This window comes from Gossypium hirsutum, chromosome A11 (assembly GCF_007990345.1).
Source record: "Gossypium hirsutum isolate 1008001.06 chromosome A11, Gossypium_hirsutum_v2.1, whole genome shotgun sequence".
Taxonomy (NCBI): domain Eukaryota; kingdom Viridiplantae; phylum Streptophyta; class Magnoliopsida; order Malvales; family Malvaceae; genus Gossypium; species Gossypium hirsutum.
The window spans coordinates 106,588,549-106,660,637 of NC_053434.1; the positions used below are offsets into that span (position 1 = coordinate 106,588,549).

The window sequence follows — 72,089 nt, forward strand, 5'->3', positions numbered from 1 at the left end:
ACTTAGTTTGAAATTCATTCAAACTTTTCAGTGTTTCAATCAAACCACAAAACTCCCATGGCACAGCAGTAAAATAAAACACTCTACTGCCCCCCACCAGGACTCGAACCTCAGACCTCAAGCAACTACCACGTTCCACTTATCCCCTAGACCAGCAGACCCTTTTTTCTATCATGTTTTACCCATTTTTATTTAAAAGCCTACTGCCTAGAGACAGTGTTTATTCCTTTAAAAACAAAACTTTTACGCAAGCCAAGGCTTAAACCCAAGACTTCTCAGACACTTCCAGAACACTTAGAACCCTTAACCACTGAAGCAGATGCAAATTTTGTGTCACCTTCTTGCATAATTAAACATTTATGTGCAGCCTCCTAACTGATCCTATGCTGAAGGCCTAATACTTCCAAGTCTAAAATTTAGGGCGTTACAGTTGTAGAGGCCGTAGAGGGACTCGAGCTGGGTCTTCTTCATCAGGCAACCTACCTAATCTGGATACTAGTGAGACACTAGCTTCACCTATGACTGAGACTAGGTCTCATGATCGAGCGGCTAGGGACGACACACTATCCCAAGCTATGTTACATATTCTGGAGATGGTCGCTAGGCCCAATACTAGAGCTGGAGGCTGTGGGTCGATTACAGAACGACTCTGATCTAACAGAGCTGAGTTTTTTAAGGGTATTGCTAGAGTTGCCCCTAATGTGGCTGAATACTAGATTGAGGCCATAGAAAGGACTACAGACGATCTGACTACACCACCGAGCAGAAATTAAAGGGTGTTGTATTACTGGTACGTGATGAGGCTTATCAATGGCGGCTCACTGTTAAGGTGGGCACTCAGTTCGATCAACTGACCTAGGAGTTCTTTAAGACTGCTTTCCAAGGGAAATATGTGGGGGCCAGATATGTGGATGCCCGTAGGAGAGAGTTCCTGAATTTAACCCAGGACGATAAATTGATGGCCGAATATGAGGTCGAATTTTTTGTGACTGAGCCGCTATGTACGAGGTATGGTGGCGACTGAGTACGAGCGATGTGTTTGCTTCGAGTATAGTCTCAGGGATAATCTGAGTGTTTTAATAGCTCCACACAGAGAGCGAGACTTTGCTACACTGGTTGATAACGTGAAGATCGCCGAGGAAGTGAAACGCGCTGAGCGCCAGAACCAAGAGAGAGGTTGGAGCAAGAGGGATTCAAAGCACTCAAGTTCCATTCAGAAGCTTAAGAAAAATGTCAGAGTTGATGGGACGATTAGATTTGGGGCTCCTATTGCTGCTACGGGACAGTCGACGTGTACTGACTGTGGTAGACATTATCAGGGCGAGTGTTGGAAATGAACTGGGGTTTGTTTAAGGTGCGGTCTATTAGAGCACCGTATTAGAGAGTGTCCGCGGAGGTCCGATCAGATGTAAGCTCCAGGCACTGGTACTGTACCACCGAGAGGCCGGGGTTAGGCCAGAGGTGGTAATGGATTAAGCCGTGGTCAGAGAGCACCGGACAGAGGTGCTAGTCATGCCGAGGTAAGGCAGCCGGCTCTAGTTTATGCTGTACGTCGCCGAGAGGATGGAGATACTCCAAACGTTATTATGGGTACATTCTTTATTTACAATGTACCTTATACTCTATTGATAGATATAAGACCTATTCACTCTTATATAGCTTGTACCGAATCTGAAAACTTGGGTATACTGGTTGAGATTACTTCAAGTAAGGCCACTGTACTGAGTCCGCTTGGGCAGTTGATATGGGTTAACAAACTGTTTAGAGATGTTTCTTTAGAGGTTCAAGGGGTTATCTTTCTAGCAGATTTGATGGAACTTCCTTTTGGAGAGTTTGATCTAATACTGGGAATGGACTGGTTGGTGAAACACCGAATGAGTTTGCACTGTGCCACGAAAAGGGTTATGCTGAGAACTGAGGAGGACAACAAAGTAGTTATAATCGGAGAACGTCGGAACTACTTGTCGAATGTGATTTTTGCATTGAGGGCTGAAAAATTGGTTCGTAAGGGATTTTAGATTCTGAAAATTCTTCGATTAAGGATATCAAAACGGTTAAAGACTTTCCATACGTATTTTCTAAAGAGCTACCTGGGTTACCTCCAAATTGGGAAGTAGAGTTTGGGATTGAGCTCCTCCCTGGTACAGCTTCGGTGTCCATCGCTCCTTATAGAATGACACCAAAAGAGCTCGTGAAACTTAAGGCACAGATTCAAGAGTTACTGGATCGTGGGTTCATCCGCCCTAGTATGTCTCCGTGGGAAGCACTAGTTCTGTTCGTGAAAAAGAAGATAGATCTATGCGTATATGTATTGACTACCGACAATTGAATAAACTGACTATAAAGAATAAGTACCCCTACCGAGGATAGATGATCTGCTCGACCAATTCTGAGGAGCTTCGGTTTTCTCCAAAATTTATCTCCAATCAGAGTATCACTAATTGAGAGTTAAGGAGGCTGATGTGCATAAGACGGTGTGTAAGACTCGCTATGGTCACTACGGTGTTAAGGAGGTTGTGTATTGATGCAAGAGGGTAAGGTGGTAGTATATGCGTCTCGTCAGTTTAAAACTCATTAGGCAAACTATTCGACGCATGACCAAGAGTTGGCCGTTGTCGTATTCGTACTGAAAATCTGGAGGCATTATCTGTATGGTGAGAAGTGCATAATCCATACTGATCACAAGAGCCTCAAGTATCTCATTACTCAGAAAAGTTAAATCTTAGGCAGTGGCGATGGATTGAGCTGCTTAAGGACTACGATTGTATGATCGAGTACCACCCCAGTAAGGCTAATGTGGTGGCCAATACTCTGAGTCGTAGGGCTGTGACTGATCTTAAGGCGATGTTTGCTCGCCTTAGTTTATTTGATTATGGTAGTCTATTGGTTGAACTTCAGGTTAAACCGACGTGGATTGAGTAGATTAAGAGTAAATAGTTGGAGGATGAGTCACTGGGTTTTCAATTTCGATAGGTTGAGAGTGGTGATACGATGGATTTTGGACTGAATAGTGAATGGGTGCTCTGTTTTCGAGGGAGAATTTGTATTCCAAAGGATACTGATTTGAGGCAATCTATATTGCGAGAGGCGCATGGTAGCCTCTATACTACGCATCCTCGCAGAAATAAGATGTATTGCGACCTTCGTGAGTTATACTAATGGCCAAGTCTTAAACGATAGGTTACTGAATTTGTGGCTAAGTGTCTGACATGCCAGCAGGTTAAAGCTGAGCATCAGTTGCCTTCGTGATTGTTGCAGCCAGTTAAGATTCCACTTTGGAAGTGAGAGCGAGTGACTATGGACTTTGTTAGTGGGTTGCCCGTCACCCCTACTAAGAAAGATTCTGTTTGGGTTATCGTAGATCGATTGACCAAGTCCACCCATTTCATACCGATTCGCACTGACTACTCTCTGCAGAAACTAGCTAAGTTGTATATGTCTAAGATAGTGAGACTGCATGGGGTACCGGTTTCGATCATCTCTGATAGGGATCCTCACTTCACGTCTCGGTTCTGGAAGAAGCTGCATGAAGCTCTGGGTACTAGATTGGTCTTCAGTACTGCTTTCCATCCTCAGAAAAATGGTCAGCCAAAGAAGCTGATTCAGGCATTGGAGGACATGTTAAGGAGTTGCGTCATTGATTTCTGTAGCAGTTGGGAGGAGTACTTGCCGCTAGTAGAGTTTGCTTATAACAACAATTATCAATCTAGTATACAGATGATTACGAGGCTTTGTATGGTCATAAGTGTCGTACTCTTTCATGTTGGACTAAGTTGGGCGAGCAGCGTGTTCTGGGCCCTGAGCTAGTTTCTGAGACTGAGGATAAGGTTCGGCTGATTAGGGATTGTTTGAAGGAAGCTTCTGATAGGAAGAAGTCTTATTCTGATCTGAAGAGGCGAGAGATTGAGTATTCTGTGGGGGATTTTATGTTTCTGAAGGTATCACCTTGAAAGAAGGTTCTGAGGTTTGGTAGCAAGGGCAAGTTAAGCCCTAGATTTATTAGGTCTTATCGCATACTGAAACGAGTGGGACCGGTCACCTATTAGTTAGAGCTACCTCCAGAGTTGGATCGGATTCATGATGTTTTTCATATCTCGATGTTGAGGCGCTACCACTCGTATAACAGCTCGATTTAGGGCTTAGTCAGAATAGTGGTCTCGGGACCACAAATATGAAGTCAAAAAAATTATTTTATTATTATTTTGGAGCTATTGCATGTTTATATTAGTGTATGAAAAATTTGGTAAGTTAATTTTGACGTTTGCGAGTCCAATTGCGAGAAATGACTAAATCGCATAAAATGAAAAAGTCCTGAATTGATAGTTAAAGGTGTCAAATAGCTAGAGAGTAAATATTGAGGGTCTTTATAGGGCAATTAGACCCTATTTTGATAGCTTGGCCAACCATGAGAGATGAAAATGTTCAAAAGTCAACATTAGGTAAGTTTGATAACATAAGATGTAATATAATAATATCTAAGCCTAGCTATCATCTTTTTTCTTTCATTCTCTCTTCATCTCCACTGATTTTTCAGCCATTGTTAAGGGTTTTGAGCTTGAAATTTTCAGTAACTTGTAATCCTCACAAGTAAGTGATTTCTATACCCTTTGTAGATGATTTTTGTATTTTTGAGACCCTTAAAGCAAAAGCTTTCAAATGGGGGTACTATTTTGAAAAATGATTAAGAGTTTAGGGTTTTTCCATGAAAGGATTTGTAATTTTTGCTGAGTTTTTATAGAATAAAGAAGTCTTGAGAGTGTTATAAACAACTTTTGTGAAAGGTGTTAGCATGAAAACACCTAAAATGACCATTTTGCATAAGTTGTAAAATAGATGATAAATGTGTGAAATAGTGGGAATTTAGAGTTGCTATAGGAGTAAAAAAGGTTTGGCTAAGCTTAAGATACGAATAAATTTGATAAAAATCGATTTACGAACCTAGAGGTGAAATGTTTATTTTGTCAAAGTCTAGGGGCAAAATGGTCATTTCACTAAAGAAGTGAAATTTTGATTGTCTAATTTTAATTAGTGACTAGAAAAGTACATTTTTTTATTATAGATTAAGAAATATCGAATCTAAACTTAGATCGGGGGAAAGCCAAGCAAATTGATTAAGTCGACTAGTCGCCACATTTTGTAATCCGAGGTAAGTTGTATGTAAAAAATACATGTAACAGCCTAATTTTCAGTGGTGTCGGAATAGTGATTCGAGATCACTAAATCCGACAAATGAGTAGGAAATATTATTAATTTAGTGAGTATAAGTTAAATGTGAAGTTAGGAAAAATTTGAAATTGTGAAATGTACAAATATATATATATTAAAATAATTAGAATTGAAAACGAGGTATCGAGACCTCGAGAATTTTAAATCAAGCCATAAATATTTTTATAAATATTTATGGAGTGTTAATAAGTTAGTATTAAAGTTTCGTCAAGAAATTTTAAAGTACTGATAGCTAATTGAACAAAAAGGACTAAATTGTATCAAATGTAAAATTGTGGGAAATGATTAAATAGCTTAAATGATAAAAGAAAGACGGTTTAAAAGGCAAATAAACCCAAGGTCTATTTGGGCTGGACGGCAAGAGCATGCAATCACCAAGAAAATAAGGGTAAAATTGGAAAATTGCAAAATTCACTTAATAAAGCTAGGACTAAAGTGGAATTATCTAGATTTCTCTTTATTTTTCTGCATTCTCATCAGAAAAAACACCATGGAAGAGTTCCCTTAAGCTGGTTTTTCATATTTTTACTTCAAGTAAGTTCAATTCTTGATTATTACTTGAAATTTTTGTGTTTTTGTGACTTTTACAACTAGGTCCATTTGTTGAATTCATTAGTTCTTGATTCTATGAAAGAAATTGAAAGTTTATATGAATATGTGCTGGAAGTATATGATGATTTGACATAGAATTAGAGCTTTAAATTGTTTATATGTTGATTTTATTGAAAGAATTGAATAGAAAGTGAATGTTTGGGACCTAAATTGTAAAAGAGTTTGAAGTTAGAGTTTTATGTGGAAATTCTGAATTTCAATAGTTATGAAATAACTTATAATGTCTAGGAAAAGTGTTAATTGAGAAAATTAGTTTAATTGAGGGGTTAATTAAGTAAGGACTGAATTGTATGAACTGTGAAATTTGGGGCAAAATGAAAATCAACATTTTGCACTAAAACAGTTTTGGACAGCAGCAATAGTCTAACTTTGAAAAATCTCAAAAAATTGTAGAAATGAAATTAAAGCTTATTGGGTCTAGTTTCTTATAGAAGAAACGGGAAGCAATGGAATTGTAAATCATGAGATATAATAAGTTTTGTGAGACAATGTCAGAATGATTTTGGGTTCCCCTGTTCTGACTTTGGAAAATTATCAAAAATTGGAGAAAAATAATTAATGGATTAAATTTATATGTTTAAAATCCTTAAAGAGTCTATTTTCAATAGAAATAAGCAGGAACATCATCCGAATCTCGTACGATGAGATAATTAATTCTTAGTGAAGAAGGGTCTAAACTGTCAGACAGCAGAACAGGGGAAACTTTAAAGAATAAACTGTACTTATTGGCTAAACCAAAAATTCTAAAAATTTTATGGTAAGAAGATAAGTAAGTTTAGTTTCAGGGAAAATTAGCGGATCTTAGTTTCGAGTTCTGTAGCTTAAGATATAAATAATTTAGTGACTATGACGCAAATGGACAGTTTTGAAAATACATAAGTAAATAGTGAAATTATTGATAATGTTACTTGTTGCATGTTATATAAATTAAGGATGTGGAATGGAGAGGAGGAGGAGGAAAATATGTATGAATATTCAGCTAGCATGGCTAATTTGTATGTTTTAGGCTCATGGACTAAATTGAATAAAAGTAAAATTTTATGGGCAATTTTGTAAAAAAAATGTTAGAAATGACCAATTTGCATGAAATGGATTATTTTATTATTTAAATTAAAAAATTGAATGAAATTATTAGTTTAGCTCAAGATCAGGGAAAAACATGTTTTAAGGGTTAAATTGAAAAGTGTTGAAATTATGGAAAATTCTGACATTTTATAGAATTCATAGGTTGTTATCAATTTGTGTGAGAATAACGGCTGGAAATAAGGATTAAATTTGCAATTATTTTATTTTATTTTAACCTAAGGACGAAATCGTCATTAATTAAAAGTTTAGGGGTAAAATGATAATTTTGTTTAGAGCATTAGTTGAATGTATTATAACATGAAATAAATGAAAACGACGATCAAATTTCTTTATAAAGATCCGGATGACTTGAATACGAGACTTGAACGTGGAAAAGAAAAGATATCGGATTAATAAAATATCTGATAAATGAATCGGTAACTCTGGTAATGCTCTGTAACTCTATTCCGGTGACGAATTCGGGTTAGGGGCGTTACAATACAAGTATAATGTCAATGTATGTGTTGAATTGTACTTGAATTTAATATAGCATGAATTGTTTGATTGTGGAATTGAAAAAGCATGATAGTAATAGAGATAGTAAAGTTCTCGTGTGAACCTAGGAAATAAATCAGATATTCATGCCATAACACATGGGTTATTGTGAGTTAGTGTTAGACATGTCTGTGACATGCATCGGTCATATTATGGGAGCCAGTGTTAGACCATGTCTGGGGCATAGCATCGGCATTAAGACGAGAGCTAGTGTAAGACATGTTAGGGACATGTATCGGCCTCGAGACGTAAGCCAGTGTAAGACATGTTTGGGACATGCATCAGCTATGAAATTTGTTAGTGTAAGACCATATCTGGGACATGGTATCGGTACGGATATGCTAGAACTTATGTAAGACCATGTCTGGAACATGGCATCAGTACCTGACCCCATGTTTGAGGCTAAATGAGTATTTGGTAATGTTCCAAATGGCTTAACAGTGAAAGTAAGATTCCAAGTTAACAAGGAAAGTTTAATTGTGTTGTGAGTGGCACAGGTACCTGTATGAAATGTATGAAATGTGAGCTCAATATATGCTATATGGGGTGTATTGAATATTGATGAGTAACTTTTGCTTATTCCATTTGTGTATTATGATACTTGTTGAATAATGGTAAAGTTATGTTGTATATTTATTTATTTGCAACTAACTAAGCTTTATGCTTACTCCCTCTCTTTTTGCATTTTCTTATAGTACCGCCTATCTAGCTCAAGGATCAATGAAAGTCAGATATATCGATCACACTATCAATCGAAGCATTCGGTATAGTTTGATCTATAATTTTGAATATGGCATGTGTAGGGCTTAGACTTTACTATTTTTGTGTCATTGAAAACTAGCCAAATGTGTTGGCTTGGGTTGGGAACCCTTCATTTTGTATTAAGCCTCAAAAGATGGCTAATATTCATTTTTGATTTTTATGTAAAGATGTTATTTTCAGGGTTAAGTAAAATACATAAATGGAATGTTGTCTATTGTGACTGATTTGGTTGCATGAAATAATCTTATCTTGATTGTGGTTACTATTATATAGGTTGTGCAAGTAAGGGTGGCAAATAGGCTTGGTAAATAGCCTTATATTTTCTACACGGGTAGACACACGGGCGTGTGTCTAGGCCGTGTGTGACACACGGCCTGTCCTATGGGCGTGTGATCCGGCCGTGTGTCCCCTGCACGTAAAAATTTCAAGTCAGTATGCATAATAGTAAACATATGGGCAAAGACGCAACTGTGTGTCTCAGTCGTGTGAGGGATACGGCCTAGTACACTGGCATGTGCCTTGGCCTTGTGACTTTATGGAGATGCTGACGTTAGAAACATAATGTCTATGTTTTTGCACACGAGCTAGGACACGGGCGTGTCATGGTCGTGTGAAAGACATGAGCCAGGAACACGGGCGTGTGCCAAGCCATGTGAAAACCCCTGTAGGTGTGCATTTATAATTAATTCCATACAGGTAGAGGACACAGGTGAGTCCCTGTATTGCTTAGGCTGTGTGAGCTACACGGGCCATCAATATGACCATGTTGAAATAGCCACACGGGCATGTTGCCCTTCTACACGGGTGTGTGCCTTGTTTCAAAGTCAAATTTTCTATAGATGGTTTAATGAACTAGATTGATTCTGAACAATTTTCGATGGCCGATTTAAGGCTCGTAGGCCCACAGTAAGAAGCTTAAAGTAGAAATTTAAAAAGTTCTAATTTGGACCAAGTCTCAATGACTGGGAGAACGTTTGTATGCACGAGATCGAGTTAGGTAATGACTCGTATTTCGCTCCAGCGTGGGTTACAGGTATGGGTTGTTACATTTAGTGGTATCAAAGCTATGGTTTAGTCGGTTCTAGAACTAACCTAATGAGAGTACGAGTCTAGCTATACATGCCATAACTGTTATTGATAGTGTGACAACTTTTGACTATTATAAATTGTATTTTCATATAGTAAATGGATCATGATAGAGCCACGGCGGATGACGTGGAGAGTAACGTGCTGGCTCTTGCTGAAGGGATCGCGCCAGTTGAGAGTGAACCCGTGACTATGGGCCAAGACGGAGGGCCTAGAGAAGTCTATCTCTGAATGATAGATGCTTGGTATTTGGAGTTTGTTCATGTTAATCTGAACAATCCACCTCCTTCACCTCCTCTGATTCCTCAGTATCCCTCGGTAGCTCCGCAGGTGCAGACTTGATTAGAAGAGAGAAGCCTCCGATAGACAAGATTAGGAAGCAATGGACCGTGGAAATTTGGGCTAACATGGATGACGACCCGGAGAAAGTAGAGTTTTGGCTAGAAAATACCATCAGGGTAATTGATGAACTGTCGTGCATGCCTGAGGAGTGCATGAAGTGTGCAGTATCGCTCTTGAGAGATTCAGCCTACCAGTGGTGGAATACTGTCGTGTCTATGGTACCGAGAGAGAGAGTAACTTGAAAATTTTTCCAGGAAGAGTTTCGAAAGAAGTATATTAGTCAGATGTTCATAGACCAGAAAAAGAAGAAATTTCAAGAGTTGAAGTAAGGTAGTACGACTGTGACGGAGTATGAACGTGAATTTGTTAAACTCAGCAAGTATGCGCGAGAGTGCATATCCACTGAAGCTACCATGTGTAAAAGGTTTGAGGATGGTCTAAATGAGGATATTCGACTATTTGTTTGCATTTTAGAGCTAAGAGAATTTGTGGTGCTCGTTAAGAGGGCATGCAAGGCAGAAGAATTGGTTAAAGAGAGGAAAAAGGCGGCTATTTAGTTGCGGGATTCAAGAAAAAGACAGATGGAGAAATCACATCAGTCTCCATCTAAGAAATCTAAGGAATTCCCTATCCGATCGAATACTTTGGCCGGGTTCTCGAATAGGATCAAGAACAAGCAGAACACGACCTCTAGAGCCTAGGCCACCTCTATCGCGAGTGTCGGCAGTACTTGGCCAAATAGGCCAGAGTGTTTACATTGTGGTAGACGTCATTTTGGCAAGTGCCGAGGTAAAGAAAGAGGGTGCTTCAAATGTGGGTCACTGGACCACTTCATCCGAGACTGTCTCAAAATAGAAGAGAGAGAGAGAGAGAGAGAGAAAGCAAGAAGTGAAGGCAAGTAGTACTCTATTGAGGGGTAGACCACAAAAGAACTCTAGAAGCGGGGCTGCTAGTAGAAGTGCGCCAAGAGATGCTGTAGTGAGGTCCAAGGGCAAAGCGCCTGCAAGGACTTATGTTATTCGTGCCTGTCAAGAGGCAGAGTCTCCCGACGTGATCACGGGTACCTTTTCTATCCATGAAATATTTGTTGTTGCTTTAATTGACCTAGGGTCTACCCACTCTTATATTTGTATGGAACTGATACCTCATATGAACATGATAGTAGAGTCTACCGAAATTGTAATAAGAGTGTCCAACCTTTTAGGCAGACATGTTCTAGTGGACCAAGTGTGTAGGGATTGTCCTTTAACAATTAAAGGTCATTGTTTTCTGGGTAACTTGATGTTATTTTCGTTTAATGAATTTGATGTAATCCTTGGGATGGATTGATTGACTTTTCACAGTGTTGTAGTGGATTGTAGGAGAAAGGTTATTGAGTTGAAATGTGAAGACGAAAATGTTCTTCGAGTTGGGCCAGATGAATCGTATAATTTGCCTGTAATAGCATCGTCTTTGACTGCTGAGAAATATTTGAGAAAAGAATATGAGGCTTATCTCACTTTTGTGTTAAATACTCTAGTATCTAAGTTGAAGATTGAATCGGTACCAGCGGTTTATGGGTTTATAGATGTATTTCCGGAAGAATTACCCGGATTACCTTCAGTGAGTGAAGTAGAGTTTGGAATCAAATTGATACCGGGCACGACACCCTTCTCGATTGCTCTATATAGGATGGATTCTACGGAGTTAAATGAATTAAAAGCTCAAATACAAGATTTAACTAACAAGGGCTTTGCAAGACCGAGCTTTTCCCCATAGGGTGTCCGGTGCTCTTTGTGAAAAAGAAAGATGGGTGATGAGGTTATGTATCGACTATAGACAACTCAATAAAGTAACAGTGAAGAACAAGTATCCTTTGCCAAGGATCAATGACCTGTTTGATCAATTAAAGGGAGGCACTGTATTTTCCAAGATTGACCTGAAGTCAGGATACTACCAGTTAAGAGTGAAAGAGCATGATGTACCGAAGACTACGTTTCGGGCAAGATACGGGCATTATGAGTTCCTCGTTATGCCCTTTGGTTTGACTGCATTTTATGTACTGCATTTTTCAGCCGTATTTGGATAAGTTCGTGGTGGTCTTTATTGATGACATACTGATTTACTCGTATGATGAGAGTGAGCACGCGAAGCATTTGAGGACTGTATTACAGACCCTGAGAGACAAACAATTGTACGTCAAGTTCAGTAAGAGTGAATGCTGGCTTAAGGAGGTTGGATTTCTAGGACACATTGTGTTGGGTGACGGGATTAAAGTTGACTCAAGCAAAATCTCGACTATTGTTGAATGGAAACTGTCGAAGAATGTGACAGAGTTCCGAAGCTTTTTGGGTTTGGCTGGATACTATAGGCGGTTTGTAAACGGATTCTCTATGATAGCTACCCTGATGACAAGACCGCTGCAAAAAGATGTTAAGCTCGAATGGACAGAAAAGTGCCAACAGAGGTTCGAGCAATTAAAGGCTTTGTTGACCGAAGCCCCAGTGTTAGTGTGACTGGAGTCGGGTAAGGAATTTGTGATATATAACTACGCCTCCTTGAATGGTTTGGGGTGCGTGCTTAAGCAAGCAGGTAATGTGATATCCTATGCCTCAAGACAGCTAAAGCCACATAAGAAAAATTACCCGACGCACGATCTGGAGTTGGCCGCTATTGTGTTCACATTGAAGATTTGTAGGCAGCATTTGTATGGAGAGAAATGCTGAGTATTCACCGATCACAAGAGTCTCAAGTATTTGATGACTCAAAAAGAGTTGAATCTGCGGCAATGAAGGTGGCTAGAGCTGATAAAGGATTATGAGTTGGTGATTGACTATCATCCGAGCAAGGCGAATGTAGTTACCGACGCTTTGAGTAGAAAATCATTGTTTACCTTAAGGGCCATAAATACTCAGTTGATTGTGTCTAATGATGATTCGGTCCTAGCAGAGTTGAGAGCTAGGCCGACATTTCTACAAGAGATCTGTGAAGCTCAGAAAGGTGATAATGAGTTGCAAGCTAAGATGGATCAGTGCGAGACGGGAAAAGAATCTGAATTTCGTATTAGTACAGAAGGGTGTATAATGTTCAAAGATAGAGTTTACGTACCCAAGGACAATGAGCTTATACAAAAAAATCTACGAGAGACACATAGTGGTTGTTTGTCCATTCACCCAGGCAGTGTAAAAATGTATAACGACTTGAAGAAAATGTATTAATGGTCAGGGATGAAAAGAGATATTTCAGAGTTTGTTTCCAGGTGCCTTGTGTGTCAGTAAGTGAAGGCTGAACACCAAGTGCCTTCAGGTCTACTTCAGTCTATCATGGTCCCCGAGTGAAAGTAGGATCCGATTACTATAGATTTTGTGACAGGTCTGCCGATAACCCTGAAGAAAAATGATATTGTTTAGGTTATTGTAGATAGACTAACAAAATCGGTACATTTTATACCAATGCGTACTGACTACTCCCTTGAGAGATTGACTGACTTGTACGTTTTCGAGACTATGAGACTACACGGGTTGCTCATATTGATTATTTTAGATAGAGACCCAAGATTTACCTTGTACGTTTTTAAGAGGCTTTAGGAACAAAGTTGATTTTTAGCACGGCATTTCACCCACAAATCGAAGGCCAGTCAGAAAGAGTGATTCAGATTTTAGAAGACATGTTACGATGTTGTGTTCTCGAGTTTCAAAGCAGTTGGGGAAGGTAATTGCCATTGGTTGAATTCGCCTACAATAATAGATATCAGTCAAGTTTGAAGATGGCGCTTTATGAGGCTTGGTATGGGAGAAAGTGTCGAACGCCCTTATATTGGACTGAACTTAGAGAGGGTCAGATTCACGGGGTTGATTTAGTCAAAGAGACTGAGGAGAAAGTCAAAGTGATTCATGACTGCTTGAAGGCCGCCTCGGATAGACAGAAATCCTACGCGGATTTGAAACGAAAGGAAATTAAGTTTCAAGTCAGTGATAAGGTACTTTTGAAAGTATCCCCGTGGAGGAAAGTCCTTAGATTTAGTAGAAGAGGCAAGTTGAGTCCTCGTTTCATAGGACCTTATGAGATTATCGACAGAGTAGGATCGGTTGCCTATCGATTGGCTTTGCCACCAGAGTTGAAAAAGATTCAAACGTATTTCATGTGTCCATGCTATACCGATATAGATCAGACCCTTCGTATGTGATTGCGCCAACAGAGGTGGAGATTCTTCCAGACATGACTTATGACAAAGAGCCGGTCAAGATTTTAGCTTGAGAAGTCAAATAGTTGAGGATTAAGAGTATTACACTCGTGAAAGTTTTATGGCATAGACATAGAGTCGAGGAAGCCACATGGGAGACCCAAGAGACTAAGAAAGACCAGTAACTGAACTTATTCGCCAGTAAGATTTTCGAGGACGAAAATCCCTAAGGGGAGAGAATTGTAACAGCTTGATTTAAGGCCTAGTCAGAATAGTGGTCTCGAGACCACAAATTCGAAGTTAAATAAATTATTTTATTATTATGGAGCCATTGCATGTTTATATTAGTGTATGAAAATTTTGGTGAATTAATTTTGACGTTTGCGAGTCCAATTGCGAGAAATGACTAAATCGCATAAAGTGCAAAAGTCATGAATTAATAGCTAAAGGTTTCAAATAGCTAGAGAGTAAATATTGGGGGTCTTTATAGGGCAATTAGACCCTATTGTGATAGCTTGGCCAGCCATGAGAGATGAAAATGTTGAAAAGTCAACATAAGGTAAGTTTGATGACATAAGGTGTAATATAACAATACGTAAGCCTAGCTATCATCTTTTTTCTTTCATTCTCTCTTCATTTCCATCAATTTTTCAGCCATTGTTAAGGGTTTTGAGCTTGAAATTTTCAATAACTTGTAATCCTCACAAGTGAGTTCCATACCCTTTGTTGATGATTTTTGCATTTTTGAGACCCTTAAAGCATAAGCTTTCAAATGAGGGTACTGTTTTGAAAAACGATTAAGAGTTTAGGATTTTGCCATAAAAGAATTTGTAATATTTTCTGAGTTTTTATGGAATAAAATAAGTCTTAGGAGTGTTATAAACAACTTTTGTGAAAGATGTTAGCATGAAAACACCTAAAAGGACCATTTTGCATAAGTTGTAAAATAGATGATAAATGTGTGAAATAGTGGGAGTTTGGAGTTACTATAAGAGTAAAAAGCGTTTGGCTAAGCTTAAGATACGAAGAAATTTGATAAAAATCGATTTGCGAACCTAGGGGCAAAATGGTCATTTTATCAAAAATCTAGGGGCAAAATGGTCATTTCACCAAAGAAGTGAAATTTTGATTACCTAATTTTAATTAGTGACTAAAAAAGTACATTTTTTATTATAGATCAAGAAATATCGAATCCGAACTTAGTCCGGGGGAAAGCCAAGCAAATCGATTAAATCTACTAGTCGACACATTTTGTAATACGAGGTAAGTTGTATGTAAAGAATACAAGTACAATGTCAATGTATGTTTTGAATTGTACTTGAATTTAATATAGCATGAATTGCTTGATATTGGAATTGAGAAAGCATGATAGTAATAGAGATAGTTGAGTTCTCGTGTGAACCTAGAAAATAAATCGGATATTCATGCCATAATACATGGGTTATTGTGAGTTAGTGTAAGACATGTCTGGGACATGCATCTGCCTCGAGACGCAAGCCAGCGTAAGACATGTCTGGAACATGCATCGGCTATGAGATGTGTTAGTGTAAGACCATGTCTGGGACATAAAATCGGCACGGATATGCTAGAACTTGTGTACGACCATGTCTGGAACATTGCATCAGTACCTGACCCCATGTTTGAGGCTAAATGAGTATCCGATAATGTTCCAAATGGTTCAACAGTGAAAGTAAGATTCCAAGTTAACAAGGAAAATTTAACTGTGTTGTGAGTGACACAGATATCTATATAGAATGTATAAAATGTGAGCTCAATATATGTTATATAAGGTGTATTGAATATTGATGAGTAAGTTTTACTTATGCCACTTGTGTATTATGATACTTGTTGAAGAATGGTAAAGTTATGTCGTATATTTATTTATGTGCAACTTACTAAGCTTTATGCTTACTCCCTCTTCTTTTTCATTTTCTTATAGTGCCGCCTATCTAGCTCAAGAATCAACGGCAGTCAAAGATATCGACCACACTATCAATTGAAGCATTCAATATAGTTTAATCTATATTTTTGAATATGACATGTGTAGGGCTTAGACTTTACTATTTTTGTGTCATTGAGAACTAGCCAAATGTGTTGGCTTGGGTTGGGAATCCTTCATTTTGTATTAAGCCTCAAAATATGGCTAAATTCATTTTGATTTTTATGTAAAGATGTTATTTTCAGGGTTGAGTAAAATACATAAATGGAATGTTGTCTATTGTGACTAATTTGGTTGCATGAGATAGTCTTATCTTGATTGTGGTTGCCATTATGTAGGTTGTGCAAGTAAGGGTGGAAAATAGGCTTGGTAAATAGCCTTATATTGTCCACATGGGTAGATACACGGGCATGTATCTAGGCCGTGTGTGACGCACGACCTGTCCTATGGGCATGTGATCCGGCCGTGTGTCCCTTGCACGTAAAAATTTCATGTCAGTATGCATGATAGTAAACACACAGGCAGAAACACGACCATGTGTCTCAGCCGTGTGAGGGACACAACCTAACACACGGGCGTGTGCCTTGGCCATGCAACTTTATGGGAATGCTGACGTCGGAAACAAAATGTCTATGTTTTTGCACATGGGCTAGGACACGGGAGTGTCATGACCGTGCGAAGAACACGGATGTGTGCCAGGCAGTGTGAAAACCCCTGGTGGAGGACACGGGCATGTCTCTGTATTGTTTAGGCCGTCTGAGCCACACGGGCCATCAACACGACCATGTTGAAATGGCTAGACAGGCGTGTTGCCCTTTTACACAGGCGTATGCCTTATTTCAAAGTCAAATTTTCTATAGATGGTTTAAGGACCAAGATTGATTTTGAATAGTTTTTGATGGTCGATTTGGGGTTCGTAGGCCCATAATAAGAAGTTTAAGTAGAAATTGAAAAAGTTCTAATTTGGACCAAGTCTTGGTGACTGGGGGAACGTTTGTGTACATGAGATCGAGTTAGGTAATGCCTCGTATTCCGCTCCAGCTTGGGTTACAGGTATGGGGTGTTACAGCTCAAATCCCAAGCATATTGTTCCAGTTGAGGAGATCGAGGTTAGGTCAGATCTGACGTTCGAGGAGGAGCCGGTACAGATATTGGATAGAGATGTAAAGGCTCTGAGGAAAAAGTCAATTCCACTGGTTAATGTTCACTAGCGTAATCATAGCTCGGAGGAGGCCACGTGGGAGCCTGAGGATGCGATGCGTCAGCAATATCCTTATACGTTCTGATCAGGTAAAATTTCGAGGCTGAAATTTCCTTTTAGAGGGTAGAGTTGTAACGCCCTAAAATTTATATTTTTAATTCTGTTAAAATGTGACACAAGAATGTATCTGCTTTAGTGGTTATGTATTATGGGAGTGTGTGAGAAGTCTTGGGTTTAAGCCTTGATTTGAGCAAAATTTTTTTGTTTTTAAATGAATAAAGTCATACTCTTGTCCAGTAGGCTTAAGTTTAAATATTAGTAAGTTTATGTCAGAATGGGTCTGCTGGTCCGGTGGTTAAGTTAGTGTTAAGTGGTTGGAGGTTTGGGGTTTGAATCTCTGCGCGATTAAAGGGATTTAATTTTACTGCATGTGTCGTGTAGGTGTTTGTGTGTTAGTAAAATTCTGGTGCTAGTGAACGGTTATGGGAGTAAGGGAGTGATATTAGGAGGAAAATGTGGGATTGAGGGAATTCCGATTTTTCAAATTTTGGTCATTTTTTTCTCTTCCCAAGAATTTGCCAAATTTTCTCCTTCTCCTCTCCACACTGCTGCCGAATTTTACCCTTTCTTTTGTTGAATCCACATTTTTCCTCCATTTTCCTATTCAACTTTATTCTCAACTCGTCATATCGCGCAACATAGAGTCACACTCGTTCGGTAAGTGATGATGGTGCTTTAAAATTTTAGTTTATAAGTTATTAATTGAGGAACCTCTGTTTAACTGTATTGTCAGCCGAAAATCTAGTGTGAGGGAAGGTGCTAGTTTCGAGTTATAGAGGGAAGCATCCTTAGTTCGTAAGGTAAAGGTTTTTTCGCTTGGAAGATGACTTTTTGTTTTGGGGTTAAGTTTAATTTGATCATTTAAGTGACTAATTAAGCAAAATGTTAGTCAATAATAGGTTCTAAAGGGCTCGTGGTGATTTTAGCTACGAATCGATACCAGGTGTGTACCCAAAATGGAGAAAATAGAGTTCAGTGAAAAGCTCAAAAAGCTTAATGTCGATGCCATAGGGGCATGTGGTCGCCCGTGTGGTAGGCTGTGTGACGGTACACGGGCGTGTGATCGACGAGCCAGGCTGTGCGTACATGACACAGCCATGTGAAGGCTGGGTGAGGTCGAGTGTGACACATGAGCTCAGCCAAGTGAGCCGTGTGGACCCATATGAGTAAACCAAAAAGGCGTATGAAATTCTGTGCCAGGTCATGTGATCCACACAGCCAAGATTAATTTGGGCCGTGTGGGCCTACACAAGTAGATCAAATGAGCGTGTGAGCCCAATTTACTGATTTGTTTGCTAAGGTTGCACGGGTCGCCCGAGACGACTGTGAACCTACTGTGGGGTTGGTAAGTAGTGTTTTGATCCCTAATTGACTGAACAATATATGTATGATTGTTTACTAAGCATGATTATGATATGATACTGATTATATGCATGACACTACGTGATAGCATACCATGATTGTATGTTGCATTGTATGGGGTTGGGATAATATATGTGGAGGAAGCATACTGAAAGGCTTTAAGCTTAATATACTAGCAGCTCAGCTACAAATTACTGTCTAGTGCCACTTTCGGTACTATTATGGAGTGTAGGGATGGGTGGGTTGATTATATCACCACATGGAGTATAGGGTTGGACGGAGATGGTGTGTAGAGGCTGGCTGGGTAGGATTTTGTGACTGCATATCTATTACTGCTACTGTACTATGATGGGCTAAGGTCCTACTGCATGACTGATTCTGTACTGAGCGGGCTAAGACCCTATACTGGACTGATACCGATACCAAAACAGGGCTTAAGCCCAGACTGTGTTATCTATTTATATGCATGGGGATTACACACTGAGTTTGTGAAAACTCACCCCTCTGTTTAATCTGTACAGGTAACCCCTAGACTTAGGAGGATCGGAGTAACGAAAGACTCTGCGGTGGCCACACTATCTCTTTTAAACTGTTTACTGCATATTTACAATTTTAAGTTTAATTAGGTATTTTACTGTAATTATGACCTCTATGGATTTTTGGTTTAAAATTTAGATTTTATGTACTGCTTTATGTTTTATAACTGCTAGTAGTAGGTAAAACTCGGGTTTCCAAGTTGGATGAATGTTTTCTCAAAATACCTCATATTCGCAAACTGCTTTAAAAGCTTCCACTAGGTATAACATTTTGAAAATGAATAATGATTTGTAAGGTAATGATTTATAAAGTATAACATTTGAGAATGAATAATGTTTTGGAAACAAATGACACGATTTAGAAGTAATATAGGATGAGGAATGGTTGTTTAAGCGGAGAAACTATTTTAGCATCATCATGGTTTTCAAAGGCACTATCATGTGACATCACCAGATTCAGCCATAACGTCTAGGCCGAGTTTGGGGTGTTACAAGTACAATTAGTGGAGAAGATTCTGATAAAGAATACAATGGTAGGACTGATGAAAATTTCTTAAAGACATAAATTGATTTTAGGCAAATGGGAAATGGTATGTGAAATCAAAACTCAATTATCCTAATATAATAAGCAATGGAAAGATGATAATGCAACTTTGATTAAACAACTGCTAAAGAAGTTCTCATTGCAAAGGAATGAGACAATATTGTGAAAGTTAAGAAATAGCTTTTTGAAACTGAGCTAATGCTTAAGAACTTTACTACCAGTAATAACAAACTCGGTGAGATTCTAGCAGCTAGGAAGAGAGATCAAGGTAGGGGAGGCTTAAGCTTTGTAGATAAATGTAAAACTATAATAGGAAGTCTCACAATTTTTATAAAAGCCACAAGTTCAAGGGAAGTTGGTAAAAACTCTAAATCAGTGTTATCCAAATCATTCAAGAAGAATATTCATTCCCATAAGGTGATTTGCCACTATTGCAGTGCCCCTAGCCATATAAAACCACATTTCTTTAGGATGCTACATGATTTGAAATGGAGGAATTCAGTGCCTAAGACAGTGCCCACTCCCCGAGGCACTGCAGCTAAAAAAGTGCAAAAAGAGCGTATGAATGAAGAAATAAAATAAATGTTTGCTTGTTTCTTATTATTCCTTAAAGTCCACTATTGATGGAATTTGGTATTTTGACAATGTTTGTTCACAACATATGGCAGGTAACCAGTTCTACCTCACTAATAAGATTGTCCTATTGGAAGAGTGACATTTGGTGATGGGAATAAAGGTCAAATACTTGGTAAATGGATTTTGAATGTTTCAGGTATACCCCAATTGAAGAATGTGTTGCTTGTATATGATCTCAAAGTCAATCTGGTGAGTACCAGTCAACTCTATGTTTAAGGTAAGCTTGTAAATTTCACGTTTACTACCAGCAGTAACAAACTCGGTGAGATTCTAGCAGCTAGGAAGAGAGATCAGGATAGGGGAGGCTTAAGCTTTGTAGATAAATGTAAAAATATAAACAGAATTTACCACAGATCATTCGTCTTTATGATGAAAGACTTAATTACTATTTGATAGTAATTAACTTTTCATAAAGGAAGATGTAATGATTACTATGAGATAAAACAGAATCACATTGGAAGAGTGGATTTATCCCAAAAAGATTAAGGATATCCTATTAAGGTAACACACTTACGACAAGGTCATTGGACAAGCACTGATCGAGTTGCTTTTATAATGGTATGACATTAGGGAGAGCTCAATCACGATACTATAGTGGAATAATTTCGTGACTAAATGAGTTTAAAATTAATAGGCGAAAAGCTGGAACTTAATTATAAATCATTTAAGCCTTAATCACATATGTTCAATCGGACCCTTTGCTAGCCCGTTGAAACCAGAATTGAATTGCATGTTGAATCAAATAAAAAGAAATGGTAAAGTTGGAGAAATAGGAAACATTCGAAAATGAATGTGGTTTTCTCTCTAAATGGAAATGACTTGAAAATTTAATTTATGGATTTTTGAAGTATTAATTAATTAATTTAAGTTCAAAAATAAAATAAAATTAATTGGTCATAGTGAAACCGTTAAATGTAGAAAAATTAAATATATTTTCTCATAGATTCTTTTTTGGTAAAGTTGCAATAATTTTAACGGGATTATAATCAAGTTAAAAAAATTATTTAATTGAAAAATTAATTAATTAATTTAAATTAATTTATGATGTTTATTTTGGAAAATAGAAAAACATATATTAGGTTGGATTGACTTATAAAGTGCTTGGTTAAATGTCCAAGAAGTACTTATAATTGAACCCGATACGAGAAAGACTCAAGCCTCTCATGCTAAATATTGGGACGGCTAACCCTAGTATATTTAACTAGGGTTGTCAACCCCCAATCCTAGTTAGATTAGGATTTTATTTTTCTATTGAAATAGACTTCTATTAATTCAACAAGCGTTTCACTTTCTCTCTCTATAAATAAATGACACCATACAACTTTGAAATATTGTTACTTTACCCAAAAATAGTGAGAATTTATTTTCTAAGTATAAATTCTATTTTTCGAAATAACAATTCTACCGGTTTCTATTGAAAAGGGATTTGTTTTCTACTAAAAGTAAAGTAAATAATTTCTAGTTGTGTGTTTGATTTGAATTTGTTCGAGCCCACACTCAAAGTAGTTCGTGGCATGAGAATAGCAGAAAAGGTTGTTCAGTTGAAAGCTGGGAACGATAAGGATCAATCTAGCCAAAAACACAGATGCAATTTTAGTAAAGGGTTTATTGCTATAAATATTACAAACCGAGTCAATTTTTAAAATTTTAATTTTTCACTGTGTAAGAAGATTGTTTTTGAACCAGATTTTTTCCAACACTTGTGTATGTTGATGACTACTCCAAGTATACTTGGTTAAGGTTTCTTAGCGAAAAATCAAATGCATTTGATGAATCTAAGAGACTATGCAGGGGGTTGATTAATGAATAAGGAAATATCATTGGGATGGTAAGAAAGATACGCAGTGACCATGGAAATGAATTTGAGAATGAAGAATTTGTCCAATTCTGTGACAAAGAGGGGATCAGACATGAGTTCTCGACACCTAAGACACTTCAGCAAAATTGTGTGGTAGAATGCAAGAATGTAGTATTTGGACAATTTTAGAATAGTGATTGTTCTTTTGTTGAGAAAACTACATTCAAAATAACTCTCTTCAAAACAACTTTTGTTTAGAACAGTTGCCATTGAGAACAACTTTCATTCAAGAATAGCTCTTGTTTACAATAATTTTTGTTTAAGAATAGCTATTGTTTGGAACATTTGTCATTCAAGAACAACTATGTTTGTTGGGACTAGACTTGCCTATGAGAGGGTTAAGGCAAAAATATAGGTTTGAAAAATGGGTTTGGAAATAAAAATAAGGCCCGTTTAAAAAATAGTTCGGGCCTCGAGTAAAGTATTTTTTTTTGCCTGGACCCGACCTAGCCCGAATTTGCAAAAAGAAAAACTTTGTTGTTTTCTTCTTGTTTTCTCACTGTTTTGCTACCATTTCACTATTATGTTGCTATTATTTTGTTGTTATTGTTTAGATATTGTATAACTTTTATTTTATTGTTAATTTTGCTACTATTTTAGAGGCATTTGCTTGTTAAGTTGCACTTATCTTAGTGTTATTTAAGTATAAAATTTATTTATAATTTGTTGGGAAACATTTATTTTAATGTTTTTAATATATTATATTTTTAAAAAAATTATACAAGATTTTAATATGGGCGGGTCAAGCTTAAGTTTTAGCATTTTTATTCGGATTGGGCTTAGGCAATTTTAGACTCATTTTTTGAGCTTGAGCTTATCAAACAGGACTAAATTTTTGTTAAGGCTTGGCCTAGCCCATGAACAGGTCTAGTTGAGACCTTAGCTATCATGTATATAAAGTTTCACCTCATGTTCAAACAACTCATTGAACTGCATGTTTTGTCACCATGTTCTATCCCTTGTTCGAATAGCATGTCTGGGCAAACCTTTAGACAACAGTCTAGACATCTCTTTAGGGCAACCTAAGTGTAGTATAAAATTGGCATTTTTTATTTTGATCTTCATGATGCATTGCCCTGTCAACAAATTATCTTTAGCCTATGTTTTATTCTTTCCTAAATGATGATGGTCAAATTTGAGTAAAAAAAAGAATGAATGATCGACTTGCCTTATCTCGAGATATCATCTTTATCCTTTAAGCCTTTGTATTGGTGATTAAGCTGGCTATTCTACTTGTTTTCCTAAATGAAAAATCAAATTTTATTACTAACCTTGAATACACAATTTATTGCTAAGAACATAAAATGTTAGTAACTAAAGTATCTATAATCATATTTACATTAAAATAGGTACTCATATTTTTAGTATTGTGCTAAATTGAATCTGACATACTAGACATGAAATCTTATATAAGGGATTAACCACTGATCTTGTTTGTTAAGTGCGATTAGCAACTTATCCGAACCTATTTTATTTAAATTGTATTTTAAACTTAACTAAGGAATCCTAAAAGTACTAGTTTCTAGCCTATCTTATCATAACTAGATTATTAAGTATGTTTACATGTGCGGAAGTATGAATATCCCAAACGCGTGGGCAATACTTGATTAGTTTTATAATAGATCAAATTCTTCTATTAGTTCATATGCACGAGTTGTGAGATTCAATCACTATACTCTAAATCCGTTTTTTTTTTTGAAATTTCAGTTTTGTCCAATAACAGTTAAATCCATTAGTCATATAAAAAAATCATCCATTTGTTATTTTTAATTTTATACTCTAAAAACTTTAGTTGAGTAATTGTATAGATAATATAAATTAATAAATAAAATCAATTTGAGAATAAATAATTAATGAATGCTCAGCTTATACAATAACTAAAACCTAAAAATAAAAATAATTAAAACCACATAATAAAATATCTAAAATAAAATTTTAACTACAAATAATCAAATCAGAATTTAAAAAAAAAAGAGCATAATTCATACGTGTCATGCCCATCTACTCAATTATATTTATAACTAAAAATTTTAAATACTGAATTAAATTTTAAATCTATGTAAAAAAATTGAGAAAAAGTAATTATTAAAAACTAAATATAATCTTTTTAAAAACTTATAAATTTTAAACTATAAAATAAAACAACATAATGGGGAAAAAGAAAAAGAGAGACGAATGAGTGAGGTCGCATGTTGGTCATTGACCCTACCCGATCACACTATAAAAATTGTATTTCATCTCTAATTCATTCTATTCAGGAAACTAGGTATTGAGGTTTAACCTGTGCAATGTGCACATTTTAGTGCGGACGATCTAATCAAAAAAAAGGGAGAAGACTTAAGCATAAAGACTAAATCTCAAATTTTATCCAAGTATAATACCGCTACTAAAACCTCATAATTCAAGAAATATGAACCAATTGGATATTTAATTGCACTCAAAATGGAATGGACTTAAACCAATAAATAACTTGACAAAATTAAGTGTGTACAGAATTTGACACTCATCTGGGTTTAGACTTTAGATGTTTGTGATACTCGCACCCGAATTCGAGTACCAAGTATCACTCAATGTTTCAAGCTTGAAATCTATCTCAACCCTTAACCAGTTTGCCTTTAGACAAGACGAAGGTGAAAAAAGATCATTATGAAGAAGTAACAATGAGAGGAAAAAGAATATCAATCACAAAAAAGGAACATTTGACGACCATGGACTTAGATACAAAGATTTAATGTCCAATAAAAATTAGAACTGAAACAAACTAATAAAGAAACCAATTTCACATCACATAACAATACAACAGAAGAAGACAAGGCTCTTCTTTCTTTAATCAAACTGATTCATTCCCCCTACCAATCATTCAGCAAATCAACTGCCGCATTTCGCCAATTGCAATTAGTAAAATATCAAATGTGTATAGGCAGTAGCCTTACCTCCTAAATCTGTTGTAGATGCCACTGAAAGGGTAAAACACCCGGGATCCTGTAATTATTCTTCCACCTCTTCAGTCACCTGCTGCTGACCTCCATCCCCGCCTTTAGCTGCTGCTGCCTGCCTTTTGTGCTTCTTGCTTTTGGCTTTCTTAGCTTTCATGCGACGTTTTTTCTCATTTGCATCAACCCAGGTATAGCCGGTTGGTATGTGGAAAGGATCAACCTCGTCCCTATACCGGTGGCTATCACTATCACTTGACTGGCCACCACGACTCCCTCTCATCCACGAAATCCATGATGTTGAACCCTCTGATTCTTTTGACTTGGCATCCTGGAAATGAACCGGGCTGGAAGGAGGAGTTGCAAACTCCTCCATTGGCTGAAGCTCCTCAAATTTAGTGAAAGTGACAAGGACTCGAATAGTTGGGACAATAGGGATGGCAACCTAGAATAAGGAATATTAGACATCAATGTGCAAGATTGGAATGTTTTATGATATTAGACACTACTCTGACTCATAAGTCATCACCACTTTCTATCATGCTTGCACAACAGTTTCCACAGACAAACATTTAAAATGAAGATCTTTTAGCATAAGGGCCATTCTCAAAGTTAACATTAACGATTAAAGTGTTAGAAGGAAGGACAATAGAACTGGCAAGAAGAAATAGGGAAGTATTTTGCCACCACACTATAATGCACATTGCATCTGGTTCATTCACGACAAGGGGGCCTCCTGAACCAGAAATACAGATGGAGAAATGTAAATAACAATTAAAACCGTGCTTTGTAATGTCGGAATCATATAATGCGTATTTTAATGAAGAGTTATGCGGGATTCCAGCAATATGGCAAACCTAAATATCGACATTAAAAGTGGCTTCTCCGTCATTTTGAAATATTAAATGACAAGACAATCTCTTAATACCTATATTAGACCTAAGCTTTCGCCTAGTGACTTGAGCCTAGGTCCAAAAGCATCAAGTAATGGCCAACCCACTTAAGATTTTCAACCAGAAAATATATATTAAACCATTAGTAACATAAGAATGGCTTATGATATGCATGCCCTTAAGTTTTCCTTTACCTTAACAAAAGTAATTCTCAAATAACAATAAGCTAACAATCTATTTCACTTCCAGACCTCAATTCACTAGTTGACACAAAACAAGCCCCTACTTCAGCTCTCATTCAAGTTAATTTCCAATCATTACAAAACAATGTGTTTGGATTTTCAACACCATAGGACCAAGGATACCATTAATAGACCCATTTCCTGTGTTTGTTAAAATTAATGTGAACAAAATGAGGTGATTAGATAACAGGAGATAAGCAAGTAAGACCAGCAAAGTGTTCTTCATACGAATTTCAGTATTCGCTCTAACCCAGGACATATTTTCCTGCCTAAAGATATTGATAGCTCTTTATTTTCAGACATGACCATCACTCCAAGTCAACTTTGAAGCCTAAACAAGATTTTTACCATAAAATAAGATAATTGTTCGAGTTATTGGCTTCATATGTCTTACATTACCTTGACTGGAAATGTGCCCGATGGCAGTTTAGTTGTTAAAAGCTCCCTTAATCTCCTTATAGCCTTGACTTTGTTGGCTAATATGTCAAGTAAAGGCAGGAGTTCCTCTGTCTTTAAAGGGAAATCTGGTGTTAACCACAAAACAGGTCTCAAACCCTTCTTATACTCACTTTCATGTTTATCATCACTATTGCCCCCTTTCTTCTTCTTCTTCTTGCTGCTTTTATCTTTACGCTTCTTGCCATCGACAGCATCTTCCTTCGCAAATTCAGATGACGATCTATGATTATCAACTTGTCTCTGATTGCTACCTTCAGGAGCCGATTTTGAGAACTTTCCAATCTTTGAATCATCAGGATCATCACTGTTCTTTGAGCCTTTCTTATTCCAGCCAAACCAGCTCTTCTTCTCCTTAGCAACACCATTTGATTCACAATTTTCATAGCCACCTGCTGAACCATTTTCTTGACAGTCGACAACTCCATGCTCATCATCATCACAAACACCATCTGAATTTCCCATACGAAGCGCCGAATTCAACTGCATCCTTTCCTCAGCTGTCAATACATCATCATACTCATCCTGTTCACCGCTATTTGCCATCCTTTCTTCATCATCCACAGAAAAAAGCTCTTCATCAGTCATTGCACCAGGAACTCTCCTTGACTTCACGCTGACTGTCACATGAAGCATATCATAAATTTTAGCCTTCCAGTTTCCAACCATCTCACTTCTCTCTTGTCGCCTCCAATTCAAATGAGGAACAAGCTCAGCCTGAGTGACATCAATACCGGGCCTATACATATTAGTTTGAGACATCATTTGCACTTCATGAGCGATTTCTGATTCAGTTGGTTGTGCACCAGCCCCCTCTAAGGCATTTGTAACTTCTTTTTCCTTATGAGAAAGAACAATCAAAGAGCCTGCAGGAAGAGAAAGATTCCCATCCTCAGAAGTGTAGCCTTCCCCTAGAAAGAGAAATGTTTGGTCTGATCTTTGAATGCGGAACCCATCAAATCCAGCAAGTGTCATATCAGCGCGGAGATTTGAACCCCGCTTCCAAATGCGGTAAGTGTCTGATGGTGCAATGCGTCCAATAAATGGAATGACTGAACTTTCAAAATGAAAAGACATCTCCATGTAAAAATCACGGATACGAGCTGCTGAGGCAACAATCCTGGGAAGTCTGCGACACCATTTTGCCCAGGCAAGCGGCTGGTAGTGTCGAGCAATAGTAATGGCGATTGCCTCTTCCCTTGTGCAAACCGCTTCTTGCAAAGCACTCCAACCCTGCTCATTCTGAAGACTCCAATCTGCTCCAGCCACCATCAAAATCTCCGCTGAGATCGGATCTCTCAATCGCACTGCTAAATGCAGCGGAGTCTCCCTACCTGGGACATCACGACGATCTATGACAGACGAGACAGCATCAGCCCGTTCCTCAGCCTCAAGAGATTCAACTTCAGTATTAACCTCGCCAGCCTTGGCAAGCCGAGGGAGTGTTGAGATAATGCGCCTAAGCCCAGCATACTCACGGCGAGCAACAGCTAAATGAGCTGGACTATGGGCATACTTGGAAAGATCCTCCATTTACTTGATTCTCTGCTTAGAATTATGCTACTCCACTATCATTTCATCCATGTCCAATACCCTATCATTGAAAACATAAAAATTAACAAAAGCACACTCCCACCATAATCTCAAATTCTCCAAAACGCTACATTTTAAGATAAACGATTCAAATTTTGATAAGGTTCCACAACTACTCATTAGGGCTTTTAGGCTTTGCTATGCAACTTCAATACTAGCTTTAGTTTAAAAATGATAATAATTGGCAATGTGGCAACTTCTTTACATCTGCTCAAATGACGTACGCTTTTTACCCTCAGTTCAATTTACAGAGAAGTTAAAGCTTCCACGGAGTTCAAATCTGTAAATGCGATCCCCATAAAGGAAAGTAAACGAGAATGAGCTTCAATAAGTAAAATTTCCATATTAGCACAAGAATTTTGATTTTTCCATTTTTACACCAGAATATGAAATTTACAGAAAAGAAGGGAAAAAGAAAATCAAACATAAATGTTTTCACTAGTTTACACTAAATTAAATTTCACATTTTTTTTACAATAACCACCAAGAATATTCATTTATGTTCATTCCTTCTACATTTACTTTCGTTCATTTTCTAGGCAGCCAAACAAAAAAGAAACAGAATTAAAAAAGGAAAAGAAAAAGATAGAAGGACAAACCTGAGGAAGCAGGTGCAGCATCCAAATAAAAATCCGAAACGCAAGCGGATCGAGAAGGTTTTCCTTTCCCTTTCAAATTGGCTTCGTGGAAGTTGAAACTTCAGAGAAAGAAGGAGCTAGAACGGACGGCTACTGTCAATTAGAGGATACTGGATCCGGCGGGTCACGATCTGAATCTTCTAAACATAGACTCACCTCTAAAGCACAACTCGGCTCAGTCCTCTTTAAAAATTCAATGCTTAGCTGAGATCTCTCTGGAGCAACTTTCGCTTTTTTCTGTATCTATTTTGATTTTCTATCTATCAAACCATTTTCTTTCCCCTCTGCATACTTTCAGGTCCCGTCTCTTAACTTTTTCGCTCTCCCTTTTCTCTTGCCGTTTTGGAACGTTAAATGTCCCTCGTTTTCATATGAAATTACTTTTTCTGCCATTCACGGCAGTTATTCTGCCCGGCCTAAATCACTGATTCATTAAAGAATGCCCCATTTAGAATGTAATTAATTAATTTAAATATGAAAATATTAAGGTAATTATTCTATTCGGTAGATATAATTTTTTATTTTTTAAATATAATTACATTAAATATCACAATATTTATAACTTCTCTCATGAGTGTTAATTGAGTCTTAATTTAATTAGTATGGACATTATTGTCAATATAAGAGGAAATAAATTTGAGTGCGTTAAAACACAATATCTTTTTATTTATAAATTGGTGAAGGAATTTAGATAATTTTAAATATTATGTTAAAATAATTAACTTTTTTTTTATGTATCTACCAATAACCCTAAAATACAATAGTTATTTCAACAATAACTTTAACCAATAAATGAAGTCATTTAAATTTCTATTTTAAATTATTATAAACATTACTTTTTGAAGAAGATTTGTTAATTTATCATTAAATTCCTTTAATGATTAGCATTAATTAATCACTTCAATAACTTCATTCAATTAATTTCCCTCAATAATAAAATTTAACAAATGAAAATGTTAATGATTACATATAATTAATGCCACATTAATAATCATTAAATTAACTTGTAATTAATATTAAATTGAATAATTTTAAATATAAAAATGGTTCAAATCCCTTAAGTTTTGATAAAAAAATCACTTATTCCATGATTTGAAAAATACCAAACTAACTAATTATGATTTTTTTGTTAAATAAATTTTAAATAAAAAATAACTTTATTCTTCAATATTTATATTCAATAATCTACAAAATATTTATATTCAATCATTTTCAATTTTAAAAATCTAATTGGTTATAAAAATATTTTTATTATTAAATTAAATTATAAATGATATTATATACTAATATAATCATATGTAAAACATAATATATGTTTTGAATTAATATATATAAGTTTATTTTAAGTTACAAATATAATCATAATTAAAATTATGTATTTGAATAGCTATATCCAAAATTAATCATTAAAAAACATGACCAAACTGATAATTATTATAATATCTTCATACCTAAACCAAAATAAATACATAATATATAGATGAGACATAACCAAAGTAAATGTAATCCTTTTTTCTTTTTATCTTTTATATTTTAATAATCCTCTTCATTGAAATCTTCTAAATAATTGTAGCTAATTAATTTTACAAATATAAATTTAAAATGCATAGATAAATAAAAATAATAGTCTTTTTATTTAAATTTAATTTATTTAGTAGATAAATTTTAATGGTGTTTATAAGATTTTCTTCTAATCGGAATGAATAAATGTCTTTTCCCTCTTATTTATATTTGTAATATTGATAACATAATAACATTTTAATGGTATGTTAAATAAAGTTCTCTAACATGGTAACATTCGATGGTGCTATTGAAAAATAGCAATACTAGCTAGAAGGTAATTGGAATGCATTAAATATTTTTACTCGAATTTATTTATTTACTTAAATATTTTTTTACTCATAATTTAAATTGATTTGGTTTATTTTAATTCTGTATGTTATTATTAGTTTCATTATTTGATGGATGTTATTATAAAATACAAATTTGTATTTTAGATACATGATTTCCACACGCATATGTGTAATCTAATTACTAATATTAATCAAATACGAATAGACTAGCAGTTTACATGATCATATAAAAATCGACTAATTTGTGATCACAACTAAATTATTACCTTTATATAATTTGTATAATCCAAAGTATCGGTCCATTTGTTAAAATATTAAATGTAATTACTACTGTATAAAACATTTATAATCTAATCATTCTATGACATATGCTTATATTTTTACCTTTTCATGATAGAAAGCATATAGAGCGGACGGGATAGCACTTGTAAAAGTAGAATGCAACCATTTATTTCATTCATATCCCACAGGAACAGCTTACAAAGCACCTTGTATGTGAATGCCAAAACTATTAACGCTAACTGTATCTTCTATTCATTTGAAAAATGGTTAATAATGATAGCTACATGAAAACAACAATATTGCCAGATCTGACATTGACACTCCTCTGATAAGCTACGGATGGAAGCTCTAAGATGTTAAATGATATAAATTTAAGTTGAAATTTCAAAAGATTTATCGAATTAATTCTGTAACTATATAAATTACCCGCTTCTTCAAAGAATGTGTTTAACAATCTAACAACTACTTTTAGCAATGATAATGAATTATTCCCATCACAACTTTATTTTCGATTAAAAAGTCAGTTAATAGAATTATACCTTTCAATATTATTGTATATTCACCGCATGAAAAAATTAGAAAGTATAGGTTTTAAACTACGATTGTTAATTAAAATTGAACACTTCTTTCCTATTTGACTAATGAAAATGATTATAGCAAGGGAACTTAATTGACAAATTTGACTCAACATAAGTATCAAATATATAATTTAAAAATATATATAAATAATATTAAATTATCATTATTTTAGAGGCATCAATATTATTGTTAATGCAAAAGTATATTGGTTTGAATGCGCTGAAATGCATTATTCTTCTATATAAGAATTAGGGTGGGGTTATGGGTAGTTTTAGACATTATATCAAAAAACCATATATGATAAAAATTTATAACGAGAATAATGTTTAAAAAATTTATATTTTAGAAAATAAAAAATTAGAAGAATAAAAAGAAACTCTCTAAAAGTTCCACATTTTTATTACATTTATATTTATTAAAAACATAAATAAATAAATAAATAATATATATATACACCAAGAACGATTAATAGGACATCTATTTTCTAAGTTTAATTAGAATAATTATATATTAAATAAAATATAAATTTAAAAATGCACTAATGTAATTGCAATTTGGGTGATTTTCTGCGTGTTTGGTCTCGTCGTCACAGCAAATTTTCGCATCTTAAAAGACGTAGCTGCCCCTAGTTTTGACAATACTAACCTTGGCTTGCCATTTCTATTGCATTTTATTTCCTGATGGCAAAGTCAAACAAAGCATTTCTTGATTCCAACAATAATCTTCTTCTTCTTCTTCTTTTTCCTTTTAAAACTCCAAATTATAGCTTTAAAAAACCTTTTATTTGATTTTTTTTTCTCTTTTAACGCAATTTTTAAAATATATTTTTAAGTAACGTGAATAATTCAACAATTTGATTATTTTTAAAAATTGAATGTGAAAACGTGGACTAAACTAAACGTGTTGAAATTATTAATTTCTATTTCTAAGAAAATGTCGATTTTTGTTTCGTTTTTCAATTATGATAAAGATGTCTCTTGTCTTGGCCCAATCCTAGGAGATAATAATAATAATATTATTATTATTATGTTGAATTGTATATAATGCCTCCTTTTTTCCCAAAATATAAAAATAATATAAAGAATTTAGGATTAAATTAGTATCAATATAACTTTTTCTTACTCATTTTCATATGAGGGTAATATCACGATTTTTAGTCTTTATTTTTTTATATAATAACTAGAACTACCCATAGTCTCTCTATAATCTTTAAATAAAAAGATAATGTACTTCAACGTACTCAAACTCATATCTTTTTGTACTAACAACAATCCTAACGCCAATTAAATTACAGTTACTACCACTATAATTAAAAATAAATCAAATATCTAAATATATAATCTAAAATTAATAAAGATTTGTACTTAAATCTATTCCACGAGTTCATTTTCCGTAAGATGTTTTACATAATTCTCTTTTTTACACTCTTTATCTTCTATAAAACATCTCAAGCCTTTCTTTTTTTCTCCAGCCTTAAGAATCATGTCTTTCTTTTTAATCACTTTCTTAAAGCTATTTCAGAAACAAATGCACCCTAAATATTATTCTTTTGGCATGTGATATTTAATAAATTCGAGATTTGAACTTTATGTTTTTTTTTATTACAAATTGTAACTCTTTTTGTATAAAAATATAGTTAATTTTTTATACCTCAAATTATTATTTAAAATTTAAATTAATCACTAAACTTCAAAAAGTTTTAATTAAAATTTTAAAGTAACAGTATTGCATTGATCAGATTCTTCCATCAACCTCAATGCTAATTTGAGAGTTAAATTCAAGAAAGAGGTAATCATCATCTCTTATTTCATGAACACATGAAGCAAACAATTGGACTCTTTTTTCTTTGTTTAGGTTTATTAATGTTAGATCTGATGGGATTCCAAATTTCTAACATATTTCATGCAAAAAGCTAAACCACTCTTTACTAAAAACTTTAGTACTTTGTTAGGGCTATTTTAAGGAGGGGTGTGGACCATAGAGGTTGAGGTCCATATGATTTCAGTGCTACTGAGCTTCAAATGTGCTTTCTTTGCTTAACACACTCATCATTTTGCCCTTTAAAACTGTCATTGGTCCCCCTTTTTTCCCCATGTGAGCTGTGATTTCCCATCATCAAAACCTTTTGTAATTTTGTTAATTTGTTGCTTTGCTTTGTGTTTCCCTATTAAAGAGTGAAAACACCATAACTTATGGGCATGGACATAATTGAAAACCTTGGCACTTATCACCTTATTTTTCTCTTAAGGACAGGGTTTGAGAGGAGGGTCTGGGTTCAAAATCTGACCCAATTCTCTGCCTCTCCTTCAAAGGTCTTTTCACTTATTTATAGCTGAACAAACAATGGTCCATTGAGAGATACATTTTGGATCTATGTTCTTTAGATTCTTTTCCTTTTAAAATAGATTCAATTATAAATTCCAAATTTTGAAAAAATTAATTTCTCTACTTTAATATATCAAAATTTAGTTTTAAACATTAACAAAATCAAGAAATTAATTCTATTACTGGTAGATTTGGAAATTTGAATTGTTGACTTTTGATAATGTTGTGTAGTGATTTTCAATTTAGTGACATAATTTAACAATGGTATCTAAAATTGGAATAATTTCTTAGTTTAAAGTATGAGGATCAAATTCAAATAAATTAAAGTACAAAGATTATCTTCTCAATTTTCATATAAAGGAATGAAATTCATAATAATACACTTAAAATATGACTTTGACATCTATGTCCATAAATTCAAAGGTGGATAGTGGATATACATAGATGATCTTCTATATATATATATATAGGAAAAAAAAGAATATCCATATTTGATACTCATAATTGCTAATCGGCCACAATTATCACCATAGATTATGGGTGATATGATTGGCAACTGAGTTTGTACTTCAAGTACAAAGAGGCTATAATTTGTACAGTTAGTGACAACTCCTAAATTTCTTTGAATTATTGGGATAAAATTTGTATGTATACAGGATAAAATGTGTCAGAAGTCCCTGTATTTTTCAAAAATTAGAAATTCAATCTTTTTATTTTTATTTCATGGAATTTAATCCTTCTAATTTTTAAATTTCAAAATTCAAGTTTAACTGTTAAATTCTTTTTGTTAAATTTATTGTTGTAACAGAGACTTCTGGCACATTTTAACCATGTATACACACACGTACCTTTTATAAGACAGAGGAAAAAGGACAAGCAGAAGGGTAGGTGAAGTTCCAAAAAATTGTTATTTCCTCCCATAACAAATATCTATATCCATCAAAATATTAACATAAAATGTACAGTTTATGAGCCTAAATTCTATATAAACCAACTTAAATATAGAAAAGGGGGAGGGGGGGGGGAAGGAGGAAAGATGTTTAATGGCATATTTCAATTTGGTAGCATTATATTACATTTAGAGTTTGCTGCATTAGATAAAAAAGAACAAGGTAATTACACAGATATATCATGTAACATGAACATGATATTCCTAAAAACGAATATAATAATCCAATTAAACAAGTCGGGTTAATTGTGTTTATCACACTATTTTCTTATTAATCATATCATGGATATATCATATCATGTTCGTGCAGTGTTACATCCATAATTACGTATTCTTATAATAAAGCTATAAGCAGAACTCTAGACTTGACTGATTAGAAACTTTTTTTGCCAAGAACTAAAGGCCAAAAAGTAAGCAAATTGCTAGAAAGCTACTCATAACTACCAAAAAACAACAAAGCTAAGCAGCCTCATTAAGACAAATTAGAAGATGTGACTTGGCACAGAGTTTTCTCAAATGGTTGGACATGGGGCTTAGTCAAGGTTCTAATAATGATGATTTGATGCTTTGCAATCAAATTAGTAGGATGTTGTGGTGACAACCTAATTTTGATGAAATGAAGACATCTCACATGCAAATTGTTTGCCCCAATTTGGAAAATCATTTCACTACACTTTATAGTTTACTTATTGAAAAAGGATCTAACCATTTCATTTCTTTTAAAATTAGCCCCTCTTTTTTTTATTGTACTCAAATAAGCTATTGTTTTTTTTTATTTATTTGTACCTAAATAAGCTGTTATTTCGCATGACATGTTGATTTATGTTAAAGGGTTTGTTTAGATATAAATTAAAGCTTGGGACTTATTTGGGTACAAGTTAAAGGTTAAGGGCTTATTAGATTTATTTTGGACTAATAAAAATATAGGGACTTAACTAGATAAAATGGTAAAGTTCAGGGTTTTTTCTATTATTGAGGCCTTCTTATATATAACAGTAGACAAAAACAAGAAATTCCCAATCAGAATATATCACAAAATCTTGCAATTAACATTTAAATTTGACTTTACCAAGGTTCTTTAGATTCCTTGAAATGTAAAGAATACTTGATTGTAAAGACAATAAATCTAACAAATAAATTGACCAAAAGCATTACCTCTTCATCCAAGAACAAACCACATTGGTGTGGCTGTTTTAACTTTCAGAAAGGAGTTTCTTTGATGACTGAACCATCCCTTGGAGAAAACAAATGATGGAATTGCCAAAGTGAAGTAAAGGATCAAGATTTCCCAGCAAACAGCTCACAGGTGATTATATCATTTGTACATGCAGCAGATATTCCGGCACCTAGGACCGGAACAAGATTGAAGATAGGCTTCCCGCCTACTTTGCTACCACCATTCATCTGATCAAGTTCCTTGAATCCATCCGCAAACAAGTTTGATAATGTCTCCATAGGCACATGAAGGTTAGGTGGGAAGTAGAGTCTCAAACTCTAGAAAAAAAAAAATTGGGCAGAAAAATGAGTGAGGAACTGTAATGAAAACAGTAAGGCAAGAATATAACACATTAAAGGAGAGTATTAATAAAATAAATAATAACCACAAGTGACAAATCCAGGAACCAATAACCAAAATAAACTTTCTGGGTGAAGCATTTTCCTAACCTTCAACAGGATATAACTCTATTTAGAATCAATATTAAAGGAAAATGAGGTGCTTGCCTAAGAAACTTACCATAGTGTCTTTCCAAGAAAAATCATTTTCGATAATGGTTTTGTTTAGAAGAAAGATGCAAAACCTAGATATTCTTTTCATTTGACTCTCTGTGAGAGAATTCTGATGATTATTGTTGCTCCAATCAGCATTCATAGAATCTGAACAAATCTTCATAGCAACTACACTTGTGATTGACAAAACCACCGCACATATCTTTCCGGGAATGACACATTTCTGAATACATGAATCAGGCCAATCTGCAGGTTGAAAACCAAAAGAACTAGGTGCCACTATGCTAGAAAGTTGACAGGAAGTTTCTTCAGGTGTTTCCACAGTCTCTGGGACATAAAGAATCGGCTTTATTTCTACAAGTGCTCTGCAATATCAAAAACAGAAGATGATGGAATGCCCTTCCGTTGGACACAACACAAACTACTACTTCTATTATACATCCAAAAAGAAAAACAAACACAATTTCAAGGTGAACATTTCCTTTTAGAAGTCAGTTCATCAGCACCCTTATGATTCATCAAAAGTTAAGTGTGGACCATTTACCTTTTCGGCAGATCTGGAACTAGAATATAAAGGAAAATAGGATCAAGCACTTCAGGCTTGGTCCCTTTATCCAAATGAGACAGCTTAAGTTGTTTCGCAAATGTATCCAGATTGTCGTGAATTTTTGGTCTCTCATCTAATGGAATATTCGTCGAGCAGTAAACCACAAAGAGAATAGCAGAAGTAGAAATTGAACAATTAAAGCATTTTGCTATTGCCTCACTGTTCTGAAGGGCCGATTGAAGTTCTGCAGTTGAGCCACCATCACATAGAGTCATTGTCGGTGGATCGAGTCCCAGCTGACCAGCCATGTGTAGCATCTCCTTATGCAAAGTTGCCTAAAAGTAACATTGATCAAGTTAAAAGTTGACTGGACTGCATGTGGATAGAAAGAGTGCACATTCATTGAAATATCAGGCATGTTCAGAAAAAAAACCAGTCATCTTTTAACATTTATGAATGAAACCTTAATGATTTATGATTCCTGAGCATCTCTCAATTCAATCTTTTGCCATAAAGAAAACGATTATTGTGTTTCACTCCTTTCAATTAAGCCCCACCCCAACACACCCACTGGGAAAAAAGAATCAACCAGACAGTTAGAAGTGAAAAAGGTATCTTACTGTCAGACAATTTCTTTTAATTATTTCAATATTCTTTTGAAAAATATAAAGTATAAAAATGCAATAAAAAGGAACCTTCTTTCATTGATGCCAATTGCCATGATTCAGAGTACCTGGCTATAAGGTCCAATGCAACTTGGTGCCCAGCATGAAATACTTTGAACATGCAAAACTCTTTTGCTCTGATCATTGGCCACTAGAACTTCAATATACGCTCTCCCTAAACCCGCTTGAATTAAAGGAAGTTCAATAGTACTTCGCGATGGAACACCAAAAGGGCATTTATCCTGGGTAATAAATCTCACATATGTCTCATTTGCCTGAGTGAACTGATCCATATCAGAAATGTAGAGATGGATATAAAGCACATGCTCCCAACCTAAACCACATCCTTCAAGCTGCAACTCAATTTGCCTAAGGATCAGCTTCAGGTCTCCTTGCAAACCTATCAAACAAAAAGTAACAGGAAACAGTTATTAACTGCAGCGTTTGATTTGGAAACAATGGTTAAATACAAAGGAACATTATGTTGCAGGGGATGACAACAACAAATCTGCACAGCAGTCATTTTGTACCCGTGGAAGGTCCTGATGTATCTTGCAACCAACAACAAATAGAAAATGTAGTATCTTTTTCCGTTTTAGAGAGGTGAAGCCTATGACTTGAAACTTCAATCAAATCATTAACTTCAGGACCAGGCTCGCCTGGAGCTTTGCATTCTTCCAGGTTTACTCCTTGCACTTCGAATATAGAACTGATATTCTCCCGACAGAGATCATTGGTTTTGTTATTACCACTTAATGAGTTGGACTGCTTACTTTCCAAATGAAATTTCAATGGATGCAGCACTCCAACTGGAGCTATGGAATCTGAAGAGTGCAGTACAACTTGGAAGTCATCAAGCATAATTCGAGCATTCTGAAAATTTTAGACCTTAAAAGTTATGAAAAAAAATACTTGCAAAGAATCTGTTAAATGCAACTGAGTTGCAACCCCCCCCCCCTCTTTTATTCAGAACATGAATACTAATTAAATCCTTGGGAATAAATAAAAGAAACTATTAAAATGAAAGAAAGACAGAGTTGGGGTTGAAGGCCAGGGGAAGCCATGAGTAGAAGGTAAATATTTCACCAGGGGACTAGTCAACAGAAAAGCTTACCTGGAAGAGTGGGCAGTCAAGAGTCAGGGTTTCATACTCCCCTCCCTCGCCACATACATTTATTCCATACAAGCTGCCAAAAAGGAGTTCAAAAAGAAAATTTTAAGTTTCCAGCCACACTTGAAATATTAAAAGGTACATCATGCATCACACACACACACACACAGAGGAACAGCACTAACATACTCTTTCAGTTTATGAAGATAAGGTTCCAAGAATGCTATTTCTTTGCCCAAGTGCTTCGCAGGGTCCAGCCCCATGGCTGCAACCTATGGCATAATAATCCAATATGAAACAGACAATACTTCAACTACAATAGATATGATAAAACATCTCATAAAAGAAATAGCTAGAAAGTAAATTTATATAGCACAAGCATGAAAGACATCACATGGTTTCTAAACAAACATTTAAGAACAATAAGAAAGAATTCATCAAAGATAATACATACCTTGACTGTGATAGCCATAATTTCATTCGTTATCTGAACAGTAAAGAACAGACAGTAATATGTGAGAAAAACAAACCATCTAAATTTTTATTAAGTATTCATATTAACAAAATACAAATTACCATTTCTTGAAGAAGCAATGATTGATCTTGTTTCCACAAATATGCCAGAGAAACAAGCCCTAACCTTGAACAGACACTTTCCACCCGTAGCCTTTGATAATCTGACGCAATTGCACCAGAAGAAACTGCTGTTATAGAAGGTATCTGCTTCTTAACTTCATTCAACAAAATAAACATATCTTCAACTTCATCACCCGGTGTCCTTTGGTAGCTAAGTTTATGGTGCCTACAATAATCGCCAAAAGCTTCAGCAAAAAAAAAAAATGTGTATAGTGTTCATTTGTCAAGTTGAAAGGGCATATGCTTAGCTGAAAGTTGACTAAACAGCAGCCCTTCTGAAAATCATCTCAACCAAATATTAAGTAAATTTCTTCATAATATGCCTACTTACAAAATGGATTAACAAATTTTCAATGTTGTAACCAGATCATTATGCTGTGAAAGAGAAATATATGACTTGCCAGCATCATACTTAGTACAATCTGTTAATCGCATGATATGCACACAGAAAAGACTGCAAAGCTCGTAATAACATTGTGTAACTTGAAGGAAATGCCATAACTAAAAAACTGGAAAAGCCCAAGGTACACAACAAACAAAGTAATTGTGAAATGACAAGCAAAGATGCTGCTTTTTTCCCATTTCATAATTGTGATACAAAGTGAAAATCATAAATTCCCTGAACAAAGATGTATGGTTTTACCACAATACTCGTTTAAAGGGCTTGCCTTGTGGATCCTTGTATTCGCCTTCGGAACAATGGAACTCCCATGCATTCTGCATAGCTTACAATTATTTGGTGCCCTACCTGAAAGAAAAAAAAATCAATATTCATGTCCAACTCATGCAAAGAAGCATACTTTGTATACTCTTAACGTCAAACAATTGAAGTAGTATGATTTTGCTACCACTTTCTTACAAAACATAAATAAATAAGTGAAATCAAACGACGAGAATCAGCAGAGACTTACAGTTTGGTACATGTAGCTATCCAACTCATCCACTAAATCATCAGCTGGTAATAAATTAGCCACAGCGACAATCTAAATAAAAAAGCAACAAAGAAGTCAATTTCTTTTAATAACCAGAAATTTTAATTTCTAAGGAAAAAAATGAGGAAAGGACATCTACTAGTACTGCTTTCGGGTACCCTTCTCGTATAAGACACTATAATTCCCAAATCTTTATGAGTTTTTAGTTTAAAATATTGTTGGTATTATTTTCTAGGGAAACAAACAGAAAAACCTGGTGGCCGTATTGGATGCATTTCATCATAGCATAACAGCTATCTTTTCCACCGCTGACTAAAGCAACCACCTTCATTTTCTGTATGTCTGCTGTTGAATCAAATTGCGGAAATTGAATTGATCAATCTCTTACTTGTGAGATGAGACCAGGAGGCCGCTTGGGAAAGGGCTTAGGGTTTAACACACTCTTATTTTCTGTCTTCAAGTCAAAAAAAAACCAGCTCAGCACAGCAGCTTGGTTTGTACGGACAGCACAAATTTACTCTTCGCAAATTGCCACTTCACTTTTTTCTATTTTAGAATTGAAATTATTCCTGGCCCAAAAAAATATTTAACTAAAATTGATTTATTTTAAGCTGTGTTAAAAGTAAAATGTTTTTTTTTATTATATATTTTTATGTTTTGATAATAAAAAAGTACTTATAGTCAATGAAAAATAAGCCGTCGGTTATTTTTCAGAAAAAAATTTCTTTTATGGTTATTTTTTTATAAAAATTAAATTAAATCAAACTTAATATTATTATCTTAATAATAAATTTTATTTTTATTTTTAAAACTATTTTAAAATTATTAAAATATTATAATTTTCAATATTATTAAACATACATATTTAATTATTTATATTTAATCATATAATAGATTATTAATATAATTTATTGTTTTAATAAATTATTTACTATTTTAATTTTATTTAATAATAAATTTTAAAAATAATAATTTTAAGTAATATTCCTCATATATTATTGAAAATATTTAATAATAAATATTTCTTACAATTATAAATATATTAATAATAATTTGTTTGTAGTATAAAAATTAAAATATGCTATATAAGTCCATGTACACTTCATACACTTTGAATTTAGTCTAAGTACTTTTATTTTCAAGAATTTAATCTCTCTACTTTTCAAATTTGAAAATCAAGTCCAATTGTTAACATTATTAATTTTTTTATCAATTTTGTTGATGTCATATTTTTAAATAAAAAATATTTACTTGGTAGTCATGTAACTAAAAAATGACGTTGTAATGAACCTGAATTTAATAAAATATTTTGAATGTATGCAAAAACAATGTGAAATATTAATTTATAGATACAAAATAAAGTCAATTAAATAATGAATGTTTGTTCTATTAAAAACAACTTTTATGAAATATTTTCCAGAAATCCGTCAAACAACATAAAATATTTTACACAGATTCATCCAAACACCAGAAAATATTAGTTTTTCTAAAAAAGTAAATCATTTTTCAGAAGTCATATTCAGTGCAACAACGGAAACTTAATGAAAGCATTTCATGGCAAATATATTTATAAAAAAATTAATATAAAATTTAAACGAGGCTTTAGTTGAAATAATAAAATTAAGATATTAAAATTTTATAGTGCTTTAAGTTCAAATATTATCATATGTATGCATTTTTTGTTAGATTGTATATAGAAATATGAAAAACAAAAACACTATCATAACAATATTTGTTACTTACCAACTAACAATTGCCGTTGTTTGACACATTGCACTCATAAAGAGTGAATATGTGTTTGAACATTGAAAACGACATTATTAAAAGAGGTAACTATAGTCTTTATAAAAAGAATAGATTTTTGATCATTTTTAACTAAGGCTTGTTTGATAAAATGTCAAAAAAATCAACCAACTAAAAATTAATATGTTTGATGACCCACAATAAAATCTACTAGATAGAAACTTCTTTTTCTAAAAATAAAGGTGTGGAAAATGATAATAGATAGAACCTATTTATCACTTAATATAGAATAATTTTAATTTTTTATTTAAATTTATTTCTTTTATGATTATATTATCATTTATCAAACAATCTAATTATACTTGTGTATATAATTTTAAGTAATATACTAAACAAATTTTATAACTTAAATTTAAAACTTATTTTTCAAGTACTTGTTTTTTCAAACATTTATTTTTTATGCACTTAGTTTTTCAATTTATCTAACATAGCTTAAATTAAGACATGTTGATCAACTTAGCTTCTTAAATAGTATTGATATTTTTTTATTTGTTGATACAGTAATACAATAAGGAATGAGTATGGAGGAGAGAGTGGTCGTTGTTGTGGAGGTCAGTTCTCTCACTTGGGATGAAGGGCCAAAGGTTATGAGGAGTGGTAGAGAAGAGAATGTAAAGATTGAGGGTTGGAAGAAGGTTGACAAAGTGTAGACTTAGTAATCTTTTAAAGTCGATCCTTTTTCATCGTTCCTAGAAGTATTTATAGGGAGTAGTCCTGTGTAAGATGGTGTTAACGTGTTGGACTTGTCATCTAGTCATCATTATGGAGAGCATGAGAAGGATGTCTTCGATGGGACGAGAATGTTTGTAATAGGGCAAATTCTATCATTAATTTTGACTTTGATGGAATAAAACAATTAGCGCACGTGATGTTTGTTGACTAACAACTTAATGCTCCCAATAAAAATTAGGTCATCCGTTGCCTAGATAGTCATCTCGGAAGGGTGAACTTATAGGTGACTTCAAGCGTAATCTTAGCTTATCAGGTATCCTATCACGAGTGGAGATATAACATTATTATTATTTCATAAGGAAGTTATAAACTTTGTAGAAAGGGATTTCTTGTAGCATGTAACAAAGAAAATAGATTTTGCAGTTTGGATTTTCAGTTTTGATTGTGAAAGACTGAAATGGATGCAGGGTTAAATTTCTTTTAAGATCTTAATAGTCACTAGCCAAAAATATTCAATACCGAAATCTTAATTAAGAAACATTTAATTTCCTACTCTCTAAACCAACAAACATAGGCGGTTTAAATATTATGCAAAGTACATCCTAATTCCGCCTTTAGACTCGTTAAAACATGTTTAGTTCATCTAAAATGGACTTCATTATTTGAATAAAAAAATAAAATTACGAAAAAGCTTAAAAATATTGTAGAAAACCGTGAAGCAAATTGTATCGGGGCTTGCGCTAATAAAATTAACTCGGATGACTCCATTATAGAGTTGATTCCAAATAACACATTGTGTTCATGTTATGTTTGCATGCCCGAATTATGAAACATCGATCCACTCCCAGGAGGAATTTTAATCAATGATTCTTGATTGCACTTCCAAAATAACTCCCACTCCTTTATTCAATTAACTTACAACAGATTTGAAAATTTTCATAATACAACACCATTAATCTATGTTTCATTCATAACACAACTCAATGGTAAATGGAGCGACCCAAATTGAAAAATGACAAATAGAGGGGGCCAAAAACAATTGCTACACAACCAAACCATGATCCAAACTTAAAAATAGGACAATCCTACACTCAACCATACCACTGAAATTACACTACTAAATGAATCAACCCAGATCCCAGAGAGGAAAATACGGACTTAGTTTGTACCTTAGAAATCGAGAATGGAACGGGAATTAAAATGTTCAGAGATTCTTTAAGCCTGGATTTTGATTATCGTCTTCGGCCATGTGAAATTTGTATACATAAAGCTCACTCCAATTGCATGCTTCATCATGTTCTGTAAAATCATGCATGCGAAGGCCTGGAAACCCCTCACTGGTGAATCAATATACGCTCCACAAGGCCAAGCCCAAAATTTTCCTCCAACGTGATCCAATGTATCTTCTTCGCCCATAAAGGCAACATTCTCTTTATGGTGCCCAGCATATAAGTGTGTTGAGCTCTTCTCTGAGCATCTGTGGAGATATGACGATAGAGAAAAATAAGTATAAGTGATGAACAAACACTTGGTGTCTGAGTTTCCATGAACATCCAGGTCACTTGATTATAAACGTTTATTCTTCAATCCGGTGCCTCTGCAGGATAGCCAGCATGCAATGCATTGGCTAGTGCATTCTTTTACACAGCTAATTTTCTTCTCTTTTGTAAAAAAGGCAGGAAAAGTATAGAACAGCACAACATGAACTGGACAAGCTTACCCTATTCAACTTAGAAGGGAGCCTCAAGTGATTCATCCCAAACTTCTGCACTTCCATTAGAGGCATCTTCGACATCATCTTCCATTGAAAGCCTAATATATTCTCTATGTGCAAAACGATCCCACTCTGTCAATGTAGGATTCTCACGCTCCTGTTTGTTCCGACATAAATGAGGCTGTTATCCAAAACTTGCATGGAAATACGATGGTATATCGTTCCTAGTAACGGTAATATTAAACAAGGAAGAACTAAACTATCACATGTACCTGACGTATGAGGAATGGATCACGAGTTTCAAAGGCCATGAATTTGTTAAGATTGAAAAGGATATTGAAAACACTTCCAGAAAGTTTAGAGCCCTTCAGGTCACGCAATGTGATATAGCTCTCAGCCTGCAAACAAGAAAGCTTCAATTGCTAAACACGTAAAATAATCTATTTTCAATTGAGCCTATAGAAAGGAACATTCAATGGAAAGTCAACTCCTAAAAGATCAAACTAGTATATTACAAAGTGCCATAAATCACCTTCCAAAGGAACAATATAATTAGCTCATTAAATCACGCCTATTACATAGTGCCATAAATCACCTTCCAAAGGAACATGAAAAGAGATTAAACACAATATTTGCCAGAAATCTGCCCTCTAGACAGTTGTACTATACCAGCACAATTCTCCAAGTTTGAATTTACAAGCTGTAAAACGAGTATTCTGATTCATTTCCTTGAACACACTCCAATAGGAACCATACTGAACAGGCAGGAAATAAAATGAAAGCAACGATAAATGGCAAACCTCCGGCTTAATCATATCAATTATCTGACATAAAATGTCCTCAAAGAGCACAGGTTCCTGTGCCATGCATTCCATTCGATGCAACTGCTCCTCATAAAAGAATTGCATTTCATTACGTGTTAGAATTCCATTGCCATCCAAATCTATACACTTGAACCTACAAAAGGAAATAAAAACATTGGGAAAAACTAGCCAAGAATGAAAAATTACTTGGAACTCCAATCTTAATGTGATCAAATTTTCAAAATTTTTGGGTGAGGAGTACCAAAAATAGGCTTTCAAATATTTTGGGGGCCTTTTCCAAACAAGTGAATTTATAAGTAGAGGTATATTCACTCAACACTAAGGAGGTAAACTTTAAAATTGATAATCAGTGAACAAAAAACACTATAATACCCTTGACTGTACAGAGAAAGAGCACAAACATACCAATACTCAAGGCTAGGCTCCGATGACTTGTCCTCCTCCGCAAGGATAAAGTACACAAAATCTTCATACCCCATCTTTCCTTCAACCTTACTGGTAAACTTTCTTGGAACCTAAGATGTGATGGAAGCATAACATGAGTAAAAGTTCAAAATTTGTACATAAAATAAGCCAATCAATGAAACAGGAAAAGTGATAGAAGGGTAAAGTGGAATAGACTAAATTCAATTAAATGAAAAGCTTCCTTCTGCAAGTATAATGTGGTTTGGACCAAGGAATAAAAATGGCATCTGATTCGGACAAACCTGAGAAAATATCCTATCAACAATCCGGTAGGTAAGCGCATGGTTACCATATCTGATAAGGTTCTCCTTGTCGATCAAGAAATCATGATCCGTATCCAGCTCCCAAAACTTGCAGTATATCACGTAAAAGTGCTCATATGAAAAGTACCTGTACATAGAAATGTTAAAGAAGAGAAAAAGACTGAAATGTCAAGATAACTGGTATCAGACAGAATGTATTAAGCATGCATCAGAAAGCAATTATACAAATTGATGATTGTGCAGAATTTAAAGCAAAATAAAAACCAGATTCATGCTCTATGCATTCAATGAGATCTCCACCTCAAAACTTTATTAATGTCCTCTTCCTCATCAGCATGTAGCATGGCATCAATCAAGTTTCCGCGTTTCAACTCCCTAAGAGTGAGGCGACCATTCTGAGATCTATTTATGTAGTAATATATTCTGTATATTACAGTTTCAGCTGGCCATGTGAAACAAAAATTATGTTAAAGCAACATCAGACAAAATGAACAACATATTTGACAGCACGAGAGACAATCTAGACCAGCAAACAATTGGACAGCACAGAGGTAGCAGTTTATATTAACTGTTTGAGCAATAGTAAACAGCATATATAATGGGAAGGGGCCCAACATGTTAAGACTGATATTCTTTAAGCTGTAATGCTTGAATTGGTCTAAGATATTTTAGTTTCACATTCAGTTACACAATATATACAATATGTTTCTATGGCAACCCCTCTCATATGCTCATCAAAAAGTCAATAATCAGCCCCATTATAATCAGAACAACATAAGATTACTCCGGATTAAACTAAAAAGAAATGTGTTTATAAGAATTTATCGTGCAAAATCATCCTGAAGATAGGCATTTTAGAAAATGGAAGCCTGGCCACTGAAACTAGAGACTAGAATAAGAACTACATGGCCAATCATTCTTTCTAAAGATAATGTGACCAACATTCTAAACAAGAATCTGAATCCTGTTTCCTATGCACCTTATGCTTCCATCAAGAGAAGTGCACACTAGCTCATCAAAGAATAGGCTTCCACTCCTGCTTTGTCAACATGCTTTCTTCATTTTATCAATTGTTTTTAACAATTAACATAGCATTATACATTATCAAACACATTTGAGACAGAACTATATCACTGAAACAGCTGCATTCATAGAAATTCACATGGAAATAGATGCATTTCCAGGATTTGCAAGTTCAGATCTCAGGGGGTTTTTGGTTCAAGGAATGTAAGATTGCCTCTGATAATAGGATTAGCGGAATGTAAGATTACTTAACACATTACTGGGTATGTTACAGTACCCTGTGTGGTTCATTTGACCAGAATGTAAAGATTCTATTATTTGGTTGATGGAATGTAAGATCACCTAAAAGCACATTTTAATAAATTGTCTTTGTTATAGAATTTGTTTTCTTAAACAAGTTTAATTCCTTCAGCATTACTTGGAAGATATGGACACCAAAGTTCTTGGAGCTCTTCCATTGGACCCCCAATTTTTTATTCTCATTTTTGTTACAAACACCTAAAACTTACATTTAACATAGTCGTATTATAATTAATATATTAATTATATTAATTTTCCCTTCCATGAAAAAAAAATACATTCCTTCAAATACAAACCTTATTCCATTATTTGAAAACGCTAATCTCAAATTTTTTATTACTACATATCATTTTTCTTTTTACTAAAAGTATTTTAGATAATTTTTAAATTAGATTAAAATACTGTTTATATTAAATATGATAACTAATTTACTTTTTATTATTTTATTAAGTTAAAATATTTTATTATAATAGTTTTTAAAAATATATCATGATATATTTACTTCATATATAAAAATGTCATAAAATAAAGGGATAAATCTGATCAAAATTAAAGAAGGGTAAAAATGTCATAAATGAAGATTATCCCCAGAATCTTATATTACCTATGAAAAAGTTAAAAGTATTAAGATTACCCCCCCCCATATTTCGGAATCTTGGCACTACTGGAAATGTAAGATTACCGACTCAAGATAGTCTTTGTGAACCAAATGTGAGAATGATATGCCGGCATGTAAGATGACTTAAACCAAACACCCATTAGTGGTTCCGATATTTAATGGAGTCAGTTTGGAAACAACATGCCTTAGATATTGTAAAAGGAAGGGGGAATCGAAAAGTGAAAATGCACCCAAATCCAAATAAAATGAGGAGACCGCCAAAGGTATTAAAGAGATTAAACACAAACCATATCTTTCCTGAAACTCAGGTGTACTCTGTAAGAATTCCAGCCCTGGATGAGTTGCCAATAGTTCTCGGAGCACAGGTTTGAAGTCATCCTGTCAAATAGGTAAGTACAGAAGACATTAAGTTTAAACATATACTATTAGACTATCAAGAAATATTGTAGTTGAATTAAGCTCTCAAAAATGCATAAAGACCTGAATGAGGTATTTGAGATCAGGTTGCTTTAATATTGTATATACTTGGGTTGCTATATCCATGGTCAGCATGTTGCCATTGACCCAATAATCAATAAATGCATCTCTGTAAGCAGTTTAGAGAAAAATTCAGTAAAAGCTAACAAAATGACATCACAGCTGAAAAGTAATTAAAAGGAGAAGAAATAACAGATTAGGAATCAGATTCTAAAATAATATTTTCTGTATTTATCACTGTCAATGATAATTTATATTTATAGCACATAGTTCTCCAACAAGGCCAGCTGGGAGAGCACCAAATACTCATAATTTTCAAATAAATATCCTAGCAGTTCAAAGCATATGATAGATCCAAGATATAAATCAGCAGTTCCACTTTCATGAACGAGAAAATGTACCTTGTAATAAAACCAGTGCCATTAACATCAATTTTTCTGAAAAGTGATGGGGAGAAAAATGAAGGCAGTTTACAGATTTCCCTGGTCACTAGTTTGAATTCTGGAATGTATAGATAGTAAAACATGAATATAAGATGAGTTCCAGAAATATATGTTAAAGCACACGTGCATGTATCTTACCATGCAGCTGCAGTCCATCTGGATGGCCATAGAAGACCTGACTGGTTCGAAACATGCATTGTTCCTTTAGATCATTTGGAGGTGGACGACCATTTTTAAAGTAAAACTGGAGGAGTTAACAAGTACCAATGTAATACGTTATAGCCAACTTCAGAACAGAAAGGTAAATACAGCAGATAAAACACAGCCAAGAAAAACAACAGAGAAAAGAAAATACACTATCAATTAAAAAAGATCCAAACCTGAGGTATCAACTCTTTAACAGGCTCGCTAACTACTTTCAGTGGAGAGCCTAAGTTTGAAAGACCAGCCCTTTGTTTTGTTATACGAGGGGAACCAGATATACTTCTTGGTGAAAGGGGAGGAGCACTGCCAGCAGGAAACATGGAAGGTAAAGCATTGCTTGCTGCTGTACTTCCAGAGGAAGCATTTCCAGGAACATTCAAGGGATTGCGTGCCTTTGCATCACTAACCAATTGCGTCACCTAGCAAAGTAAAAAAATTAAACAAAAGTGTAACTGCACACATAGGCTCAGAGGAAATTTGAATAATTACATGCATAAAGGGTTCTTTTGGTAAGGTTAGGAGAAGTCACAATCTAGCAAAATGAGATGTCGTGGAGAGATGGCAGAGAGGAACATCAGAGCAGACTTTTAAAAGCAAGTGTTGTGGCAGGCGGTGGTGATGGACGCAATAAGGGGCTGAGAAAGATAAGAGCTATGCTGGCTGTTGTGTAGAATGAAAGTTGCAGAGAGAATTTTTGAGTACTCAGTTTGCCCAAAAGATCAAAAGTCCCAAATGAGATGCTCAAACTTTTATTTATTGAAAGTGGTTACTTGAACATGGGAAAATGGAAGGTAATTTATATAGATAATGGGCATAATGACGGTTAATAAAAGTTGCACCCACCTGAAGTATTTTAGCAAGAAAGGCTTTTAAGTGTTAATGCAACGTTTGTTCATTAAAGAAATAAGGAGGAAGTACTTGCATTCCCATAAGAAAGGTTAATAAGAAATTGTTAACAATTTCAGTATTTGAGCCTCCAAGCCATACTCTCCAGGACATCCAAAAGTGGAATAACACAAGAATCCCGCCAACCTTCCAAGGTTATTCCCAAAAAGTCGTTCCCAATGAGGCTGTTCCCAAAGGTGCTCATGCAAGGAACAATATTTCCCGGAACTACTATTGACAAACAATTAGTAACCTAAAACAAGCATCTACGACATGAATTCAGTATGTTATGCTTCAAAGACAGCACAAACATTCCATATATAAAAACAAAAAAGAATATTAGCTTTATTATCATTCAAGAATATACAAAAAGCTATTCTGGGATTTTGTTAAGACTGTTAAGCCTCCAACACAAAATCAACTTACATCTGGAAGATTAGCAATCGGATGCCAAATATTCCTTTCACAACAATTTAATTCATTAAAGAAAACTACCTTAATTTCTTCTTTAAATACGGGTTCACATACATACCTACAATTAACTAAATAAAACATGTAGAACATAATAATATGTCGTCAAATATAGTTTAATTAGTATAAAACATATATTTTTCATTTTTTTAAATATTTTACCATTAAATAATCGAGTAATCAACTGGTTACAAGTTAGAACAATACAAAGGCAATAACTATTAATCCTTTTCCGTTCAAGATATAAAGAAAACAAATCAAATCAAACACCGCGAAGATTCGAAATTAGATAAACGAAAAGTACCAGCTTGTAAGTATCGGGAAGCGAAAGCCACTGTTCGAAAAGCGTTTGCGTGAATTCAGGATTGGATTTGAGAGCTAACGGAGACATCTCCTGGAGCTGCAATAGCTCCGGATCCAAACACGCAATATCTCCAACAACACCTGCCTCCATTTTCTCTTCTTCGCATAAACAAACAAAATCTTAAACAAAGTTTCCCCACAGATCAAAAGCAATAAGCTTCAAAAGAATAAAACCAACAAATTTAAGCTCGGAAACTTACCTTTTAATAAGCAATTGAAAAATGCGAATGAAGAGCTACGATTTTGAGTTGCGGAACCACTGGAAACCCTAGATCTCCATGGAAACAGGGAACGGAGCTATGCAATTTTTCTTTTTCTTTTTTTTTTTTTTGACTTTAGCAAGTGAGTGATTGGTAGTAAACTAAAGTGAGATACAATTTTTTTTTTTTGAGAGAGATAGATCAGCTAAGAAATTACAGAGATTTGAGTACACACCCGAGAAGATTTTTTTCTTTATTAGGGCTAGTTTGGATGGGCGGTGTGTTTATCTCCGGTGAGGTTAAAAACAGCGGTGGCGGTGAGATTAGTTACTGTAGCGATGAGATTGGGTACTGTAGCGGTGAGATTAGAAATAATAGTGGAGTGTGTGTTTGGATTCAAACGCAGCTGTAGCGGTGAGGTGAAAATGAAAAATGACTATTAAGGACATCAAATTAGAATTGATATATAATAGAAGTTATTTAAATTATTTTACTTTTTTAAAATTATTAAAATATGCAAATTCATTTAATAAAATATTAAAATGTATCTTCCAATATTTTAATGAATTATATAATTAATTTAAATTATTTATTAGATAAAATGATAATTATTTTTAATTTTTTATAGTTATAATTAAATATTTTTTATAACAATGATAAATATTATTTTCACAAATAATAACATTATACTTGGATCTAATTTTGAAGTATCTAAACGGATGATTTTTAATAAAAAAAAAAATAGTAACATAAGACATAACAAGTTTCATTATTACTAGAAATTAGGTTATGATACAAAATGTGTTTACAAATATTGATTCATTAAACTAGTTGCAATGGTTTCCCTTAACATTGTGATTTCAAGGTCACTTTCTCTGCTAGAAGAACTCGATTCACCTCTGTCAAACTGGCTTGAAGAGACTGGCATGTCCGGTATATTCTCAAATTCTCGAAAATCCTCATCATTTGACCAAGCATGTCTTCGAATGTAATTATGCAAAACCATTGTTGCAATAACTATTAAAACTTGCTTGTTGAATGAATAACTTGGAATATCTCTTAATATTGGCCATTTTTTTTTCCACACTCCGAATGTTCGTTCAATCACAGAGCGTAACGAAGAATGGGCATGATTAAAGATTTCTTTTTTTCCAGATACTTGATGATTACCTCGACGAAAATCAGGTAAATGATATCGTTCCCCCCTATATGGACCTAGAAAACCTGCCATTTGTGGATATCCGGAATCCACAAGATAATATTTTCCTGCAAAAAAAGTAAAACATAATATCAAGTTTAAAAATAAATTAAAAATTTTAATATTTTTTATGTAAAAAGTAATTAAAAAATTAAAGTTCGACCTGGTAGAGGGTGTGGAAACTTCAACTCTTGCTTTCTAAGTGCTTGCAAAAAATTCTACTATCATGTGCTGTTCCTTCCCAACCAGGAAATGCAAAAGTAAAGCACATTTTGAAGTCACAAGCTGCCATAATATTTTGAGTTGGTTCACCTTTCCGTCCGATATAAGGTATTTGAGAAGAAGGCGAAATGCATGCTTTTATGTGTGTTCCATCTATGGCCCCAATACAATCCTTTAAAATAAATACAAGTAATGAGATAAAAGTTAGAAATAATTTATGTTTTAAAAATATAAAGATTGTGTAAATTTTACCTTAAAGTGAGGCCAATATCTTGTATCATGTCGAATATGGTTCGGTACTTCCTCGAATTGACCTTCAATGGGTTTAATCGTGTCTATTCCCATTCGAGCAAATATATGCAACATATCAGTAAAAATTCGACTAACAGTTTCCCCAGATCGTTGAAATCGCTCTGTTGCATTTGAATTTGATTCTCTATTTCCAAGAATGTACAATGATAATGCTAACTTCTCCATCGCCGATACTTTCCCATTCTTTAAGCCATAATTTGTTTGCAAATCATGCAACAATCTGTGAAATATATTTTTTGGCATCCTAAAACTAATCATGCAACGATCATCGTGCCCATTTAATACTTCGTCCACCCACATTTGACCAGTATAATTTGAATCCATACGCGGTTGCATAGTGAAATAAGTTTCATGGTGTACCAATACACTGCTTAACACATATTCTTCCTCATTATGATAATTGTTGTGCTCAACTTGGGTAACAATTGTGGCTATTCTTCGTTGAGCTTCTTCACTTAATTCAGAGGTATCATAATTCATATCAAAACTATTATACATATTGTTAAATTCATCCATAACCTGAAAAAGTAATCAAATGAAAATAAATCCTTTAAAATCTCGTGACATTCTATACAACACAAAAACTTGATTAAAAGCATAACATAAAAATACCAAACATAAAAAGTAGCATACATTAGTTTTACATATAAAAAGTAGTATAGTTATATTACAATAATATTTCTAAGGAGCTGATGGTGGAGGTGGTTGATGGTATGGTTGGAAGGGAAATGAGGATGTTGCTACCAAGGATGAAAATGATGCAATTGGATTTTGTTCAGCATACTCACGTCGAAGCCACCAAACCCTATCATCTGGATCTAAGTTCAAAAACATTTCTCGTTTCACCGGTATTTGGAACATTTTGGTGGCAAAATAGTACAATTCATCTCTTTTTGGAATTTCATCTCCCAAAGCACGCAAAGCATCCATTGCATTTGAAATAGTATATTGAGAGTGAGGAAAAATAATTTCATTCACTGACTTCCTTGGACTAGCCATACTCTCACACAATTTCTCAATCTGAGTAGTTAATGTATTTCTTGATGATTTTCTACTTGAACTTGATTTTTTTCCCTTACCGTGTACAGCCCCAAATGTTTGCTTTCTTCGATTAGGGATTTCATGAGAAGGGTTTGATGGTACCTCATTAGGGGGAATACCTTCATTCTCATTACTATGTTCATCTGAATCACCAAATCCCTCATTAGGTGCATCATCTCCCATAGGAACCCCACTTGGAAGAACACCAGACGAAGGTGCCCATGCGTTCTCTCCGGTGGCTACAATGCCACCAACCATTTGCCACATTAACTCATTTAATCGTGGCTCAATTCCTTTCTTCTTAAATCCTTTAAAATCAGGATTTTCCTACATAAAATGCTAAATATTAAATGTTATACTAAGATTTTTATAATTGTAAATTATTAATTTCAATAAACTTTATGCATTAAAATAATGATAAAGTGAACACTAACCTGTATTTTTGCAGCCCACCATTCTTCGGTAGCATCGACCGTCTTTTTAGTTGGACACCATCCAATACCTATAGATTCCTTAAGCAACTCCCTCCATAACCTCCATTCCTTTTTTAATGTATCCCACTTATTTTTTAATTGAGGTTTTCCATAATTTTTTTGTGTTTTTGCTTGAAAAAGAGCAATGACATTTTCCCATCCTTTTGAGTTTAGATGAGTTGTCGGTCTATTACCAGCATTGACTTTATTCACGCAAAGTTCACAAAATATCAATGTCAGCTCATCATCCCAAACAGCTTTTGTTGCTAAGCTACTATCTCCTTCCACAAAATTTCGTGTCTTTACCATCTATTGTCATTGATATAATTCAGTCAATGTGCTAGCATTCACCAAGAAGCATAGAGCAAATATATAGTCTATAAGTTATATTAGACGTCTCCCAATGCTAATCTTTATCTAGCCACACCCAAAAAAAACTGGCACCTTAATTGGAAAAAAAAACTGTTGTAGTTTCTTTCTGGATTTCTCTTTTTGATTGTCTATAAATAGATACATGTGTTGTTATGGCTTTTATAGCCGAATATATTACATAATATTCATTTTTATTTTCCCTGTATTTTTGGGCTTGTAAGATGGACTTATTTATTTTTTAATTTATCTGTTTTGTTTGTTTTTCTCTGGGCCGAATAAAATTGGCCTGTTACATAAGACAAATAATGTTATATTAGTTCGAATCCTCTAATTTTGATTGAATTAATAAGGTTAGAAATTTGAGAATTTTAAAATCTTAAGTTCGAATCCTTTAATTTTGATTGAATTAATAAGGTTAGAAATTTGAGAATTTTAAAATCTTAAGTTCGAATCCTCTAATTTAAATACTATATATGTGGCTCACTACTAGAATTATTTGGGACAGATAGTGGCCTTAATCTCTCTTGGCTAAACGGGAGAATTTAGACCATTTTATAATACGAGAAAAATGCAGACATACATTACAATAGTTAGGTATAAAATAAAGAATAGCTAATACGGTTTTACACTTGAAAAAGAAAGATAGTAAAAGCTTTTGTAAAAAATAAGATCTTTTCAAAATAAACAAAAAAATTACATAAGCAGAAAATTTTATCTCTTTATCAAAGATAAGTTATAAGAATGGCTAAATATTATCAATCAAATTAATTTATTTTGACTCATTTACTAACACATGAGTAAATAATAATAATACTCTTATTAGACGGAGCATGAATTTAAGTTTTTTTATTTTTAGAACTTTTTGTTAGATGAGACAATTATACTTTTACCCTTCTAAAAATTAATAATTTAAATTTAACTTTCATAATGTAGAATTTTCAACATTAATCCTTGACTTCGCCTAAATGGATTTTTTACTCTAGCTTTGTATAAATGAACCTATCCAAGTTTATTTGAATTTAAATTTGTAGTTGTAATTATATTTTGTATTAATTTGGTTGTAGTTATAATTATTTATTGCATTTGTAAGTTTCTTAGAAATAAAATGATTAGAAATAAGATGATTGGGGAAATTTGGGTCAAAATTAAGGAAAAAGCAGTGAAGATAATCCTGGGAAGTGAATGGGAAACTTCCCAATCCAGGTGTTGAATGCAACAGTTTTTTCCTTTGAAATGAATGACCGAAAGAGTGAGCTCTTTTTTTTCCTTCTTGTTGTTGATTTAATTTGTGCTTTCTTTGCTTCTTTTCATTTGGTTAACGAATCTCTGAATCTTTTCATTTGATTTAATTTGTGCTTTCTTCGCTTTTTTTCATTTGGTTTGATTTATCCTCTCCCTCTCTCTTTGTCTCACACATATGCACATCAACAGACGCAATTGTGTGCTCATCTCTTGTTTTCATTATAATTTATTGCATTTGTAAGTTTCTTAGAAATAAGATGATTGGGGAAATTTGGGTCAAAATTGAGGAAAAAGCAGTGAAGATAATCCTGGGAAGTGAATGGGAAACTTCCCAATCCAGGTGTTGAATGCAACAGTTTTTTCCTTTGAAATGAACGACCGAAAGAGTGAGCTCTTTTTTTCCTTCTTGTTGTTGATTTAATTTGTGCTTTCTTTGATTCTTTTCATTTGGTTAACGAATCTCTGAATCTTTTCATTTGATTTAATTTGTGCTTTCTTCGCTTTTTTTCATTTGGTTTGATTTATCCTCTCCCTCTCTCTTTGTCTCACACATATGCACATCAACAGACGCAATTGTGTGTTCATCTCTTGTTCTCATTATAATTTATTGCTATTGAATGCAGGGAACAATTTCGTTTGGTGTTGGCTTCTTTTTCGTTGTCATCGGATGGCCTATCATTGGCATGGTATTGGAGGCATATGGGTTTATTGTGCTCTTTAGGTTTGAATTTTTCATTCCCTTGATTTAATAAAAATGCTTGGCTTCTATTAATTTTGCTCTTTAGGCATATGGGTTTATTGTACTCTCGGCTATACACACTCCCAACCCTCCGTCAACCACAATACACATTGCATCGCCATTTTTGTATGGACATGTAAGCTGCACGGTCCAGATTATGCTAATTATAGTTGTTTTAATTATGCTTGTGGAATGATTTTCGATATGGTGGTTGGATTTGTTTTGGCAAGTTCTTTTATTTGGTTTCTAGTAGAATTTGGTAGTGAATGGAAGTACATGAGGAATATGAGTCAGCTAATGAAGAAAATACTTATGTCTCTAATCCTGTTACAACAAAAAAAAATGGAATAGAGAAGGATGTAACAGAGTAGCAGACTTTGATTGAAAGATTTGTCCTGAAAATTGAAAATTTCTGTAAGGGGAGCTCCTCTGACATCTTTGCCTAAAAGGGGGAGAAGTAGCAGCAAATGTTCAAAATGAGGATGGTGATTGTTAATGATTGTTGCTTTATGCTTTGCCAGAGTCGATCTGGTGTAGCAAACGGTAGATACGATAGATGTTGATTTGTTGCTTATCTCGTGTTCTCTTTATACTACTTTTTGTGGTTTTTGTTGATACTAAATGGAAAGTGTGTGTGGATTATTTGTCATGCTCTATATTTCTTGAAATTACTTTGGAAAGTGTGTGTATGCTTGGTGGACAATGTGATGACCAATCATATTGACAAGGGAAGTGTATGGTCGAGCATGGTTCTATTTCTTAGGGGGAGATATATTCTAGTTTTCGTTGATTTGTTCAGATTGTGTGTTAATTATTTGTTGTTGATCTTGTCAAAATGTCAAAGAGGGAGATTATTAGAACTTTGATTGCTTCTCTTGTTCCATTTCATATTCGAACAACATATAGAATAACAATTTTGTATAGTCAAAGTTTTAGTGTTGGCATGTTTGACTTTTAAATTACATGGCTTTTGCTTTAATTTTATTTAGCAGCAAATGAGGAGGTATGGACGTTGAAGATGGAATTAATGAGATTATCTTTTAGTCTATTGACTTGGCAGTGGTTTTTGGCCAACACTGGCAGTGTTTTTGCAGAGGATACCTATTGTTGGTTGGTTGTTCCAGCAACCATATATTAGATCGGTATGTTTTGTTTCTAAGTTAAGTACTTTTGTTTTTAACTTGTAAACTTCTGCTATACATGCATGCTTCTGAAGTATTATTTTGTTATTTCTTGGTTGGTTGTTTACTTGATTGAATCAGTTTGAACTTTTAACAGCTTCCTAGAATAGCCCTAAATTTTGAAATATGAGCAATGGTCTTTGGTGATCTCAGGTTATGAAAGAAAGCCAAAAAGTAATCTAAAACTAAGTTCTTATTGAGTATTTTTGACTAGCTGAAAGAAGTTTGGTCTGAAGCCATTTTATTTTGCATTCAACATGTCAGCAACTGAATCAGCATCCATTCTTCTTACTGTAAGTAGTGCTCGAGAGGCAAAGGGCTTGCTTGAAATGGCAAGAGGAACAGTTTCAGCAACAACAACAACAGCAAAGCTATTTCAGTGAGTTAAGTTGTGGGGTGTTTTCGAGCCAAACCAACCACAGTTTAGCTGAGAAAGTGAGTATGAATTTGCATGTTTTTTTGTTGTTGGCATGTTACTCGGTAATATGGATGGTATTATTACTGATTTGTTTTCTTATTTTATCAGGTCTCTTTCATTAGATAATAATGTTTTAATTATGTTGATTTATATAGGTTGGAAAGGAGAAAATCAGTGAAAGAATGAAGTATCTGCAAGATTTATACCAGGATGTAACAAAATCACAGGCAAAGCTGGTATGCTTGATGAAATCATCAATTATGTTCAATCTCTTTAACGGCAAGTAGAGGTAAAAAAATAATGGAGAAAGAACATATGGATTTGTGTATGAACACAAAAATTCTTTTTCATTTCTACTAATTACTTAACTGCTTTAAGATTTTGTCCTCCATGTGAGGACATATTTATTTGTTGTTATTTTCTTAGCTAAGAAGAAGATGAGAACAAGATGAGAAGGAAAAACAGAAACTACTTTGATACAATTCAAACACATATATAGAGTAGAAAAAGAAGAGTTTTGACTTACCAGAGCAAAGTTGAGAACAAGATATGAGTCGAAAAATAGAGCTTCTTTGAGTCTGCTGTGAGTGTCTTTGAGTCTGCTGTGAGTGTCAATTGAAGAGCAGGAGTTGAAGAGCAGGGTTTTCTGCAGATTCGGGAAGATATTAATGTAATTTTCAAGGATAAAATGGTAAAATAATAAATAAAAGTAAGGGTGTTTTTGTCTGCTACAGTGCCAACAGCTTAAGAAATTCATCCACTGCTGCTGATTCCTCCAGCTGAAAATCAGCTGACCAGTGTGGTAGGAAAGAAATCTCACTGCACTGATAGTCCAAACAAACAACGCTGCAGTGAGTTTGGTAGCAAATTTTTATTATAAACGCACCTCACTGGCGGTAAAATTGAAACCAAAGGGGCCCTTAGACTTGAAAGAAAAAGAGTCTACTGATTTTTCTTGTGAAAAATTAAAAGGTTAAAATCTACGTTAAGTCCCTGTATTCTTCATATTTCGTCTTCTATTTTCATTTTAAAATTTTAATCTTCTTTTCAAATTTAAGATATAATTATTAATATCATTAAAAATTCTGTTAAATTTACTGAAATTTTGAAATAAAAATTAAATAAATAACACAATACAATAGAAAGTTTCATGACCAACTAAAATGTATTTTGTAATTATAAGCAAGAAATTCATCTGATAAAAAAAATCAAGAAATTCTAAATAAAAAATAGAGAAAATTGAACCTATTTTAACCCAATTAAACAGTTAAGTGGATCAACGTGGCCATGTGGGGAAGGAACCTCTTCAACTATCAGCTTTGTTGCGCAAGCCGACAGACTATGCGAATAAAACTAGGTCTGTAATAAAAATATTCTGGTAAAATTTTACAAAAGGTCCTTGTACTATGTATTTTTTTATAGATTTAATCCTTTATTACAAATTATTAATTTCTAATTCCTTTACTTTTTGAAATTTGCATTTTTAGCCGTAAGACAAATATTTTTTCATGAATTCCGTTGAAATAAATACACATTAACATTTATCTTTTTGTTTTTTCCTAGCGGCGATGTTAGCCTCCAAGCTAGCTATTGCCCGCCTTTTTCTCTTGCACATCAACCCTCTTTTTCTTTTTTCTTTTTTCTTCACATTCACTCTATGGGTCTTCTTTCTTTCCAGTTTGCATATATATTTTGTGGGTATCTTCGTTGCCTTCACAAGTTGTGATAGACAAATGACAATGCCTATCATCGTTGAAACACAATCAACCACAGAAAGTTTCTTTTAGAAAGTGGGCAGCTCTTTATTGACTTCTTAACCTGTTTCTTTTTACAGAGTTTCAGAATAATAAATGATTTCATGAGTCAGTTTGGACTCTTGTTGTTTTAAGTTTTATGTGTTCTTTTTCATTGTTTAATAAGTTTTCACTTTTAAAAATTTTTGTCTACTCTTGTAGTATGCTTTTTAGTCTTACTTATGCATATAGTCTTGCTTTTGCAAGTGATTTTAGGGTTGGTTTTGTCGCCATCCTCTCTAGTTTGGTGGATGCTTGGTTCTTTTGCTGATTTATGCCCGTCATTTTGGACCATCTGGGGCTGATTTCCTTATTGTATTAAGTGCTTACAATCACTCTTGATATGTTGTACTTGAGTTGTGATAGAGTCAATTGTCAACGTGCCATAATGTTTTATTGATTCTAAAGCTGAAGCTTTTGTTGTGTTGATGGAGCTTGTCTTTCAGCGCGTACAATGGGTGTTTGTTATTCCCCTTCCCCTAAAATTGTATGGTCTAATTCATTGAATGAATTAATGAATTTCGCTTTAAAAAAATACACATTAACATTTTTTTTACAATTGGACAACTATTATACATTTATTTATTTTTTAAATATGGAAAATATTTGTCTAACTTTAAAAAAATTCACAGGATGTCAAATTATTTGACAAAAATAATGAAAAAAGATTAACCTCAAATATACATTTTGAGGAATATGATTGTAAATAATTAAATTATAGTAGAGGTATTAAACTTAAAAACACACACCTAAAACAAACACTTTATATAAAATTTAATCAATTATCTTTAAATCTAACTGAGACAAAATTATTATTTGTTAAATAAAAATATCCGCTTTAAAATTATTCATATTATTAACAAGTTTATTAAATATTGAGTGAGAGAAACTTGGGCTGAGAAGAGGATGACTTGTAAAACAAAAAAGGTCAATATTAGGTATTAAAGCTTGTGCTCCCAGACACTCTTTGATGCTTAAGTCAGAAAAGGAGAAATTAAATAGAAATGGTGGAGTGAAAGTAAGGTTGGCTCTTACCCTGAAGTAGATATCCATTTTCCTATTATATGAGTTGTTGCAGGTGTTTCAATTGTATAGTGATGCATGGTGGTGCTTAAGGTGTAACTGTTTCATCCTACTAATTGGCCAAGTTTAGCCTCCTTTATTGGTAGAGGTTGTCCCATATTTTACAGAATATTATTGTCTTTTCATTACCTCGTTAGAGGTTATTTCAGGTCTTGATCAAGATTTGTTAAGATTACTCTTTGTGACACCTATCCCTTTTCCTTTTGTAGGTTAGTCTCCTTTCATGAGATTTACCCTTTGTTCTTTAGTCTTGTAATACATTGTATAATAATGTTTTACCATGTCTAAGAGCAACTATAACTTAACTAGTTAAAAACCTAAGAATGCAACTATGCTTCGAACATTAATGTTGGTTGGAAAGTCAATACTTTGGTAGCCTTACTTTGCCTTATTTGTCACAAAAAAGAGTGGTTTGATGAGGTCATTTCCCAAGTTAGTTTAGTTTCTTATGAAGTTCTAGTTTATATAAAAAATTCTTGAAAAGATTTGACTGAAAGATCCCCTCAAGGGCTTGAAAATGCTCCTTTAAAGGATTTGTAATAACATTCCTCTAAGTGATTTGAGATAATCCCCTGAGTTAGTTTAGTTTTTGATAAATTTCTAGTTTATATAACATTCATTTTAGGGATTTCTCTCATTGATATCTTACTAGTATTTGGTACACTCGTTAGATACCATTTTTGCATGTTTATTGTAATATATTTTGTTATCCTCTTTTCATTATATTAGTGAGCTTAACTTTGCAAACACTTGTCTTTTAGAGGTTGATCTTTGGTTTGGTCCTTTTCTCTTTGAAATTAAAGAGTGTAGTTAAGGTTTTTGGGTAGAAAATCTTTAAAAAAATGGAGGTTGCTAGTTGTGCCTTTATACAAACTAAAGGTTTCTAATTTTTCCATAAAAACTAAGGGGATGAGGTTTTAACTAAGCCTTTAAAAGTTAAGGATTGTAAATATTACACCTTATCCTGGAAAGGTATTTACTTAATAGAATGGTTTAGGAAAATCCCTAATTAAGGTATACTAAGGTAGTAGAGGTATGTATTTAGGGCCAAATGACTATAAATCAAATTGTCTAAGCTTTTCCTCAATTTCTTTTATATTTAGAAAAGTTTGTAAATTTTTTAAAATCTAATTCACCCTCTCATAGTATTTTTGTGCCTAACATAGATGCTATGAAAATGATATGTGATTATAAATATGGTGTTTTCATACTTGATAATAATATGGAGTTGGTAACTAGAAGAACTAGTAAACATGTTATCCTTGTAACACCGTATAGCTGACCTGATCATCGAGTTTGAGCTACGGGATGCCACATTCGTTTTTGGAGTAACTACAATCAATTATATTCAAATTTCATCATTAAACATTTAAATATGAGTATTACATGCATAAAACAAGACTTATACTCATCTTCAGGTCATATACAAGCTTATGGAAGCTTAATACTACCCCAAGATTGAATAATGACTAAACTGCAACATTTTCAAAACTTTCAAGCTAGTTTCGCGACTTCTAGGTTTGGTGTCGCGGTCTTAAAGACAATATGCAAGCTTCCCAACTTGAAGATGAAATTGTCAAGTTTTCAAAATAATACAGAGTCGACATCTAGACCTCAAATAGGGTATGTCACGATGAGAAAGGTTGATGTTGCAATATTCAAGGGGTGTTGTCACATCCCAAAATCTGGGTTAGTAGAAATTGGTTTAATGAACTGAGAGTGGTTACAATCAAATTTTTATTTAGATAATATTTTTCTCATTTGACAATAAATAAGTATCAAGTATAGTAGTTGAGTAGTGGTGGAGATGTCCTTGATAACCTATTTTCAAATCCCTTCATTCACATTATTTTTTATGTGGTGCAATTTTGCCTCAAACCTTAGCAAATGTTACACCATGTTTTTAAAATAAATGTTGTAGGAATTATAACAAGCTAGTGAATAGTCAAATGGTTAAGTGCTTAATTAATTTCCTAAAGGTCCTACGTTCAATTCCCCACATTCTCATGTTTAACTTTGTTCAAAGTTTCCATAACTGTCCACTCCTAATTGCCATGCAAAGAAAGATTCTTTCGTCCTTTAGCTAGTCAACTTTCCTCCATAAATCCACTCTTCACTCCACATGTTCCCCCTTGATTCACTTTTCATACCATTGTCCCCCAAAGCTTATTTTTTCTCCCATTTAGCAAGCTTGAACCATCCATCCCACCTAAGTTAGCTACCATTCACTTTTTTCTCTCATTTTGGTGTCTTCTCCTCCTCTCTTGACCGATACCTCCATTAATCCTCCCTTTTTCCTCCTTTCTCTTCCATTTTCTTCTTCTTTGAGCCACCATTGCACCTTTTTTTTCTCCACTTCTATTCTACCTTCCACCATCATTAGTCAACCACACCATCTCCGTACCACCACCTCATCACCGCCATGACCGCCAATTTTCTTATTTTTTCTTTTCTCTTCTCAAAAACTCGCCACTTCCACCTTAATTTCTATCTTTTTAGTTTTGATAAATCATTGTTGGAATTTTATTGCTTTTATCCTAAAAAGATCCTTTGCTATCAATTGTTTCTTCGATTTAGCCTTTCTTTCCTCTTGATCGATTGATTTAACGAAGATTTGGTTAAGGAATAACGTAGGTATGGGATGATATTGGGCACTAAATCATCACTTCTTCCTCATCTTTTTATTAATATCCGAATGTAGTATTAGTGTTGGACATCGTTTTTCTTCAATAACATATCTTATACTGATCTTGTGTAAAGGGTCAATTGCTAACAACTTGGAACACCTTTGACTTTTGGGAAGTGAATCATATATTTGATTCTAATCGTATTAGCGTAAGTGTGGTATCAGAAATCAAGATTAATATGTTTTTATTTAAAAGGATAACTTAAGTGACAATTTAATGATGGATTATTCATTTTGTGTTTAGATCTGAGATAGATCTAATTAAATTTGGAAGTGGGCGTTAAAAGAAGTTTTTCGCATTGGAGTTGCTTAGATCAAGTGTGAGTTTTAATATTAAACAAAAATAAACCTATGTTTTATATTGTTAAAATTTTTATTTAAGTTATGTTTGATTAGGATACATTATGTATCCATTAAGAAGATAAAACCCATCGTTATGGACTATGTCAAGTAAGTGATTTGAAACCATTGATTTTGGTGATATGTATGATGTGTCATTTTTATATTATTAATGATATGAAAATTATGAAAATTTCATTCTCATGTTATGTGATCTATGGCATATTTGATTTTCGCATGATTTATAAAATGTGAACTTTTTGTACCATGTGTACTTATATGATTTGCATGTTAAGTATGCCTATGTGATTTTAAGTGAAAAGTGATATAATGAGCATGTCTCCATGCCAAAGTGAAAAAAGATTTTTAAGTGAAAAAATGATTTTGGCCACATCACATACATAGGGTGGGATATGTAAAAGGTGGAAGCATGTGGCAGTTTATCTGCATTAATATGACACTGTTCACAATTTTGATTATGTAGCAGTATATCTATGATTTTTGTGGCTTGTCCACAATATAGATTATTAGCAGTTTATCTATGATTTTGGTGACACTGTTCACAATTTGGTGTGTTGATGGACAAGTTCTGGGAAACTTAATTTTGGTGTGTAACGGAGATGGGTAGGACTGTTTTCATAAAATCTGCATCATTTTACAAAATATGCATTGACATGATCATGCATAGCATAAGTTTGAAATATTAAGTTATATAAAATTGATATGATTATTATGATTGTATAATGTATATGTTTATATGTATGTGATTGTGTTTATGTTAATCTCACACTGAGTTTTATACCTCACCCCTCTTTAGTTTTTTGATTTTACAGATAACCCCGAGGTTAGGATTCAATGATGGCATTTGGAGGAGTTTCTCCGAAGTTTTTTTAATTTAAAGTAATTAAATTTTATTTTGATATGTTGATATTTTGGGTTTGTAATAAGTTTAAGTATGGACTATGGCATGAGACTTTATTTTGGGAATTTTTCATTCTGATTTGCATAAATTGCTTGCTGGACATTAAGTTTTAAAATTGCATAAATTAGTATTTGATAAGATTTTGCTTGAAACTAGGTTTTTAAAATAGAATCTGTTAATAACACATTTTTCCACATTTCTGAAAAATGAGTTTTTAATAAAATTAAACTTAGTTTTCAAAATTATTAATGTTTACAAATGAGTTTTCTAAAGACATTTGATTTATAAAGTTAATATGTTCTTATTTCCGAAATAATGACGAATAACCAAGTTCTCCTCTTTTGAATAAAAAGACAAATGATTTAGAAGTATGATTGAAAATCTGAAATAGTTTTGAATAAATGATTGAATGTATACAATTGAGATATTACTTATTTCGATTCCTAAAATTTGCACGGTTTTTATGAATTTAAAATAAACGTTTTATTTCATTTTTTTTGAATTGATAAGCCAATAGTTTTAAAATATTTTTTAAAAATTTCGAAAGTTTATTTCGGCCATTTTCGTGGACAAATGGTTTTTGAAATGAGATTGAAAATAAAGTTGAACATTTGATTTTACTAGTTTTGAATGAACTACACAAATGGTTTAAAAAAAGAACGTTTGAAATCAAGAAAAGTTTCTCTTGGCCATTCTGGTGGCCAATGTAACTTTTTGAATTCAACCATAACAACTGGGCCAATTTTGGGGTGTTACAGGTGTTGTCGCAACTTCCTCAACAGTTTACTAAGTTCCCAATTTCATACATTTTTAAACTAGCATATGGCAACAATGCTTGACCTCAAGGCCTCAATTGCTCATTCAACATATATACAACATGTTTAGTATACAATTTCGGAAACATCAACACCATTTTCATGCATAACTAGTAACGATTTCATTCATGTACTACATCATTACTCAAAATGAACCATGTCCAACTTGAAACAAGATAACCCTATGTACATGATTTTTGACAAAATGAAAGGAACTTTACAACTATATTGAGTCATGCTGACTTCACCTCTCGAGGCTTCAAGGATTACCTGTACCTATGCACGGAATAAACAAATCATACCGTTAAGTGATAAAGTTCAGTGGTACTTTCATGATTCAAGATAACATATCTTAAACAATAGCAATTGATCACAAAATACAAATACATTACTTATCAAATTTATATTCAATCAAGCCCAGCTACTTCATACCATAACATAGCTGAATACATATATGAAAAATATCAATTCAATCCATTTCATATATATAAAAGAATTGATCAATACATACTACTTGTCAAGTACCAATATTTATACTACATTTATATTCATTACCAATCATGAATCAAACATACATTTATATACCTTTAACATTATGTTATCTAATTCCATATTCAATCAACATTTGTTTACCCTTTTAACTTACCATTCAAATCCCTATATGGAGTCAATAGACTCATTCACATTCGTTTCGACCCCTAAGACTCGTTTTCCATTGATTTGCATGATAGGTTATATGCTTTCTCTATCACAATTCACACATGTACATATTTGATTCCGTAGCACCATATAATTTCATTTCAGTATCATTTATAAAACTTACAATTTATAACCCCCATTAACCTAACTTTGACTCAGACATATACACGATCGTTCAACCAATACACCAAACTGGCATCGAAGTGCATCATCGAATAAACTAAAGTAAGGAAAATTGGCACATATAGTGCATCTTAGCGCACGAAGCTCATTCTGGCACATAATCGCATAATCTCATACACAATCCAATCCTATGGCATGCCAACTATATCTGACACAACCAGAACAACTAAGAGGGTACCAATGTTCAATTTTATTTTATGATTCAATACATATTTTGTGAAAAAAAATAAAGAACACACAAATTTTACATGGAAACCCTTTTGGGAAAAAACCATGGATAGAGGAGAAGAAAATTCACTATGTCGAAAAATTCGAATTCAATACAAGAGGAATAGACTATGTCTATTTACAGGCTTGTAAAGCCATATTCTAGTAGGATTGAAACACATTATCCTAATCAATATAAAATAGATGGAGTTTAATAAGGTTTAAAAACCTTATTCTAAAATAAAATAAAAGAAGTCTAGTTCTATATGGATTTTACTTTTATTTTATTTTCCATCGTATTTTATTAAATAAGAATTCGGGTCACTTAATTCTAACAATCTCCACCTTGACACAAATTCTCAATGAACAAGTTCTTCATCGCGAACTTTTAATGAACAAGTTCTCCACCTCTTCCATAAAACCCCTTAAGGGTTTAACTTCAACAATGAACACCAACCAAGTCTAAGCAACGCTCAAAATTGGTTATAAGAAGTGACTTAGTCATCATATCTGCAGGATTTTCATGAGTACTAATTTTGCTCACAACAATATCACCACAAACAATAATATCACGAACAAAATGATACCGAACATCAATATATTTTGTTTTCTCATGAAACATTTGATCTTTTGTAAGGAAGATGGCACTCTGACTGTCACAAAATATTGTACTGATTTGAAGGTCTTCATTGAGTTCACTAAATAGTCCCTTCAACCAAATAGCTTCTTTACAAGCCTCAGTAATCGCCATGTACTCAGCTTCAGTGGTAAACAAAGCGACTGTAGTTTGCAAAGTGGCTTTCCAACTAATTGCACAACCTTCGATTGTAAAGACGTAACCTGTGAGAGATCTTCTTCTACCAAGGTCTCCAACAAAATTAGCATCAACATACCCTATGACTCCATCTTTAGTTCTTCCAAACTGTAAGCAAACATCAGTAGTGCCTCGTAAGTATCTTAAAATCCACTGAACTGCTTTCCAATGTTCTTTACCAGGATTTGCCATGTATCTGCTAACTGCACTGACTGCATATGATAAATCTGGACGTGAACAAACCATAGCATACATGAGAGATCCCACTGCACTAGAATGTGAAACATGTGACATGTACTCAATTTCATCATCTGATTGTGGAGACAAAGCCGATGAAAGTCTGGAATGGGCTGCTAAAGGAGTACTAACAGGCTTAGCACTCTGCATATTGAACCTGCAAAGAACTTTCTCAATGTACCCCTTCTGACTTAGATACAATTTACTTGCTTTTCTATCTCTGAGAATCTCCATCCCAAGTATCTTCTTTGCTGGTCCTAAATCTTTCATCTCAAATTCTTCACTTAATTGAGCTTTGACCTTTCTTATATCTCCTTTATCTTTTACTGCTATCAACATGTCATCAACATAAATAAGTAGATACACAAAAGAACCATCACTATTTTTCTTAAAGTAAACACAACTATCTAAACTACTTCTTTTGAAATCATGAGAAGTCATAAAGGAATCAAACCTCTTGTACCACTGTCTTGGTGACTGTTTCAAATCGTAAAGGGACTTTCTCAGCAAGCAAACATAGTCTTCTTTTTCTGAAACTATAAAACCCTCTGGTTGTTGCATGTAAATATCCTCCTCAAGTTCTCCATGCAGAAATACAGTTTTTACATCTAACTGCTCAAGCTCCAAATCATGCATGGCCACAATTCCAAGCAAAGCTCGAATTGAACTATGCTTAACAACTGGAGAGAACACATCTGTGAAGTCCACTCTTGGAATTTGACTGTAACCCTTTGCAACAAGCCTTGCTTTATATCTGGGTTTTTCAACTCCTGAAGTCCCTTATTTCTTCTTAAACACCCATTTACAACGAATAGTCTTTTTACCTTTAGGAAGTTTCACAAGGTCCCATGTTTTGTTTTTGTGGAGTGATTCCATCTCTTCTTGCATAGCAAACATCCACTTTTCTGAGTTTTCACAGCTAACCGCCTCAGAATAATTTGATGGCTCTTGATTCGTATCTATATCTTCAGCCACATTTAAAGCATAAGCAACTAGATCAGCCTCGACATACTTCTTTGGAGGTTTAATTTCTCTTCTAATTCTATTTTTGACGATAGAGCATTGTGGTGAAGAAGCAACTCTATTCTCAATTTTTGTTATGGCTTGAGGAGTTGACTCTGTATTAATCTGATGCTTCACCTGCTTTTGATTTTCATTATTGAAAGAGTCTTTAAGAGATAAGTTAGGTAGCATAGCAGTTTCATCAAAAATAGCATCTCTGCTAATCACAACTTTTCTATTTTCAGGACACCATAACTTATACCCTTTTACACCAGCTTTATAACCAAGAAAAACGCATTTAATGGATCTCGGTTCCAATTTTCCATTATCAACATGAGCATATGCAGGACACCCAAAAATCTTTAAATCAGAATAATTAGCAGGATTACCAGACTATACATCTTGTGGAGTTTTTTCTCAATGGCAACGGATGGAGATCGGTTGATCAAAAAATATGCAGTAGAGGCTGTTTCTCCCCAAAATGACTTCGGTAAGTTGGCATTTGACAACATATATCGAACCTTCTCCATGATCATTCTGTTCATTCGTTCTGCAACGCCGTTTTGCTGTAGAGTATGAAAAACTATCAAGTGTCTCATGATCCCTTCTGACTTGCACAATCTATTAAACTCATCAGAACAGAACTTTAAGCCATTGTCTGTACGGAGGTATTTTATCCGTTTTCCCGTCTGTTTTTCAATCATAATTTTCCAAGACTTAAATGCGGAAAACACATCGCTTTTCTACTTCAGGAAGAATGCCCAAACTTTTCTGGAAAAATCATCAATAAAGGTTAGCATATAATTAGATCCACCTCTCGAAGGCATTCTGGATGGCCCCCATAGATCAGAATGAATATACTCCATCGTTCCTTTCGTGTTATGGATTCCTCTAGTGAATCGAACTCTCTTTTTGCTTCCCAAAAACACAGTGCTCACAGAAATTCAGTTTGCAAATTCCTTGCCCATCAAGATGTCCTCTTTTGCTCAATTCTGCCATGCCATTCTCACTCATATGCCCTAGGCGCATATGCCAAAGTTTAGTAATATCATCATCTGACAAGGAAGAGGAAACGACAGCTGCATCACCAGTAACAGTAGAACCCTACAAAACATGTAACTTGGCAATCTTTCTCTGCCCTTTTATCACAACAAATGACCCTTTGGAAATCTTTAAAACCCCACTTTCAGCTGTGTATCTATACCCTTTTGAATCAAGAGTATGCAACGAAATTAAATTTGTTTTCAATTTTGGAACATGCCGTACGTCACTAAGTGTTCTGACAACTCCATCAAACATCTTAACTTTAATTGTTCCAATACCTGCAATTTTACAAAAAGCATTATTTCCCATTAAAATAACACCTTCAGACACTGTTTCGTAAGTTGTAAACCAATCCCAATTGGGACTCATGTGGAAGGTGCAGCCTGAATCAAGTATCCACTCCTCGCTTACTTTAGAATCATTGACAGAAGCGACTAGAAGTTCACCATTGCTGTAGTCTTCTACAACATCAGCTTCACCAAAATTTTCTAGTTATTTTCCCTTTTGATTCGCAGCCTCCCTTTTAATCTTATTTTGTAGCTTATAGCACTCAGATTTAATGTGCCTTTTCTTTTTGCAGAAGTTACAAGTTTTACCTCAGTTTAAATACTTTGATCTACCCTTAGATTTACCACGAAGATTCCGTTCCTGTGTCCTACCACGATCATCATCAGTATTCCGATCTTGTCTCCCACGAATAATGAGACCCTCTCCCTGAGAGTCGGGTTTAACCACAAGATGCTTCATCTTATCATACGAGGTTAAAGAATCATAAACCTCATCAACTGTGAGAGACTCGCGGCTATATAAAATCGTGTCTCTAAAAGTTGAATAAGACGGGGGGCAACGAACAAAGTAGAATCAACCCTAAATCTTTCTTATATACTGAACCTCCATGGCCTCCAAGTTTGAGAGAATTTCTTTAAACACTGTTAAGTGTTCATGTACAGACGCACCATCCTCCAAACGATGAGCATAAAGATGCTGTTTCATATGCAACTTGCTTGTTAGAGTTTTCGACATACATATTTGTTTTAGCCTCTTCCATAATACAGCGGCAGTCTTCTCTTTCATCACATCCTGCAAATTTTCGTTGGACAAATGCAGATGTAATTGTGTTAACGCCTTTCGATCTTTACACTTCTTCTCTTCATCTGTTAGTGTCGAAGGCATCTTATCTATCCCTAGCAGGGCATCCTCCAGATCCATCTGCGCAAGAACTGCTTGCATCTTAATCTGCCACAATGCAAATCTGGTGTTGCGATCCAACAGCGGAATTTCATAATTCAAAGACGCCATTACTGTGATTGAGATGAACAACCCAGAAGCTCGGATATCATTTTTAAGTTTAAAAAATAAGAATCGACTTTTTAAAACAAAAGTTCGGAGTCGCCACCGATCTTTTTTTGAGGTGCAATCGGATCACCTTGAGATTGATCATTTTAATAAAATATTTGATTTATTAAAACAATAATTTTTGGTCTATGAAAATTGAGAAAATGAGTTCGGGAGTCGATTACGCACGAGGAAGGGCTAGCACCTCGTAATACCCAAAATTGGTACCAATTGATTATTTAATGTCCTATCGTTGAAAATTTGAAGAAAAAAATGTTAAAATATGATTCCTTTAAAAATGTGTGAACAACTCGAATTGGATTTTAAGATTCACTCGTTCCAAATAAATGAAATACCACATCAAACACGTTAAGACACGATATTTTAAGCGTCCAAAAACTGAGATCACCTTATGGTTTTCAAAACACACAACGAAATCTTAAAAGGGTATTCCGTTATTTGGCCAAACAAAAAATCGAAACCCAACACGTTAGGGCACGATTTCTCGAATTTTCAAACACGAAACATTGCCCTGATTTCAAAAATCCTTGAATAAAATGCAATAATAAAGTGAAATGCATTTATTTAAGATGACGATTCGTTAACAAAACCATTACAACAATAGAATATAAAATACAAATGCTAAATGATAATTCACATTGCACAACGTGCTGACTTTCGATGCTAGTATAAATGAT

The 72,089-nt window shown here is 34.1% G+C and overlaps 4 protein-coding genes and 1 long non-coding RNA gene across 9 annotated transcripts; all 5 read right to left on the reverse strand.

The window, feature by feature from the left end:
* Positions 1-24,607: 24,607 nt before the first annotated feature.
* On the reverse strand, positions 24,608-29,124 carry LOC107892718 (ankyrin repeat domain-containing protein 13C-B). Of its 2 annotated transcripts, none has more exons than XM_041081637.1 (3): positions 28,663-29,124; positions 26,414-28,064; positions 24,608-25,324 (listed from the first exon to the last, which is right to left on the reverse strand). In XM_041081637.1, the coding sequence occupies exons 2-3, from the start codon at positions 28,001-28,003 to the stop codon at positions 24,935-24,937; spliced, it is 1,980 nt and encodes a 659-aa protein (XP_040937571.1). In that variant the 5' UTR covers positions 28,004-28,064; positions 28,663-29,124; the 3' UTR covers positions 24,608-24,934. The 2 variants fall into 2 exon arrangements, with proteins under 2 accessions (XP_040937571.1, XP_040937570.1); XM_041081636.1 differs by having other exon boundaries at positions 26,414-28,343; positions 28,663-29,023.
* A 6,593-nt stretch (positions 29,125-35,717) lies between these two features.
* Positions 35,718-40,862, reverse strand: LOC107892726 (diphthine--ammonia ligase). 2 transcript variants are annotated; one of them, XM_016817783.2, is made up of 12 exons: positions 40,562-40,862; positions 40,288-40,359; positions 40,045-40,124; positions 39,317-39,542; positions 39,195-39,227; positions 38,930-39,012; positions 38,744-38,816; positions 38,160-38,502; positions 37,698-38,029; positions 36,962-37,299; positions 36,425-36,782; positions 35,718-36,183 (listed from the first exon to the last, which is right to left on the reverse strand). In XM_016817783.2, the coding sequence occupies exons 1-12, from the start codon at positions 40,637-40,639 to the stop codon at positions 35,968-35,970; spliced, it is 2,232 nt and encodes a 743-aa protein (XP_016673272.1). In that variant the 5' UTR covers positions 40,640-40,862; the 3' UTR covers positions 35,718-35,967. The 2 variants fall into 2 exon arrangements, with proteins under 2 accessions (XP_016673272.1, XP_016673276.1); XM_016817787.2 differs by having other exon boundaries at positions 40,020-40,124; positions 40,562-40,780.
* Positions 40,863-43,663: 2,801 nt separating this feature from the next.
* LOC107892744 (serine/threonine protein phosphatase 2A regulatory subunit B''beta) lies at positions 43,664-51,302 on the reverse strand. Of its 3 annotated transcripts, none has more exons than XM_016817798.2 (14): positions 51,035-51,302; positions 50,776-50,933; positions 49,292-49,534; positions 49,050-49,155; positions 48,870-48,969; positions 48,472-48,577; positions 48,279-48,369; positions 46,350-46,491; positions 46,029-46,176; positions 45,727-45,836; positions 45,298-45,454; positions 44,770-44,895; positions 44,504-44,654; positions 43,664-44,260 (listed from the first exon to the last, which is right to left on the reverse strand). In XM_016817798.2, exons 2-13 carry the CDS (start codon positions 50,923-50,925, stop codon positions 44,514-44,516), a joined length of 1,620 nt encoding a protein of 539 aa, XP_016673287.1. In that variant the 5' UTR covers positions 50,926-50,933; positions 51,035-51,302; the 3' UTR covers positions 43,664-44,260; positions 44,504-44,513. The 3 variants fall into 3 exon arrangements, with proteins under 3 accessions (XP_016673287.1, XP_016673294.1, XP_040937572.1); XM_016817805.2 differs by having other exon boundaries at positions 50,776-50,930; positions 51,035-51,258; XM_041081638.1 differs by having other exon boundaries at positions 50,776-50,954; positions 51,035-51,250.
* Positions 51,303-53,402: 2,100 nt separating this feature from the next.
* Positions 53,403-54,291, reverse strand: LOC107905069 (uncharacterized). Its single transcript, XM_016831639.2, has 2 exons — positions 54,242-54,291; positions 53,403-54,134 (listed from the first exon to the last, which is right to left on the reverse strand). Exon 2 carries the CDS (start codon positions 54,072-54,074, stop codon positions 53,448-53,450), a length of 627 nt encoding a protein of 208 aa, XP_016687128.1. The 5' UTR covers positions 54,075-54,134; positions 54,242-54,291; the 3' UTR covers positions 53,403-53,447.
* Positions 54,292-54,375: 84 nt separating this feature from the next.
* Positions 54,376-59,138, reverse strand: LOC107892759 (uncharacterized). Its single transcript, XR_001682621.2, has 3 exons — positions 58,965-59,138; positions 58,759-58,878; positions 54,376-54,589 (listed from the first exon to the last, which is right to left on the reverse strand). It is a non-coding gene; the product is annotated as an uncharacterized lncRNA (long non-coding RNA).
* Between the last annotated feature and the right edge of the window lie 12,951 nt (positions 59,139-72,089).

What these genes read in the sequence shown, in the direction of transcription:
- LOC107892718 (XM_041081637.1), bottom strand. Translation starts at nt 28,003, where the DNA reads ATGGAGGATCTTTCCAAGTATGCCCATAGTCCAGCTCATTTAGCTGTT. An exon ending in CGGGCACATTTCCAGTCAAG is followed by an intron (nt 25,325 to 26,413) that starts GTAATGTAAGAC and finishes TCCTTATTCTAG; the next exon opens with GTTGCCATCCCTATTGTCCC.
- LOC107892744 (XM_016817798.2), bottom strand. Translation starts at nt 50,925, where the DNA reads ATGGAGGCAGGTGTTGTTGGAGATATTGCGTGTTTGGATCCGGAGCTA. An exon ending in AGATGGACTGCAGCTGCATG is followed by an intron (nt 48,970 to 49,049) that starts GTAAGATACATG and finishes TATACATTCCAG; the next exon opens with AATTCAAACTAGTGACCAGG. An exon ending in GACATTAATAAAGTTTTGAG is followed by an intron (nt 46,177 to 46,349) that starts GTGGAGATCTCA and finishes TTCTATGTACAG; the next exon opens with GTACTTTTCATATGAGCACT.
- LOC107892726 (XM_016817783.2), bottom strand. Translation starts at nt 40,639, where the DNA reads ATGAAGGTGGTTGCTTTAGTCAGCGGTGGAAAAGATAGCTGTTATGCT. An exon ending in CGAATACAAGGATCCACAAG is followed by an intron (nt 39,543 to 40,044) that starts GCAAGCCCTTTA and finishes CGATTATTGTAG; the next exon opens with GCACCATAAACTTAGCTACC. An exon ending in TTTCTTGGAAAGACACTATG is followed by an intron (nt 36,184 to 36,424) that starts GTAAGTTTCTTA and finishes TTTTTTTTCTAG; the next exon opens with AGTTTGAGACTCTACTTCCC.
- LOC107905069 (XM_016831639.2), bottom strand. Translation starts at nt 54,074, where the DNA reads ATGTGGCAAATGGTTGGTGGCATTGTAGCCACCGGAGAGAACGCATGG.